Source organism: Panulirus ornatus, chromosome 65 (assembly GCF_036320965.1).
Source record: "Panulirus ornatus isolate Po-2019 chromosome 65, ASM3632096v1, whole genome shotgun sequence".
Lineage (NCBI taxonomy): Eukaryota > Metazoa > Arthropoda > Malacostraca > Decapoda > Palinuridae > Panulirus > Panulirus ornatus.
Window position 1 is genome coordinate 14,395 of NC_092288.1, and position 72,089 is coordinate 86,483.

General features: G+C 44.9%; 1 protein-coding gene and 1 pseudogene across 2 annotated transcripts; one reads left to right on the forward strand and one right to left on the reverse strand.

Moving 5' to 3' along the window:
• The first annotated feature begins 6,242 nt into the window (after window positions 1–6,242).
• On the forward strand, window positions 6,243–6,847 carry LOC139746445 (uncharacterized; annotated as a pseudogene).
• A 25,103-nt stretch (window positions 6,848–31,950) lies between these two features.
• On the reverse strand, window positions 31,951–58,084 carry LOC139746638 (uncharacterized). 2 transcript variants are annotated; one of them, XM_071658057.1, is made up of 5 exons: window positions 53,415–55,870; window positions 43,720–44,105; window positions 41,317–41,460; window positions 37,786–37,953; window positions 32,171–34,311 (listed from the first exon to the last, which is right to left on the reverse strand). In XM_071658057.1, the coding sequence occupies exons 2-5, from the start codon at window positions 43,849–43,851 to the stop codon at window positions 32,638–32,640; spliced, it is 2,118 nt and encodes a 705-aa protein (XP_071514158.1). In that variant the 5' UTR covers window positions 43,852–44,105; window positions 53,415–55,870; the 3' UTR covers window positions 32,171–32,637. The 2 variants fall into 2 exon arrangements, with proteins under 2 accessions (XP_071514159.1, XP_071514158.1); XM_071658058.1 differs by lacking the exon at window positions 43,720–44,105 and having other exon boundaries at window positions 31,951–34,311; window positions 53,415–58,084.
• Window positions 58,085–72,089: the final 14,005 nt, after the last annotated feature.

Sequence of the window (72,089 nt, forward strand, 5' to 3'; positions counted from 1 at the left end):
AGAAGGAAGAAGCAGCCATATTGGTTTGTGGTTTGTCGCGTGTGCGGGCTCCAGGGTGCGGGCTGCTTGGGTCTCCATCACAATGAAGATATGTGTTTGAGGCGGGGGGCTCGTTCTTTTCTTGTCTATAATAATTTCTAGCTTTATCAGTTTGTCAATTACGTCGTAGGCCATTTACAGGAAGAGGCGGATCGTTAACAATCGCTACGACCGTTGCCTGTTGTTTGGGCCCTTTTCACCAGTGTCTTCATGGTGTTTGGTAACTGAATAATCTGAAATAGTTAAGTAAACGTATAGTTTAATCTATATGACCTGTATTGAAATGTTGACCCCAATTATCGACACAGGTCAATTAATTGTAGCGTTCCATTCCGTGGTCCACTGGACAGATAAGATTCTGGAATGGACTAGTTCAGGCGAGTATCAAATACCTAAAATGGTTCTCAACCTAAACTAACCTAACAACGTAACCTAACCTAACCCCCTCATAAGAGAGGGTTAAATATATGCTTATCTCCGATTATGATGTTCATCGTTTATACATTCAATATATCGTATCAAAATACATTTAACTTATGGGTAGAGTTCGTGTTTTTAAAACATTGTCTGGATATGAAAGAGAACTGAAAATGAAAGGCTAAACAAAAAAATAATAGAACAAATTTCTGAGCGAAACTGGGTTGGAACAGTAAATAATAAGAGGGTTGCTATGCTGGCCTTCCAAAGTGACGTCATAAGTGGGCGGAGTCAGGCTGTTGTTAATGTTTCACAGCACCGCCCACCAGTGACGTCACCAGGATGTGACAGCGTAAGCAACCCTCTTATGATTTACAGGTCCAACTTGCATCCACCAAAAGCGCTCACTCACCAAACCGCCCAGGAAATTTAGCTTATGTTGTCGTGTGGCTGTGTGGAGTAAAACAATATATACTATGACGTAGAGAATCTATTGCACATGAAAGATGATAAGAAACTTTTTGTCATCATATATACTCTCCACTTTCTTATAAAAGGCGCTCAGTGTTGGCGTTTCCCCTTGGTATTCATATAGGGACTCATGAAGTATGCCATCGATGCTAGATGTATTAGATATTTTTCTTCCTGTGTGGCGAAGATGCAAATCTTCTCTAACAATTCAGTGTGTGAACAGACATACTATACAAGAATGATGATCACTTTTCTGATATATATATATATATATATATATATATATATATATATATATATATATATATATATATATATATATATATATATATATATATCCTTGGGGATAGGGGAGAAAGAATACTTCTCACGTATTCCTTGCGTGTCGTATAAGGCGACTAAAAGGGGAGGGAGCGGGGGGGATGGAAATCCTCCCTTTTTTTTAATTTTCCAAAAGAAGGAACAGAAAAGGGAGCCAAGTGAGGATATTGCCTCAAAGGCCCAGTCCTCTGTTCTTAACGCTACCTCGCTAACGCGGGAAATGGCGAATAGTGAATATATATATATATATATATATATATATATATATATATATATATATATATATATATATATATATATATATATGTGTGTGTGTGTGTGTGTGTGTGTGTGTATGTGTGTGTGTGTCAGGCCCATAGCCTAGCGGTAGCAATCCCGCTTGTGGCACAGGGTCCCGGGTTTGATCCTGGCTGTTGGAGATTTGTATGTTCTATGAAGGTGCGCATTCATGTGCACTTTATTCGTATACATATATATATATATATATATATATATATATATATATATATATATATATATATATATATATATATTTTTTTTTTTTTTTTTTTTTTTTTTTCATACTATTCGCTATTTCCCGCGATAGCGAGGTAGCGTTAAGAACAGAGGACTGGGCCTTTGAGGGAATATCCTTACCAACCAGTCAACAATACAGTCACCCCCTTTTTTAATAGATTCCACTGCAATACCATCCAAACCTGCTGCCTTGCCGGCTTTCATCTTCCACAAAGCTTTTACTACCTCTTCTCTGTTTACCAAATAATTTTCCCAAACACTCTCACTTTGCACACCACCTCGACCAAAACACCTTATATCTGCCACTCTATCATCAAACACATTCAACAAACCTTCAAAATACTCACTCCATCTCCTTCTCACATCACCACTACTTGTTATCACCTCCCCATTAGCGCCCTTCACTGAAGTTCCCATTTGCTCCCTTGTATGTATGTATGTATGTATGTATGTATGTATAACTCATGGTGAGGTGCCTGAGGATTGGCGGAATGCGTACATAGTGCCATTGTACAAAGGCAAAGGGGATAAGAGTGAGTGCTCAAATTACAGAGGTATAAGTTTGTTAAGTATTCCTGGTGAATAATATGGGAGGGTATTGATTGAGAGGGTGAAGGCATGTACAGAGCATCAGATTGGGGAAGAGCAGTGTGGTTTCAGAAGTGGTAGAGGATGTGTGGATCAGGTGTTTGCTTTGAAGAATGTATGTGAGAAATACTTAGAAAAGCAAATGGATTTGTATGTAGCATTTATGGATCTGGAGAAGGCATATGATAGAGTTGATAGAGATGCTCTGTGGAAGGTATTAAGAATATATGGTGTGGAAGGCAAGTTGTTAGAAGCAGTGAAAAGTTTTTATCGAGGATGTAAGGCATGTGTACGTGTAGGAAGAGAGGAAAGTGATTGGTTCTCAGTGAATGTAGGTTTGCGGCAGGGGTGTGTGATGTCTCCATGGTTGTTTAATTTGTTTATGGATGGGATTGTTAGGGAGGTGAATGCAAGAGTTTTGGAAAGAGGGGCAAGTATGAAGTCTGTTGGGGATGAGAGAGCTTCGGAAGTGAGTCAGTTGCTGTTCGCTGATGATACAGCGCTGGTGGCTGATTCATGTGAGAAACTGCAGAAGCTGGTGACTGAGTTTGGTAAAGTGTGTGAAAGAAGAAAGTTAAGAGTAAATGTGAATAAGAGCAAGGTTATTAGGTACAGTAGGGTTGAGGGTCAAGTCAATTGGGAGGTGAGTTTGAATGGAGAAAAACTGGAGGAAGTGAAGTGTTTTAGATATCTGGGAGTGGATCTGGCAGCGGATGGAACCATGGAAGCGGAAGTGGATCATAGGGTGGGGGAGGGGGCGAAAATTCTGGGAGCCTTGAAGAATGTGTGGAAGTCGAGAACATTATCTCGGAAAGCAAAAATGGGTATGTTTGAAGGAATAGTGGTTCCAACAATGTTGTATGGTTGCGAGGCGTGGGCTATGGATAGAGTTGTGCGCAGGAGGATGGATGTGCTGGAAATGAGATGTTTGAGGACAATGTGTGGTGTGAGGTGGTTTGATCGAGTAAGTAACGTAAGGGTAAGAGAGATGTGTGGAAATAAAAAGAGCGTGGTTGAGAGAGCAGAAGAGGGTGTTTTGAAATGGTTTGGGCACATGGAGAGAATGAGTGAGGAAAGATTGACCAAGAGGATATATGTGTCGGAGGTGGAGGGAACGAGGAGAAGAGGGAGACCAAATTGGAGGTGGAAAGATGGAGTGAAAAAGATTTTGTGTGATCGGGGCCTGAACATGCAGGAGGGTGAAAGGAGGGCAAGGAATAGAGTGAATTGGATCGATGTGGTATACCGGGGTTGACGTGCTGTCAGTGGATTGAATCAAGGCATGTGAAGCGTCTGGGGTAAACCATGGAAAGCTGTGTAGGTATGTATATTTGCGTGTGTGGACGTATGTATATACATGTGTATGGGGGTGGGTTGGGCCATTTCTTTCGTCTGTTTCCTTGCGCTACCTCGCAAACGCGGGAGACAGCGACAAAGCAAAAAGAAAAAAAAAAAAAAAAAAATATATATATATATATATATATATATATATATATATATATATATATATATATATATATATATATATATGCATTAGAAAACTAGCGTTCCTATTATAATAGATATTATGAGGCTATGAGCGGGAACCACATGATAATGAAAAGTTTGATTGAATCAGTCTAACATTCCTACATTCCTATACCTTCCGGTCCAACGTTCCAGGACGTTCTATCAGTCCAGTAGGGTCCAGTCTGGCCCGTCGGTCCAGCCGGTCCATTGGTCCAGCGCAGTCTAATTATCCATCCGGTCCAACGTTCCAGGAAGTTCCATCAGTCCAGTAGGGTCCAGTCTGACCCGTCGGTCCAGTTCGGTCCATTAGTCCAGCGCAGTCTAATTATCCATCCCGATCTAACAGTTGGCTCCAGTCTGAACCACCGATTCACTTCGGCATATCTCTCCAGTCCGGCCCAACTGTCCACTCTGTTCCACCCATGCAGTTTGCTCCACCAGTCCAGTCCTCAAGTCCACTCAAGTTCGGTCCACCGCTTCGAATGTAACTAATCTAACGTAACCTAACCGAATCTAACCTTACTGGCCAAACTTCGTCCGTGTTCTTAATGTGATCAAACAGCGTTTGCCTGTATCCTCCCATCTGGCTGCCTTTCACAATTTCTCAAATACGAAAACTAAGGCTTTTCTCATCCGCAGGTAGTGACCAAAAATTTCCTTACAAGTTTATCATGTATATTCTGCCTCATGTATCCCTACATATAATCTTAATAGGAAATGTATTACGCTCATCTCCCTTTGCTTTTCACTTGCGTAATGCAATGTGTCGGCATCACTCGGCACAATCCATGATAGTTCTCGTCCAGTCAACTTTCTCACGCGTCTCGCTAATTGTCACCTCTTCACTAGCGATTTTCACCATTCCGACATGGCGTAGTAAGGATAAAGTAGTACTGTAAAAGGACTTCACACAGTGATACAGCATCGTCTTTCTTTCACCATTCCTACATAACTCGACGGGAACAAGTCGTGTGTGCATGGCAGAAAAAAAATCTTACTCTGCCAATAGACACCCACTTCTAGTCTTACGTAAGTCGCTATTACTGTACGGTATGGTACATAAAGAAAAAAAAAATGCTTATACCGTATTTGCACAAAAGCAGCCTGTCCCGTTCTCGCGGCTCCCAACATTTCTCTTTGCTTTCCCATTTTCTGCAAACCAGCCCAAAGGCTAATCATAGTCTTTATTCACTAGTCGTAGCCTTTTCCGCATGGCGCTTCTTGGCTGTCCATCTTGTTGTGCTCCTACATAGCTTTTATCCACAACCTGTAATGCCATACAAAAAGGTCTGCTTCATCGGTCCAATCCGGTTCACCAGTCCAGCCTGGTCCACCGAATCCGCTCCAGTATATTGGTTCAATTCAGTCCGTCATTGCAATCAGGTCCATAGGTGTAGTCCAGTCCATCGGTCCAGTCTGGTCTACTAGTCCAGTCCGGTCAATCGCCCCAGTCCGGTCCAGTGCGGCCCACCAGTCTGCTTATCCTATGGAAGAAATTGCATAATGTAGTCAGAACAGAAACATATAGCACATTAAATTTCTGGTCACAAGTAGCAAACTGTTGCGTTGCTGCAGGTGAAAATCCATACTTGAATCTATCCGATATGATTCTCTTTGCATTATCTTCGCCACATTCCAACGCTGAGCGCACATTTAGCGAAATGAACTTGGTGAAATTGTAGTTGCGTAATAAAATGAATCTCTCAACACTTAAAGCAATTTTTGCCATAAAATATGGGTTAAAGATATATAACATTTGCTGTGCAAACTACAAGTGCAATTTTACGAAAAATTGGTGCAATGGAATCATACAGCACCATTTCGAATCAAGCAAGCACATGACAAGCGTTCAGCAGTGGGCTTCTTCATACAAATGATGGCTGACTATGAGGAGCAAGACTGAGATACAGTTATGATTGAGTTATTGATACGTGTGCTTATTACAAACGAAGCATCATTATTCATTCAGTTTGTGATAAAATCATGCATTCAACTTAGATTCGATTTAACACAACTTCAGCCTAATGAAATAAAAAAAGGGAGGGGGGGAGGGGAAGGATGATACTGTCTAGCGACTTTTGATTAAGAATTTAGCAGCTTTCTAGGGGTTTAGGGCAGCGTTGCTATACGTACGATATTACAACCTGTATACGTTATACAAAAGCATTCATACGATAATACAATAATTTGAAATTTGGGACAATATTCTTATATGATTTGTGATACTTCTGAGAAGAAAAATAGAAATGACGAAAAACGTTAAATTGAGCAAAGTAGAAATAGCTGTATGCCACATGTATCAAACAATAGTCTGTATCGCGCAAGTGTATTGATACTGCGAATAGAGGAACTTTCAATTAATCTACTGTCCTTCATACATCATGTCTGAACAATCTGATAAGCAGATGGGAGTGGAAAGAGGTGAAGGATCTGGTGCAGTGAGGAAAAAACCAAGACTTGAACTGAAATACAGACCTGAGTGGGAGAAACAGTTTCTTGGTTGAGGACTTTGAAGAAAGATCCATACAAGGCTCTTTGTCGCAACTGTAATATTGAACTAACTGCTCAGATAACAACCATAAAGTTCCATAACAACAGTGAAAAGCGCAAGAAAATGTGTGTGCCATCCTCATCAAAAACTATAATATAGTTATTTACCAACATAAGTACAGCTAGTGAAACCAGTAAAAGTGATTCTGTTAAAGCTGCCGAAATAAAGTTGACTGAACTTAAGATGGAACACAATATAAGTTTCCGTCTGGCTGATCATTTATGTGAAGTCCTTAAAGATTATTTCCCTGATTCAGCAATTGCACACGAATTCAAATCAAAAGGACAGAGTGTTAAAAAGTGTTTGTTAATTTTATGGCAGTCTCGTAAACAGAACCTGATTAAACACTTCAAGCAGACCATGTTCAGCATTCTAGTGGATGGATCTACAGACATATCTACCTCTCAGAATTGATGTATCTTTAAGAGTGGCTGAGGATAATTCTGTTTCTACCAAGTTTTGGGATTTAGTGCCGATATCAATTATTATCGTAGAAGCAGAGAGTGATTTATTTCATGGATTTAGTGCCGATATCAATTATTACCATAGAAGCAGAGAGTGATTTATGTCATTTGAAGCAGCAGTATATTTTTGTAAGCCTATGCACTACTGTATACATGTAAAATTGGCTATTATACAACATCCTTAGAAAAAAAAATAATCATTGTACGATACTTAAATCCAAAATGCGATAATTTTGACCTGAGTGGTACGATAATTTGTCTGAAAGGATCAGGCAACGCTGGTTTAGGGACGAGTCTAGCAACATTTTAAATTTTGAGATGGCCACTGTCAGTTTACCTGTTCTGTTTGTCAACATTAGACTGAGTGAGGCGTTTCCTACCTTGCAACCCGAGCTTACCAATGTGTAGTCACAGTTGTGGTCGTCCTTCAATTTTGGTGTCATTATCTTACAGAAGACGAGAAAACTCAGAGACGGAGAAAAGTACCTCAAGTTTGCACCAAAATAGCTGCCTTGCCTGTCTAATCCGGCCATCCATCATACAACACTTTGCCCAGAGGTAAGAACTGACCACTTAGGACGGAAAACATGGATTCCCTCCGAGAACTGCAGATAGATAGATGGATATAGAATAAACTGAAATTTAATGATGCAGCAAAAGGTAAGTGTTATGAAAAGTAGGGATTTTTTTGCCAGTTGAGCCTCCCAGTTTTGCTGTTTGAATACCTATGTGATTTTGTTCAGCAATGTTAGTATAATGTTTAGAGAATACAGCTATGGCGTATTAAACGATATTGAATATGGTGATAGTAGTGAGGGTTATGTATATGAGGAAGTGTGGTAAGTAGGTAATATACATGTGAAATAGGAATAGATCCAATAGAAACCTTATCTAGTTGTTAAAAAGATAAGAAAAAGTGTATTAGATTCATCTGCTGCTAGCAATCCCATGGCTACTCAGTCTCATTTGTTTGTTGACTCCTGGTGTATATCAGTTATAAGACATTCAAATTAATCTTGACGGGTAGAAAGGATAGGTTATTTTTCATAGGTTTTGAAGATTTATTTTTTAGAGGTATATTAGCATTTCTATTTTAACTAACCCCACATTTTGCCAGTATACTGCAATTACCATATTTAATATTGCTATTATTGTATTTAATATTGTTCACTAATATATAAAGCTCTGTGGAATTCTCTTCAACTATCATTATATTCTCAGAACTAGCACTCAATATCCAATGTGAAGTGAATTTATAATTTTACTAATTTATGTAATTGTAGATAAAACTTAAATACGCAACCTATGAAGTAAAATCCTCACCAAAATTCCATCAGCATTCAGGATTTATGATAGTTTTCAACATTTTAGGTGAAATATATTAGACACACCTTTGACCGAGCATTTTAGCAACTATCCACAAGCATAAACAAATAGACAACAAACCAAGTGGGTGTTTGTGCCACTGCCCAACCTTCCCACAAGCAGTCATTCCATGGAGTGTTAGTATATTTCTGCAAGAAATCTCAGCTTCAAGTGAATGTTAGATGAGGATTTCAAAGTTTTATTGATTTATTTGATATTTCAGAATAAAATCAAGCAATCTGAATTATGCTCCTCCACTCTTTTTCTGTTATCTAAACATATTATCATTGCAAAACCAGCATTCAATATCCCAAATTATTAAAGTGGCAATACCAATCCATCCAAAGGAAAGGCAATAAAGAAGCTGCAGAAGGGTGACTGGCCAGCTTTTGGAGCCAAATTGCCAGAGTTGGCTTTTCAAGGAGGTGGGGGGATAAGGGTAGGTGTGCTCAGTTGGAAGCAATAGAAATATGATTGTGCTTAGAGGACACTGAGTAGGCATAAGTGGTGTAGGATTGGGTTTGCAGGTAAAAAAAAATACATGAATTTGTTAAAAGAGTGGTTATGATATTTAGAAACTCATGTAGTTTGTTTTATTATCCGTTTCAGATTGTTAACCCCTGAATGCTTAACTATGTTTTCCATTTCATCCCTCAAAATTCACCTTTTTTTCAAGTTGTTTAAGGTTTAATAAATCTTTCAATTTCTATATTCTTACAACACAGATGAAAAAATCACTAATGGAGTAAATTCTAACAACTTGCTTTCTAATAACGTTTCAGGGTTTGTATTTGTTTCAGGTCAATTTGCATAAAGGCACAGGAGTTATGCTAGTGTTGAGTTAGTTACCATTGTGTATATTTTATTGTTAAAAGCTTGATCTCTGATTATTATTGTTTTATCTAATGATTTTTTTTATTGTCACAATCACTGTGATTCATTGTTGATTTTTTCATAACTGCAAGCTTGTACAAGTTTAATATTATCCGCTGCACCAGGTAGATGGATCAAATATTGTAAAAGTCCCGTGGGGGCTTGCAATATTGCCTTCACTTTTGTTAGAAAATCTTGTCCTGTTCCATTTTAGTTATCTTTTAATGCTGAAAGTATCTGTGTCCATAAACTCACTTACTACACCATGTAATCAAGTAATTAAGGATCAGTCATCTGCTTGGTCTTCACTTTTTTTCCTTCAATACATTGTAGGGATGAATGTCATGACCATGGATTATGGGGATCAATGCCATGATCATAGAATGTAGGGATCAGTGATATGACCATGGATTGTGGAGATCAGTTCCTTGATCATAGAGTGTGAGGATCAGTACCATGACCATAGATTGGAGGGATCAGTAATATGACCATTGCTTTGGAGATCAGTGCCATGACCATAGATTGTGGGGATCAGTGCTATGACCATAGATTGGAGAATCAGTGCCATGACTGTAGATCGAGGGGATTCGTACCATTACCATAGATTGTGGGGATCAGTACCATGACCATAGATTGTAGGGATCATTGATACGACCATAGATTGTGGGCATTGCCAATGAGAGGGGGGGCTGCAGGGGGTACATCATACTTAGGCCTAGGGGTTTGGTTTGGACATATGGAGGGAATGAGTAAGGAAAGGTTGACGAAGAGGATATATTTGTCAGAGGTGGAGGGAAACAAGGAGAAGCGGGAGACCTAATTAGAGATGGAAGGACGGAATGAAAAAGAATTTGAGCGATCAGGGACTGATCATGCAGGAGGGTGAGAGGTGTGCAAGGAATAGGGTGAATTGGAACAATGTGGTAAACAGGGGTTGTGGTTTCGGTGCATTACACATGACATCTAGAGACTTAAGTGTGAACAAATGTGGCCTTTGTTGTCTTTTCTTGGTGCTACCTCACTGACGCAGGGAGTGGTGATGCATTTCCAATGGGGCAGAGTATGAATATGTTCATATGTATATGGCTGTGTATGTATATGTTTATATGTATGTGTATGTGTATATGGACGGATGGATCTTTCTTCGTATGTTACTTGGTGCTACCTCACTGGCACAGGAAGCAGCAGTCAAGTATAATAGGTAAATGAAAATATAAATTAAAGGATGGAATTTTAAGAGAGATGAAAGGAAAACTAGGGTTGGTTGTTTCAAACCAAAATTTTTCTCTTTGGTTGTTTCTAACAAATGTTTCTCGTTGGTTGTTTCTAACTAAAATGTTTCTAGTCACTTGCTTCTAAAATTATTTTATGAGTTTTTCTAACAAAAATATTTATAGTTGGTGTTTCTAAGTAAAATTTTTCTTGTTGCTTTTTTCTTAAAGTGTTTCTGGTTGGTTGTTTCTAAAATGTTTTTAGTTGGGTGTATCTACCTAAAATGTTTCTTGTTTGTTTCTAAATTGTTTCTAGTGGTTTGTTTCTACCCAAGATGTTTCTTTTTGGATGTTTTGTAACAAAAATATTCCACTTGGTTGTTCCTAAGAAAAATGTTCCTTGTTGGCTCTTTTTTTTTTTTTTTTAACTAAAAGGGTTTTAGTTGTTTCTAGTAAAATATTTCTAGTTGGGTTGGGTTTCCTAAAATAATTCAAGATGGCTGTTTTTAGTTAGGATGTTTCTAGTTAGTTGTCTGTCTTATCTCTGATGACCGTTCCCTTCAGGGACTTCATCAAGGGGTAGCCATTGCAAAAGAATCTCCATGTATCCCTGTCCTTACATGCCTCCCTCACATACACTATTCCATGCATTTTTCCCCGAGTTTCTCTGCCTCCAGTATTCCTCCACCTTGTTTGTCTGTGTCACAGGTGGTCTTCCACTCACATCAACCCCTTTAACTGTATCCTCATAAACTCTCCTTGTAAACTCCCAATCTTGCATTCTTTCCACATGCCCAAAGCACCTCAAAAAGTATTACGTTTCATTCTGTCTACCAATCCACAATTCACTCCCTTAGCATTTCCTGCCATACCACATCTCTCATACACCCTTTTATTTCCTTCATTCCATCCAGTCACACCACATGCTCTTCTCAAATAGCTCATTTCCACAGCCTGGATTCTTGAACACTGCGACTCATTCTTTGTCCATGTTTTGGCTGTGTAGATCAGGGTTGGGAGGACTATGCTGTCCCCTAATCCTCTCTTCACTTCCATACTTACACCTGTACCCTTTATTATTCTATTAAGGGACCCAATGACTCTTGTACCCCGTACTGCTCTCCCTTATATCTCATTCCATATCACCACACTTGCCCAAGACAGCTCCCAGATACATAAATTTCCTCATTTCTTCCTCTCTCTCTCTCTCTCTCTATATATATATATATATTATCCATCTATCTATATCTATCTATATCTCTCTCTTTCTACCACCACCACTATCACCATATCCACAGCACAATTTAGTACACTTTTCTTTCATTCTGTTTGGTTTTACAAAATCAATACTTTCACTGCATTTTCTTTCAAACACAATTACTTTAACTTGCATTTACCTTCAATCTCCTTGGCTTATGCACATCATGAAATACAATTTTCTCAAACTCCTCTTCACTCTCTACGAACAACACAGTATCATCCGCAAACAGACATGCCACTAGCCACTATATCTCACTGCCATACTCTGCACCCCTTATACCTAGTTTTGCTTTTATCTCTCATCACTCCATCCATATTCATATTAAAGAGCCACATTTACATCTCACAACCGTGCGTCACACCTACATATATCCCAAAACTTTCGCTCAGCTCTCCATCCACTCTTACACACATATTTGCTCCTCTATAGAAGGCTTTTACTTTATCCAATGGTTGTCCCCCATATGATATATCCTTAACACATTCCACAAAGCATTCCACTCAACTCTGTCATACACTTTCTCCAGATCCATAAGAGCTGCATACAACTTCTTACCTTTTGCTAGATACTTTACCATGGTCATCTTTACTACAAAAATTTGATCCACATATCCCCTACCTTTCCTAAAGCCCCCTTGCTCTTCACTTATTCTGCATTCAGTTACTTCCATCACTCTGTCATTTAATATTCTTACACTTTCTCTGGTATTCTTGACAGTTAAGACTTCTCTTATAATTGCTACATACTTCCTTAGCACTTTTTCCTTTGAATAAAGGGACAATGATAGCTTTCACCCAATCCTCAGGCACAATCTTGTTTCCATGCTAAATTAGATACGAGATGCATCCAGTCTATTGCATTTTCTCCTCCATACTTCAGCATTTCAGCTGTAATCCCATCCTCTCCAGATGCCTTTCCTACCTTCTGCCTCATTATTGCCCTTCTTACCTTCGTCTTTGCTATAGACCCCTGCACTTGTATCCTCTTTCCCTCCTGCATATCCATGCCTGTAACAACTGCTGCCTCCCCTTCTCCCACATTCATTAGCTCTTCAAAGCACACTTTCCATCTTCCTATCACTTCCTCCTTTTGATTCGGCAGTTCCCCTTCCTCACTTCTCGCATCAACATTTCCACTCTTACATCCACCTCTTTTCTTTTTCACCTCCTTCCAGTATAGTTTCTTATTATCCTGAAACTTTTCACTTCTTTTTCTTCCAAGATCTTTTTCTAGTCTTTCTATGCTTTCCTCTATCAGCTTCTTAATGTTCCACTTACATATTTGAATTCTTCCCTCCTCCTTAGCTGAACTTCCACTGGTACATTACTATTGAGCAATCTGCCATACTCCCTTTTCTTCTCTTCCATGGCATTTCTACTATCTTCTGTCCACCATCATTGCCCTTTAAATTCCTGTATCTCACTATCTTGTATCCAACTACTGATTCTACAACCTGTACTAGTATTTTTCTAAACATTTTAAACACCTCATTCGTACATGACTGCATTCCTACATTGATTGCACTTCCATCCAAGCTTTCAATTACCATCCTTTCATACTCGTCCCTGTACTTTTCCTGATTCATCATCTTGTTTGCCTACATTTTACCTCTCCATTCTTTGCTATGACATACCTCCACTTCTGTCTGATCCTCATCCCCACAAAAACCACAAAATGGTCAGTCTCCTAAGAATCCACTCACGATTCTAGATTCCAGCACAGCCTTTCTCAGTCTTTCATCCACTGCCAGAAAGGCAATCTTGTTGGTTGTTTAACATGTTTCTAGCTAATTGTATCTAAATAATTCTAGTTGGTTGTTTCTAACTAAAACGTTTCAGTATGGTTGTTTCAAACTAAAATGTTTTTAGTTGGTTGTTACTAATTATAAAGGTTTTAGTTGCATGTTTCCCCTTAAAATGCTTGTAGTTGGTTGTTTCTACGTAAAATGCATCTACTTGGTTGTTTATTCTTAGATCCGTGTAGTTTGTTGTTTCTAGGTAAATTGCTTCTATCTGGTTGTTTCTAGCCAAAATGCTTGTAGTTGGTTGCTTTTAAAATGCTTCTAGTTGGTTGTTTCTTTTTAAAATACTTCTAGCTGGTTGTCTCTAAGTAAAATGATCTTAGTTGGTTGTTTCTAACTATGATGCTACTAGTTGGGTGTTTTAATTAAGATGCTTCTAGTTGGTTGTTTGTTGCAAAAATGCTTCTAGTGGGTTGTTTCCAAGTAAAATGCTTCTAGTTTGTTGTTCTTAAGATGCTTCTAGCTGGTTGTTTCTTACTAAAATGCATAATTGAAATTAATCTAATTGGATCTTTAACTAAAATACTTCTAGTTGGTTTTTTTCTAAGTAAAATGCTTTTAGTTGGTTGTTACGAGCTAAAATGCTTCTAGTTTGTTTCTAACTGAAATGCTTTTATTTTATTTATATTAATTTTGCTTTGTCGCTGTCTCCCGCGTTTGCGAGGTAGCGCAAGGAAACAGACGAAAGAAATGGCCCAACTCACCCCCCTACACATGTATATACATACACGTCCACACACGCAAATATACATACCCATACATCTCAATGTACACATATATATACACACACAGACACATACATATATACCCATTATAACGAATCTAGCTCTCACAGTAATGAAGGTGATGGTCGATATAGAGCACTGTTGTCTAGGTTATACTGCGAGGAGAAGACCCGTCATAAATGATTGTGAAAAATTACAGGTGTAGAATGAGCCCAAGTTGATAATTATCAGTATTATTAATCAAACATAGACGTAACAGCAAGTACAATAACTAATTAACCACAAATCAAATGGAAAAGCAACTTCCTAGCACACAACATAAAACCATGTTAATACAACCGTAAGTGCATTTAACCACAAAGGCAGCTTAACTTATATAAAAAATCGTTACGCTCCCCTACCACACCACCACACCTCGGGGAAGAGCCACTACACCTCAGGATGCCGTCTGGGTTGAGACTGCCGTGGAAGGCGTCGGCACTGATATATAAGGAGTGGGTATGAAGCCCGGCTTGTCTCAGTCAAAGTGAGACGAAGCAACGAGGACTTGAATGAACGCAGAACGATCTGGTTCCAACGTGACAGAGAGGCAGTGGTGCGTAGTATGGAGGACAAAATAATGTAAGATTTTAAATTTAAACAAGATGTTAGGAGAGTACATGATAATATATATATATATATATATATATATATAGATAGATATATATATATAGATATATATATATAGATATATATATATATTCATATATGCAAAGATTCGAACCCCGTACCATTTGCGTGGTAGCTGGGAACGCTAACTGCGAGGCTATGATCGCCCCCAACAGGGAAACGACCATTCGATTGCTAGTAATCCAATATCCTTAAACAAGATCTTAGAAGAGTACATGACACCATGCACACAATTCACACTGTCTGCTTTTATTCATTCCCATCGCCACCTCGCCACACATGGAATAACATCCCCCTCCCCCCTCATGTGTGCGAGGTAGTGCTAGGAAAAGACAACAAAGGCCCCATTCGTTCACACTCAGTCTCTAGCTGTCATGCAATAATGCCTGAAACCACAGCTCCCTTTCCACATCCAGGCCCCCACAGAACTTTCCATGGTTTACCCCAGACGCTTCACATGCCCTGATTCAATCCATTGACAGTACGTCGACCCCGGTATACCACATCGATCCAATTCACTCTATTCCTTGCCCTCCTTTCACCCTCCTGCATGTTCAGGCCCCGATCACTCAAAATCTTTTTCATTCCATCTTTCCACCTCCAATTTGGTCTCCCACTTCTCCTCGTTCCCTCCACCTCTGACACATATCCTCTTGGTCAATCTTTCCTCACTCATTCTCTCCATGTGCCCAAACCATTTCAAAACGTCCTCTTCAGCTCTCTCAACCACGCTCTTTTTATTTCCACACATCTCTCTTACCCTTACATTACTTACTCGATCAAACCACCTCACACCACACATTGTCCTCAAACATCTCATTTCCAGCACATCCACCCTCCTGCACACAACTCTATCCATAGCCCACGCCTCACAACCATACAACATTGTTGGAACCACTATTCCTTCAAACATAGCCATTTTTGCTTTCGGAGATAATGTTCTCGACTTCCACACATTCTTCAGGGCTCCCAGGATTTTCGCCCCCTCCCCCACCCTATGATTCACTTCCACTTCCATGGTTCCATCCGCTGCCAGATCCACTCCCAAATATCTAAAACACTTTACTTCCTCCAGTTTTTCTCCATGCTTTTAGTTGATTTTTTTCTCAATTGTTTATAGCTGTTTCTAAATAATTCAAGTTGATTGTTTTTATCTAAAACATTTCTAATTGGTTGTTTCAGACTCAAATGTTTGTAGTTGGTTGTTACTAATTGAAGGGGTTTTAGTTGCTTGTTTCTCCTTAAAAACTACAGTTGTTTCCACGTTAAATGCATGTAGTGGGTTGTCTCTAAAATGCTTATAGTCGGTAGTTTCTAGCTAAGATGCTTCTAGTCGGTGATTACTAATTGAAATACTTCTAGTTGGTGGTTTCTGTTTAAAATGCTTCTCGGTTATTTCTAACTAAATTGCTTCTGGTTGGTGGTTTCTATCTACAGTGCTTCTAGTTGGCTGTTTCTATCTGAAAAGCTTCTAGTTGATTGTTTCTACCCAAGATGCTTCTAGTTGGTTGTTTCTAACTAGGATGCTTCTATTTGGTTGTTTGTTTAAAATACTAAAATGCTTCTAATTGGTTGTTTGTGCATAAAGTGCATCTAGTTAGTTGTTTCTAAGTAAAATGCTTATTGGTTGTATCTAAATAAAATGTTTCTAGTTGGTTGTCTCTCTCTAAAATGCTTCTAGTTGTTTGTCTATCTAAAATTCTTTTAGTTTGCTGTTTCTAGGTAAAATGTGCTAGTTGGTTGTTTCTAGTCTAAACATTTCTGTTTGGTTTTTTTCTGTTTTTTCTTTGTAAAAGAGTTTTACTTGTATTTTTGATCTAGATATTTTAGTTTTTGTTTTCTGATGTAAGTTTTTTGTTGATTAGATAATCTATAGCATGTGAATGAAGTACTACACTGAACAGTAAATAGACATCTATTATTGGTATATTCCATAGTTATACCAGGTAATATAAATGACAATGTACATGCTTATTGGTAATTAAAAAATCATTTTAGTATAGCACGTAATCTTTTATGAGCTTTAGAAAACATTACTGAATATTTTTGTTTCTCGTTATAATTACTTAAAACCCTTTAAAGCTACAATAAACAAAACATTATTGAAAGAAGTTCAACTTGATTAATTTGATTTTTAGTGCAGGATTGTTATAAAATACCAGTGTGTGTGTGTGTGTTGAAATTCATCAGTAGTAAGCCTGGCATAGGCTCTTGTCAGTGACAGTCTGACCTCAGGTAGGGATCAAGTATGGGTCTGGGCAGCCCATATGTAACTATAGTGTAATAGCTTTCTTAAGTGTTTCTATGTTCTGTCATATGTGAGGAACCGCTTCATTTCATATGAATTCAAATAGTAAATATCAGTAATATTAAAAAAATCAGTCTTTTAATACATCAATAAGATAATATCAAACAAGTTGATCTTTTAATATATCACTTAGATAATGTTATTTGCATTATTTTACATCTAAGATAATGAAATATAAGCCTTATAGTCTTATCTCTCTTTTTTAAAGTCCATTTCCATTAAGAATTTAATAAATACTAAACTACATATTTTCGCTCAGTGGTTAGATTTTTTGACACTCCTCGCGGATTAGCCTCCATAACCAGTTCAATCCTCGCCAACCAGTGTTGACATTTCATTGTTATTACTTGATTTTGACAATATCAATCGTACATATGCCTTTATAGCCTTAGGATATGTTTGAGTTACCTCACTTAACTGTACCTTTTGTCAGAGAACTTACCACCTTCTTTATGTCCTCCCATAAAGGGGAACTTCTTCTTCAGCATCACAAGAGCCAAAAGTCAATAATAAACTATTACCTACAAATAGAATAATGATGGTGCAAAAGGAAAGAAATAGTTTCATATGACATGAGTAACCTTAACTATAGGGAAATTAAATGGAACAAATTATAACTTGGTATTTATTCTCGTTATTTTATACACATATCCATGTAAGCAATTTTCCCATCAAATTGAATTATGAGCATTATATATATATATAATATATATATATATATATATATATATATATATATATATATATATATATATATATATATATATATATTATTATTAATTTATTATACTTTTTTGCTGTTTCCTGCATTTGCGAGGTAGCACAAGGAAACAGACGAAAGAATGGCCCAACCCTCCCACATACACACACATATATATATATAAAGTATATTCAGATGGTCTTACAACCAACAATATTTATAATTATGTATTTTATATAAAACAAGTGACTCTTCCTAAAAAGGTTACAGATAAAGCTATGCTGTGTTTTACAAACTAAGATTCAAATATACAATCATACAGAGAACTAGAGATGGGCAAGAGCAGCCAGGCATATGACTGTACTCCTTGCTTCTTCAAGATTCCTGCTCAAATGGCAGTAAGGTGGCAAGAATCACCACATTTTTCTTTCACTTTCCCTAATATGACTGCCTGAGAGATTTTTCTTAAAACTTATTATGATGAAATGAGGTAAGAGAACAACAGAAAAACACAGAGGTATCAAGTTGATTGAATAATACTATATAGCCAAGAATGATACACTAGGCAAAGATGGGCTAAGTAGTATATCTAGCAATCTCCCTCCTCGAACTGCTCTGTAGCTACCACATGGAGAGGATGGTTTGTGTCTACATTGGTGAGGATGGCTGGTGGTGAGGGTGGTTAATGTCAGCAGTGGGGAGAATGGTTGGTGTCGACAATGGGGAAGATGGTTGATGTCGCCGGTGTAGAAATTGGTTAGTGTCAAGTGGGGAGAATGGTTGCTGTTGGTGGTGTGGAGGATGGTTTGTGTCGACAGTGAGATGTATGACTGGCGTTGATGATGGGGAAGATGATTGGTGTTGACAGTGGGGAGGATGGTGGTTGGTGTAGACATTAGGGAGGATGGCTGGTGGCGAGGCTGGTTGGTGTCGACGGTGGTGAGGACAGCTGGTGTCGATGGTAGTAAGGCTGGTTGGTGTCAACAGTGGGGAGGATGGTTGGTGTCGACAGTACGGAGGTTGGTTGGTGTTGACTAAGGAGAATGGTTGGTGTTAATGATGGGGAGGATGGTTGGTGTCGATGGGGGTGAGGATTGTTGATGTCAACAGTGGGGATGATGGTTGGTGTCAATGATTGGGAGAATGGTTGATGTCAACAGTAAGGAGGATGGTTGGTGTCAACGGTGCTGAGGCTGGTTGGTGTTGACATTGGGGATGATGATTGGTGTCAATAGTGCCGAGGATGGTCGGTATCGATAGTGGCCCACCTGCTATGTTATGAACATAACCCAAGGCTTGCCTGCCATGCTATTAACACAGCTTGTGGCTCAGCTGCCATGCTATGAACTGCTTGCCTGCCATGCTGTTAACATGGTTTGCGACTCACCTGACATGCTACGAACATTGCTCGTGGCTTGCCTGCCATGCTATAAACATGGCTCGCCTGTCATGCCATAAACGTGGTTTGCCTGTCATGCTATTAACGCGGTTTGCGGCTTGCCTGGCATGCTAATAAACTTTGCTCACGGCTTGCCTCTCATGCTATAAACATGGCTCTTGCTTCATCCACCATGCTATAAACATGGCTTGAGGCTTGTCTTCCATGCTATAAACATAGCTCGCCTATCATGCTATAAATGTGGCTTGCAGTCCGCCTGCCATGCTATAAAGATGGCTCACTGCTTGCCTGCCATGCTATAAGAATGGCTTGCACTTCGGCTGCCATGCTATAAAGATGGCTTGCCTGCCATGTGACATATTGCTCGCCTGCCCTGCTATAAACATGACGCTCGCCTACCATGCTGTAACCATGGCTTGCAGTTTGCCTGCCTTGCTATAAACATGGCTCGCCTGCTATGCTATAATTATGGTTCATGGCTCACCTGCTATGCTATAATCGTTGTTCGCAGCTCGCATGCCATGCTATAATCATTGTGTGTTGCTCATGTGCCATGCTATAATCATGGCTTGCAGCTCACCTGGCGTGCTGTAAACATTGCTCATGGCTCACCTGCCATGCTATAAACATGGCTCTTGTTTTTGTTTCACTCACCATGCTATAAAGATGACTCGAAGCTTGTCTGCCATGCTATAAACATGGCTCGCCCACCATGCTATAATCATGGTTCCTGGCCTGCCTGCCATGCTATAATCATGGTTCCTGGCTCACCCGCCATGCTATAATCATGTTTCGTGGCTCACCCGCCAGCTATAATCATGGTTCCTAGTTCGCCCACCATGCTATAATCATGTTTGCAGTTCGCCAGCCATGTTATAGTCATGGTTGTGGTTCGCCAGCCGTTATAATCATGGTTGGCGTCTCGCCTACTATGCTATAATCATGGTTCGCGGCTGGCCTGCTATGTTCTAATCATGTTTCGCAGCTGGCCTCCCATGCTATAATCATGGTTTGCGACTTGCCTGCCATGCTATAATCATGGGTCACGGCTTGCCTGCCATCCTATAATCAACGTTTGCAGCTAGCCTGCCATGCTATAATCAAGGTTCGTGGCTAGCCTGCTATGCTATAATCAAGGTTCACAGCTAGCCTACCATGCTACAATCATTGTTTGCAGCTCACTTGCCATGCTATAATCATGGGTTGCGGCTCGCCTGCCATGCTATGATCAAGGTTTGCGACTAGCCTGCCATGCTATAATCATGGTTTGTGGCTCGCGTGCCATGCTATAATCATGGTTCATGACTCACCTGCCATGCTATAATCATGGTTCGTGGCTCACTTGCCTTGCTATAATCATGGTTCGTGGCTCTCCTTCCATGCCATATTTATGGCGTCTCACCTGCTATGCTATAATTAAGGTTTGCAGCACACCTACTATGCTATAATCATGGTTTTTGCTCGCCTGTCATGCTATAATCATGGTTCGCGGCTTCTATGCTATAATCATGGTTTGCGGTTGGCCTGCCATGCTATAATCATGGTTTGTGGTTCACGTGCTATGTTATAATCATGGTTCACGGCTTGCCTGCCATGTTATACTCATTGTTCGCAGCTCTCCTTCTAAGCTATAATCATGGTTCGTGTCTTGCCTAAAATGCAGTAATTCAAGGATTGTCTGCTATTTTATAGTCATGGTTTGTGCCTCACTTGCTGTGCTATATAATCATGGTTCGCAGCTCTCTTGCCATGCCATAATCATGGTTCATGGCTCCCCTGCAGTGCTATAATAATGGTTCATGGCTCACCTGCCATGTTATAAACATGGTTCCCCACTTGCCTGCCATGCTATAATCATGGTTCACGGCTCGCCTACTATGCTATAGTCATGGTTTGCGGCTCACCTGCCATACTATACACATAGTTTCCGGTTCGCTTGCCATGCTATAATCATGGTTGGCAACTCGCTTACTATGCTATAATCATGGTTCGCGGCTCACCTGCTATGCTATAATCATGTCTCTGCTCGTCTAGCATGCTATAAACATGGCTCGCCTGCCATTCTATAAACATGGCTTGCGGCTCACCAGCCATGCTATAATCATGTTTAGCGTTTTGTCTACCGTGCCATAATCATGGTTCGTGTTTTGTCTGCCATGCTGTAATCATGGCATCTCGACTGCAATGCTATAATCATAGTTTGTGGCTCACTGCCATGCTATGATCATGGTTTGCGACGCCTGCCATATTGTAACCATGGTTAGTGACTCGTCTACCATGCTATAATCATGGTTTGCAACTCGCCTGCCATGTTATAATCATGGTTAGGGACTCGCCTGCCATATTATAATCATGGTTTGCTGCTCGCCTACCTTGTTATAATCATAGTTCGCATCTCTCCTGCCAGCTATAATCATGGTTTGCTGCTCGCCTACTTTGCTATAATCATTTCACGACTCCCCTGCCATGTTATAATCATGATCGGCGACTCACCTGCCATGCTGTAATCATGATTCACGGCTCCCTTTCAATTATAATCATGGTTCCCGGCTTCCTTGTTCGTGGCTCCCCTGCCATGCAATAATCATGGTCCGAGGCTCGCCTGCTATGCTGTAATCATGGTTCACTTGCCATGATATAATCACGATCTTTGGCTAGCCTGCTATGCTGTAATCATGGTTCGCGGGCCTCTTGCCATGCTATATTCATGGTTTGCAGCTCACAGGCCATGCTACAATCATGGTTCGCAGCTCACTTGCCATGCTGTACTTATGGTTCACAGCTCGCCTGCGATACTATATTCATGGTTAGCGACTCGCCTGCCATGTTATTATCATGTTTCGAGGCTCTCCTGCCATGTTACAATCATGGTCTGTGGCGCGCCTGCTATGCTGTTATCATGGTTTGTGGTCCTCTTGCCATGCTATATTCATGGTTTGCGGTTCACCTGCCTTGCTATAATCGTGGTTCACGGCTCACCTGCCATGTTATAATAATCATGGTTCGAGGCCCGCCTGCCATGCTATAATCATGATTTGCGGCTTGCTTGCCATGATATAATTATGATTCGCGGCTTGCCTGCCATGGTAGAATAACGGTTTGCAGCTCGCCTGCCATGCTATAATCAAGATTCGCGGCTCGCCTGATATGCTATATTCATGGTCCGCCTGCCATGCTATAATAAAGGTTCGCGGCTCACCTGCCATGCTGTAATTATAGTTCACGGCTTGCTATGCTATAATCATGGTTGGCGGTCTGCCTGTCATGCTATGTTAATGGTCCGCGGCTCGCCTGCCATGCTATAATCAAGGTTTCCGACTCACTCACCATGCTATATTCATGGCTCGCGGCTCGCCTGCCATTTTATAATCATGGTTCGCTGCTTGCCTGCCATGCTATAATCGTGGTTCGCGCTTGCCTGCCATGCTTTAATCATGGTACACGGCTCGCTTGCCTTGCTATAGTTATGGTTTGCGGCTCGTCTGCCATGCTATAATCGTGGTTCATGGCTCGCCTGCCATGCCATTATCATAATTCGCGGCTCGCTTGCTATGCTATAATCATGGTTTCGCGGTTCGTCTGCCATGCCGTAATGAAGGATTGCCTCCCATGCTATAATCTTGGTTTGCAGCTCGCTTGCTATGCTATAATCATGGTTCGCTGTCCGCCTGCCATGCTATAATTATGGTTCGTGGCTCGCCTGCCATACTATAATCATGGTTCGCGGCTCGCCTACCATGTTATAATCATGGTTTGTGGCTCGCTTGTTATGCTCTAATCATGGTTCGCGGATCGTTTGCCATGCTATATTCATGGTTTGGGGCACGCCTGCCATGCTATAATCAAAGTTCGCAGCTGGCCTGCCATGTTATAATCATGGTTCGCGGCTCGTTTGCTATGCTACAATTATGGTTCCTGGTCCGCCTGACATGCTCTAAAGGGTTTGCCTGGGGTAAACTTACAGGAAATGTGTCGCCAATTTACACATCCTACTTTCTCCTGTCAGTGTGGTAACCCACTGGCCCCTCTCGTGTACTGAAATCATTATTACATCCACCAGAAATGACGCCACACTCACCACCACATAACCTGTTACCACACATCCTGGTACTACACCCCAGTACCGCATCAACACCACACATCCTAGTAACACACCCCAGAACCGCATCAACACCGCACATCCTGGTACCACACCCCAGTACCACATCGACACCACACCTGGTATGACACCCTAGTACCGCATCAACATCTTACATCCTAGTCCCACACCCCAGTACCACATCAACACCACACCTGGTACCAAACCCCAGTACCGCTTCAACATCACACATCCTGGGACCACACCCCAGTACCACATCAACTGCACACATCCTGGTACCACACCCCAGTACCGCTTCAACGCTACACATCCTGGTACCACATCAACACCACATCCTGGCATCAAACCCCAGTACCGCATCAACACCGCACATCCTTCTACCAAGTCCCAGTATCCGTATAAACACAACACATCCTAATACCACACCCCAGTGCCGCGTCAACACAACACACACTGGTACCACATCCTGGTACCACACCCGAGTTCCATATCAACACCACACTTCTTATTACCACATCCCAGTACCGCATCAACACCACACATCCTGGTACCACATCAACACTACACATCCTGGTACCACACCCAATTACTGCATCAACACCACACATTTTGGTCACACCCCAGTATCACATTAACACCGCACATACTGATACCACACCCCAGTACCACATCAACACCACACCTGGTACCACACCCCAGTACCACATCAACGCCACACATCCTGGTACCACACCCCAGTACTGCATCAACACCATACATCCTGGTACCACACCCCAGTACCACATCAACACCTTACATCCTGGTACCACACCCCAGTACTGCATCAACACCACACAGTCTGGTATCACACCCCAGTACCGCATCAACACCACACATTCTGGTACCACACCCCAGTACCGCACCAACACCGAACATCCTGGTACCACACCCCAGTAAAACATCAACACCACACATCCTGGTACCACACCCCAGTACTACATCAACACCTTACATCCTGGTACCACACCCCAGTACCGCATCAACACCACACATTCTGGTTCCACACCCCAGTATCGCATCAACACCACACATTCTGGTACCACACCCCAGTACCACATTAACACCACACATCCTGGCACCACACCCCAGTACTGCATCAACACCACACATTCTGGTCACACACCCCAGTACCACATTAACACCACATCCTGGTACCACACCTCAGTACCACATCAACACCACACAACCTGGTATGGCACCCTAGTACCACATCAACACCACACATCCTGGTACCACACCCCAGTACCGCATCAACACACATCCTGGTACCACACCCCAGTACCACATCAACACATTCTGGTCACACACCCCAGTACCGCATCAACACCATACATCCTGTTACCACCCTAGTACCGCATCAACACCCCACATACTGGTACCACACTCCAGTACCGCATCAACTCCACTCATCCTGGTACCACACCCCATTACCGCATCAACACCACACATCCTGGTACCACATCAACGACATCCTGGTACCACATCCCATTACTGCATCAACACCACACATCCTGGTACCACACCCCAGTACCGCATCAACCCCGCACATCCTGGTACCACACCCCAGTACCACATCAACACCACACCCTGGTACCACACCAGTACCGCATTAACACCACACATTCTGGTCTCACATACCAGTACCGCATCAACACCACACCTTGGTACCACACCCCAGTACATCTACACCACATCCTGGTATCACCCCAGTACCGCATCAACACCACACAACCTGGTACCACACCCCAGTACCACATCAACACCGCACATCCTGGTACCACACCCCAGTACCACATCAACACCACTCATCCTGGTACCACACCCCAGTACCGCATCAACTCCACACATCCTGGTACGACACCCCAGTATTGCATCACCACACACACTGGTACAACATCAACACCACACCCCAGTACCGCATCAACACCACACATTCTGGTACCACATCACAGCACATCAACATCACACCCCAGTACCGGATCAGCACATCCTGGTACCACACCCCAATATCACATCAACACCACACCCCAGTACCGCATCAATACATCAACACCACACATCCTGTTACCACCCTAGTACCGCATCAACACCACACATACTGGTACAACACCCCAGTACCGCATCAACACACATCCTGGTACCACCCCAGTACCACATCAACACCACATCCTGGTATCACCCCAGTACCGCATCAACAACACTGGTACCACACCCCAGTACCACACATCCTGGTACCAAGCCCCATTTCCGCATCAACACTCCACATCCTGGTATCACATCAACACCACATCCTGGTACCATATCAACACCACACATCCTGGTACCACCACATTACCGCATGAACTCCACACATCCTGGTACCACACCCCAGTACCGCATCAACACCACACATCCTGGTACCACATCCCAGTACTGCATCAACACCACACACTGGTACCACACCCCAATACCACATCATCACACATCCCACACCCCAGTACATCAACACCACACATCCTGGTACCACACCCCAGTACCACATCAACACCACACATCCAGGTACCACATCAACACCACATCCTGGTACCACTACCCAGTACTGCATCAACTCCACATCCTGGTACCATAACACCACACATTCTGGTACCACACTCCAGTACCGCATCAACACCACACAGTGGCACCACAACACCACACATCCTGGTACCACACCCTATTTCCGCATCAACACCACACATCCTGGTACCACACCCCAGTACCACATCAACACCACGCATCCTGGTACCACACCCCAATACCGCATTAACACCACACATCCTGGTACCACACCACAACCCTATCAACTCCACACATCCTGGTACCACACCCCAGTACCACAACACCACACATCCCTTTACCACACCACAGTACCACATCAACACCACACATTCTGGTACCACATCAACACCACACATCCTGGTACCACACCACAGTACCACATCAACCCCGCACATCTTGGTACCACGCCCTAGCACAGCATCAACGCCACACACACACTACTACCACACCCCAGTACCACATCATTACACATCCTGGCACCACACCCCAGTAGCATCAACACTACACATCCTGGTACTACACCCCAGTACCTCATCAACACCACACACTAGCACCACACCCCAGTACCTCCCAACACCACATCCTGGTACCACACCCAATTACCGTATCAACACCATACATCCTGGTACCACACACCGGTAACGCATCACCGCACATCCTGGTACCACACCCCAGTACCACATCAACACCCCACACTGGTACAACACCCCAGTACCGCATCAACACTACACATCCTGGTACCACACCCCAGTACCGCATCAACACCACATCCTGGTACCACACCCCGGTACCGCCTCAACCTCACATCCTGGTACCACACTCCAGTACCGCCTCAACACCACATCCTGGCACCACACCCCAGTAACGCAATAACACTGTATCCTGGTACCGCATCAACACCACACATCCTGGTACCGCATCAACACCACATCCTGGTACCACACCTCAGTACAGCATCACCATACATCCTGGTACCACGCTCTAGTACCGCATCAACACCACACATCCTGGTACCACACTCTAGTCCGCATCAACACCACACATCCTGGTAACACACCCCAGTACCACATTAATACCACACCCCAGTACCACATTAATACCACACCCCAGTACCGCATCAACACCACACATCCTGGAACCACACCCCAGTACCGCATCAACACCACACACTGGTACCACAACCCAGTACCGCATCAACACCACACACTGGTACCCCAACTCAGTACCACATCAACAAAACACACCCCAGTACCACAGCACCACACCCCAGTACCACATTAGCACCACACCTCAGTACCACATCAACACCACACATCTTGGCACCACACCCCAGTACATCAACACCACACATCCTGGTACCATACCCCAGTACCGCATCAACACCACACATCCTGGAACCATACCCCAGTACCGCATCAACACCGTACACTGGTACCACACCCCAGTACCACAACACCACACATCCTGGTACCACACCCCAGTACCACATCATCACCACACATCTTGGCACCACACCCCAGTACCACATCAACACCACATATCTTGGCACCACACCCCAGTACCACATCAACACCACACATTCTGGCACCACACCACAGTACCACATCACACATCTTGGCACCACACCCCAGTACCACATCAACACCACACATCCTGGTACCACACCCCAGTACCACATCAACACCACACCTCAGTACCACATCGACACCACACATCCTGGTACCACACCCCAGTACTATATCAACACCACACATCCTGGTACCACACCCCAGTACATCACCACATATCTTGGCACCACACCCCAGTACCACATCAACACCACACATCTTGGCACCACACCCCAGTACCACATCAGCACCACACATCCTGGTACCACACCCCAGTACCGCATCAGCACCACACATCCTGGAACCATACCCCTGTACCGCATCAACACCGCACACTGGTACCACACCCCAGTACCACATCAACACCACACATCCTGGTACCACATCAACACCACACCCCAGTACCACATCAACACCACCTATCTTGGCACTACACCCCAGTACCACATCAACACCACACATCCTGGTACCACACCCCAGTACCACAACACACATCCTGGCACCACACCCCAGTACATCATCACCACACTCCAGTACATCATCACCACACCCCAGTACCACATCAACACCACACATCTTGGCACCACACCCCAGTACCACATCAACACCACACATCCTGGTACCACATCAACACTACACATCCTGGTACCACACCCCAGTACCACATCAACACCACACATCTTGGTACCACACCCCAGTACCACATCAACACCACACATTCTGGTACCACAACACCACACATCCTGGTACCACATCAACACCACACATCCTGGCACCACACCCCAGTACATCAACACCACACATCCTGGTACCACACCCCAGTACCACATCAACACCATACATCCTGGTACCACACTACAACCCTGTTATTGATCAGTAACTTAGACTCTCGTAAGTCAGTGTCTTAGGCAAAGTGGCCGTCACACTGAGGCAACGTGGGCGTGAGAGCGTCACACTGTGGCAGTGTGGGCGTGAGAGCGTCACGCTGAAGCAACGAGGGCCTGGGAGCGCCACACTGAGGCAATGTGGGCGTGCGAGCATCACACTGAGGCAATGTAGGCGTGCGAGCGTCACACTGAGGCAACGTGGGCGTGCGAGCGTTATACTGATGCAACGTGGGCGTGCGAACGTCACACTGAGGCAATGTGGGCGTGCGAGCTTCACACTGAGGCAATGTGGGCGTGCGAGCGTCACACTGAGGTAACGTGGGCGCCACACTGAGGCAACGTGGACGTGCGAGCGTCACACAGGCAACGTGGGCGTGCGAGCGTCACACTCAAGCAATGTGTGCGTGCGAGCGTCACACAGAGGCAATGTGTGCGTGCAAGCGTCGCAGTTAGGCAACGTGGGCGTGCGAGAGCAACAATGAGGCAATGTGGGCGTGTGATCGTCACACAGGCAATGTTCGCTAGCGAGCGTCACACTGAGGCAATGTGCGTGTGCGAGCGTCACACTGAGGCCACGTGGGCGTGCGAGTTTCACACTGAGGCAATTCTGGGCGTGCGAGCGTCACACTGAGGCAATGTGGGCGTGCAGACGCCACACTGAAGTACTTTGGGCATGCGAGCGTCACTCTGACGCAACGTAGGCGTGCGAACGTCACACAGGCAACGTGGGCGTGCGAACGCCACCCTGAGACAATGTGGGCGTGTGGACGTCACACTGAGGCAACGTGGGCGTCGAGCGTCATAGTGAGGCAATGTGGGCGTGCGAGCGTCACATTGTGGAAACGTGGGCGTGCGAGCGTTACCCTGGGGCAATGTGGGCGTGCGGGCGCCACACTGAGGCAATGTGAGCGTGCGAGCGTCACACTGAAGTAACGTGGGCGCCACAATGAGGCAATGAGGGCGTGCGAGCGTTACACTGAGGTAACGTGGGCTTCACACTAAGGCAACGTGGACGTGCAAGCGTCACACAGGCAACGTGGGCGTGCAAGCATCACAGTGAGGCAATGTGGGCGTGTGAGCGTCACCCTGGAACAATGTGGGCGTGCGGACGCCACACTGAGGCACCGTAGGCGTCAAGCGTCACAGTGAGGCAATGTGGGCGTGCGAGCGTCACACTCAGGCAACGTGGTCGTGCGAGCGTCACACTCAGGCAACGTGGTCGTGTGAGCGTCGCTCGGGCAATGTTGGCGTCCGAGCGTCACACTCAGGCAATGTGGGCATGCGAGCGTCACATTTAGGCAACATGGGCGTGCGAGCGTCACACAGGCAATGTGGGCGTGCGTAAGCCACACTGAGATAATGTGGGCTTGCAAGCGTCACAGACGCAATGTGGGCGTGCGAGCGTCACACTGAGGCCGTGTGGGCATACGAACGCCACACTGAGGCAATGTGGGCATGCGAGCGTCACACTGAGGCAACGTGGGCGTGCGAGCGTCACACTGAGGCAATGTGGGCATGCGAGCGTCACACTGAGGCAACGTGGGCGTGCGAGCGTCACACTGAGGCAATGTGGGCGAGGGAAGGATATGGCGACTAATATATGACTTTTCTTGCAACGTGTTGTTGGTGTCATTATGAAATGGCCATTCTCACTTTTACTGCTGTAACCTTGGTGTTATAGTAATTCATACACTGGTGTTATAGTAAGTCACACACTGATGATATAGTCAGACATACACTAGTGGTATAGTTAGTCACACAGTAGTGGTATGGTCAGTCACACACTGGAGATATAGTTAGTCACACTGGTGATATAGTCAGTCACACACTGGTGATATAGTCAGTCACACACTGGTGGTATAGTCAGTCACACACTGGTGGTATAGTCAGTCACACACTGGTGGTATAGTCAGTCATACACTAGTGTTATAGTCAGTCACACACTGGTGTTATGGTCAGTCATACAACGGTGGTATAGTCAGTCACACACTGGTGGTAGAGTCAGTCATACACTGGTGGTATAGTTAGTAACACGGGTGGTATAGTCAGTCATACACTGGTGATATAGTTAGTAACACTGGTGGTATAGTCAGTCATACACTGGTGATATAGTTAGTAACACTGGTGGTATAGTCAGTCATACACTGGTGATATAGTTAGTAACACTGGTGGTATAGTCAGTCATACACTGGTGATATAGTTAGTAACACTGGTGGTATAGTTAGTAACACGGGTGGTATAGTCAGTCATACACTGGTGATGTAGTCAGTCATACACTGGTGGTATAGTTAGTAACACTGGTGGTATAGTCAGTCATACACTGGTGATATAGTTAGTAACACTGGTGGTATAGTCAGTCATACACTGGTGGTATAGTTAGCAACACTGGTGGTATAGTCAGTCATACACTGGTGATATAGTTAGTAACACTGGTGGTATAGTCAGTCATACACTGGTGGTATAGTTAGCAACACTGGTGGTTTAGTCAGTCATACACTGGTGATATAGTTAGTAACACTGGTGGTATAGTCAGTCATACACTGGTGGTATAGTTAGCAACACTGGTGGTTTAGTCAGTCATACACTGGTGATATAGTTAGTAACACTGGTGGTATAGTCAGTCATACACTGGTGATATAGTTAGTAACACTGGTGGTATAGTTAGTAACACGGGTGGTATAGTCAGTCATACACTGGTGATGTAGTCAGTCATACACTGGTGATATAGTTAGTAACACTGGTGATATAGTCAGTCATACACTGGTGGTATAGTTAGTAACACTGGTGGTATAGTCAGTCATACACTGGTGGTTTAATCAGTCATACACTAGTGATACAGTCAGTCACACACTAGTGATATAGTCAGTCATACACTGGTGATATAGTTAGTAACACTGGTGGTATAGTCAGTCATAAACTGATGGTTTAGTCAGTCATACACTAGTGATACAGTCAGCCACACACTGGTGATATAGTCAGTCATACACTGGTGATATAGTTAGTAACACTGGTGATATAGTCAGTCATACACTGGTGATATAGTTAGTAACACGGGTGGTATAGTTAGCAACTCTGGTGGTATAGTTAGTCACACTGGTGATATAGTTAGTCACACACTGGTGGTATAGTCAGTCACACACTGGTGGTATAGTCAGTCACACACTGGTGTTATAGTCAGTCACACACTGGTGGTATATCAGTCACACACTGGTGGTATAGTCAGTAACACACTGGTGTTATAGTCAGTCACACACTGGTGGTATAGTCAGTCACACACTGGTGGTATAGTCAGTCACACACTGGTGTTATAGTCAGTCACACACTGGTGGTATATCAGTCACACACTGGTGGTATAGTCAGTAACACACTGGTGTTATAGTCAGTCACACACTGGTGGTATAGTCAGTCACACACTGGTGTTATAGTCAGTCACACACTGGTGGTATATCAGTCACACACTGGTGGTATAGTCAGTAACACACTGGTGTTATAGTCAGTCACACACTGGTGGTATAGTCAGTAACACACTGGTGTTATAGTCAGTCACACACTGGTGGTATATCAGTCACACACTGGTGGTATAGTCAGTCACACTGGTGGTGTAGTTAGTCACACACTGGTGGTATAGTTATAAAGCTAATCATAATGAGCTGGTCATACACTGGTGGTATATCAGTCACACACTGGTGGTATAGTCAGTCACACTGGTGGTGTAGTCAGTCACACACTGGTGGTATAGTCATACTGAAAGATAATCATCATGAGCTGGTCATACACTGGTGGTATATCAGTCACACACTGGTGGTATAGTTATAAAGCTAATCATAATGAGCTGGTCATACACTGGTGGTATATCAGTCACACACTGGTGGTATAGTCAGTCACACTGGTGGTGTAGTTAGTCACACACTGGTGGTATAGTCATACTGAAAGCTAATCATCATGAGCTGGTCATACACTGGTGGTATAGTCAGTCATAGAGAAAGCTAATCATCATGAGCTGGTCATACACTGGTGGTATAGTCATAGAGAAAGCTAATCATAATGAGCTGGTCATACACTGGTGGTATAGTTATAGAGAAAGCTAATCATAATGAGCTGGTCATACACTGGTGGTATAGTTATAGAGAAAGCTAATCATAATGAGCTGGTCATACACTGGTGGTATAGTCATAGAGAAAGCTAATCATCATGAGCTGGTCATCATTACTGAGGCTCAGGATCACCAGGTCTGATGACGTCACGCCTCCATAACCTGGACTGTAGCATAGGCACTGAAGGTGACTCGTCTGACCTGAGGTGAGCCTTCGTGTCTGCCACCCTTCTTGATGACTGGTCTGAGAGTTGCCTCTCCGTCCACCACCACACCAACACCTAACCCTTGATGACCTCTAACATCTCCAACTACCTGACTATCATAAAGGGTTGAGCTCCGTCTGCCTGTGAAAACAGCGTCAGATATGTCCTTAAGCTTCTGCGACAAGCTGAAGGTAGAAACGGCGTCAATATACCTGTGAGCCATGGGTCGCCGTGCCGGACTCTTGGATCGTGATCTTCGCCTCATCTCGGGAGTGACAATGGACTCTGTTGGTGGTGTCAGTGTGGTAGCATGGTATTCGTAATATTGGTGACGATTATCGTCATGGCAGAGCCAACCAGCCCGGTAACTTGCAGCAGCGTCTACCCGCACTATCTTGTTGCCTCGTACAATGTGAGATTCTTTAGGATAAAATGCACGTGCAGTTTCTGCTCCACTTTTTGTGGGGACGAGAAGTAGAGCCGGGTTGTCCGGATGTCGGCGTGGCGGAGGAGGAGGAGGCGCAGGGCCCTTATTATGAGAGTTGCGTATGCGGGCGCGGGAGTGGTCGCGGGGCCGCGGCTGGGTGAGGCGAGGGATCATGGCTTCCACAGTTGGTCTGGACACCTCGTACAATCCTCCCCGTTCCCCTTCGTGCCAGTCTCTCCTGCTCCTTCCACTACTGCCTGTCTGAAAACATTCATTTCGGGTTTTCTTCTCTCGCCGTACGTCTTCTTTCTTTGATTCGTTTCTCCCCAAGTTATCTTCATTTCGTCTTTCATCAGACTTGAAACACTGGTCTTGGTGGGGAAACTCGTCTCGTCGGAGCAAAAGAGGCGGCTGACGTTGTCTGCTCCTCCTATCTAGGTCTCCTGCTACCAGCCCCCCGCTGCTGGCGCCTCTCACACCGTCACTTCCGGTAATGCTCTTCAGGCTCAGGCTGTCATTTCTGTGGTGAGATCGAGTCGCCACTGAATTTAGGGACGAGGAAAACGGGGAGGAGTTTGTAACATTTAGACCTACCAATGTGTTGACCTCTGATGTTGAGCAACAGTTAATTAGACTGTACGGACCACTGTCGACCTCGATGTGAGTGACGCCGTTCACGTCTGTGTGTTGGGCAGGGTTCCAGGATTGAGGCTCCTCGCTCCCTGACTCGTTGTCCCGAATCTGGATGACGTTGACGTTCTTGTCGTTGTGGCCTTGCTTGTCGGGGACGTACACCTGTGCCTCCCAGGCCCGTAGCGAACCACGAAATCCGCCCTCAAGACGGTTCAAGCTGCTGCCGCTCTGAAGTTTGGCGGCGGCGTTGCTGATAGCCTTTTGGATGCTGGTCTTGTGGGTCCTTAGTGCCCCGATTTGCGTTACGTCGGGCTTCCTCTTACTATTCCTGTACCTGTTTAGCTTGTATTTGTTGCTGGCTTCCTTATAATGGGCGTACAAGTTGCGTGCGGTGTCCTCATTAGGGCACTGAAAGACGTGGGCAAGTACCTGACTAGTTCCTGGATCCTTAACCACTACCACCAGGACCCTGGGTGTGGCAGGCGACACGTGGCAGTATAGTATGTCGCTCATCAGGAACATGTCATTAACACTGCCAGTCTTGTTGACCTCAACCTGTTCAGAAACATAAAATGTTCATCTTTAACCTCTGTCTCAACTTGTCATTAACACTACCAGTCTTGTTGACCTCAACCTGTTCAGAAACATAAAATGTTCATCTTTAACCTCTGTCTCAACATGTCATTAACACTACCAGTCTTGTTAACCTCAACCTGTTCAGAAACATAATATATTCATCTTTAACCTTTGTCTCAACTTTTAATACACTATCTGGAGTTAACCATAATCAGGGATCTAACTCAGTAAATATTAAAGGAACTGTTCTACAAATGTCTGAAAATACATTTCTTCAAGTATGTCAAGGTATCAGATGACAACTGTCATAATGACATGAGACGCTAGCGCACATCTTGTGTCTTGGCTCCACAATAATTATAGCCGTGGAGGTAGAGTTAAAATGTTCTTTGTGTATGATTGTTCAAATGAGCAGCTAAGAACTAACGCCATACCGGCCATCTCAGTCATAATGTTTAAAACTGGATCAAATGATACTTTATGAAATGAAAAGGGAACACAAATTAAAAAATAAAGCTGCCAATATTGTAAACATTTCCAAATAAATTCAGTACGACAACAATGAACACAATTATCAAAACCATTAAGGTAAAAATAATCAATCAGGCAATAATGAAAATATCCAGTGGGAAAAGAAATTCAATATCAGGGGCAAAAATTGTCAAAATAATCAGTTAAGCAATAATGATGAAAATAGCCAATTGGTAAACAATGATCAAAAGATTCCATTGAGCAAATGAAATCAAAATATTCAATAAGCAATAATGATGATACCCATAAGGTAAACAATGATCAAAAGATTCCATTGAGAAAATAGAATCAAAATATTCTGTAAGCAATCATGATGATGATATCCAGAAGGTAATCAATGATAAAAAAAAAAAAGTCCATTCAGCAAATAGAATCAAAATATTCAGTAGGATAAAAATATTTAGACCATCCAGTTGGGCAACAATGACGAAAATATCCAGTAGGGAAACAATGACCAAAATATTGAGTAAGGTAATCAAAATATTCAGTTAGGCAATAATAATGAATATACCCAGTATGAAGACAATGATCAAAAGCCTCGGTTACGTAAAAATAATCAAATATTCATTTAAGCAATATTGACAAATATTTACTAGGAAAACTCAGAATATTCAGAGACAAAAAAATCCAATAATTGAATTAGCTAAAAACAATAGAAATATTCTATAGGAAAACAATGCTGAAAATACTCAGTAAGGCAAAAATAATCAAAATATATAATTAAGCGATAATGATGAAAACATTCGGGGGGGAAATTATGATCGAAATATGAAAGCAAACCCGATGATACTGAAAATATATTGTTACCTGCATGTGGATAATGGTCCACTGTGTTACCTGCATGTGGTAATGGTCCACTTTGTTACCTGCATGTGGATAATGGTCCACTGTGTTACCTGCTTGTGGATAATGGTCCACTGTGTTACCTGCATGTGGATAATGGTCCACTGTGTTACCTGCATGTGGGTAATGGTCCACTGTGTTACCTGCATGTGGATAATGGTCCACTTTGTTACCAGCATGTGGATAATGGTCCACTGTGTTACCTGCATGTGGATATTGGTCCACTTTGTTACCAGCATGTGGATACTGTCCACTTTGTTACCTGCATGTGGGTAATAGTCCACTGTGTTATCTGCATGTGGATAATGGTCCACTGTGTTACCTGCATGTGGGTAATAATGGTCCACTGTGTCACTTGCATTTGGATAATAGTCCACTGTGTTACCTGCATGTGGATAATGGTTCACTGTGTTACCTGCATGTGGGTAATAGTCCACTGTGTTACCTGCATGTGGATAATGGTCCACTGTGTTACCTGCATGTGGATAATGGTCCACTGTGTTACCAGCAAGTGGATGATGGTCCACTGTGTTACCTGCATGTGGGTAATGGTCCACTGTGTTACCTGCATGTAGATAATGGTCCACTGTGTTACCTGCATGTGGGTAATGGTCCACCGTGTTACCTGCACGTGGACAATGGTCTATTGTGTTACTTGCATGTGGGTAATGGTCCACCGTATTACTTGCATTTGGATGATAGTCCACTGTGTTACCAGCATGTGGATAATGGTCAACTGTGTTACCTGCATGTGGTTAATGGTCCGCTGTATTACCTGCATGTGGATAATGGTCCATTGTGTTAACTGCATGTAGGTAATGGTCCATTGTGTTACCTGCAAGTGGTTGATGGTCCACTGTGTTACCTGCATGTCAGTAATGGTTCACTGTGTTACTTGCATGTGGGTAATGGTCCACTGTATTAATTGTACGTGTGGGTGTTGCTCCTTGTGTTAACTGTACGTGTGGATGTTGGTCACCTGTGTTAACTGTACGTGTGGATATTGGTCCCTGTTTTGACTGTACGTGTGAGTGTTGGACCCTTTGTTAATTATTCGTGTGGGTGTTGGTCCCTGTGTTAACTGTACATATGGGTGGTGGACCCTGTGTTAACTGTACGTGTGGGTGTTGGTCCCTGTGTTAACTGTACATATGGGTGGTGGACCCTGTGTTAACTGTACGTGTGGGTGTTGGTCCCTGTGTTAACTGTACATATGGGTGGTGGACCCTGTGTTAACTGTACGTGTGGGTGTTGGTCCTTGTGTTAAGTGAACGTGTGGCTGTTGATCCGTGTTTTAACAGTAGGTATGAATGTTGGTCCCTGTGTTAAGTGTACGTGTGAGTGTTGGTCCCTGTGTTAACTGTACGTGTGAGTGTTGGTCCCTGTGTTAAGTGTACGTGTGAGTGTTGGTCCCTGTGTTAAGTGTACGTGTGAGTGTTGGTCCCTGTGTTAAGTGTACGTGTGAGTGTTGGTCCCTGTGTTAACTGTACGTGTGAGTGTTGGTCCCTGTGTTAAGTGTACGTGTGAGTGTTGGTCCCTGTGTTAAGTGTACGTGTGAGTGTTGGTCCCTGTGTTAACTGTACGTGTGAGTGTTGGTCCCTGTGTTAAGTGTAGGTGTGAGTGTTGGTCCCTGTGTTAACTGTACGTGTGAGTGTTGGTCCCTGTGTTAACTGTACGTGTGAGTGTTGGTCCCCGTGTTAAGTGTACGTGTAAGTGTTGGTCCCTGTGTTAAGTGTACGTGTGAGTGGTGGTCCCTGTGTTACGTGTAAGTGTTGGTCCATGTGTTAACTGTACGTATGAGTGTTGGTCACTTTGTTAACTGTACGTGTGAGTGTTGGTCACTGTGTTAAGTGTACGTGTGAGTGTTGGTCACTGTGTTAAGTGTACGTGTGAGTGGTGGTCCCTGTGTTACGTGTAAGTGTTGGTCCATGTGTTAACTGTACGTATGAGTGTTGGTCACTGTGTTAACTGTACGTGTGAGTGTTGGTCACTGTGTTAAGTGTACGTGTGAGTGTTGGTCACTGTGTTAAGTGTACGTGTAATTGTTGGTCCTTGAGTTTGGTGGGTGGTTCTTCTCACCTGTTGGGTAGTTGGTGCGGGGCAGGATAGACCAGCTGTTCTGGGAGAGTCGTCCTCACTCTCAGCGCCGCTGCTGGTGGCCGATGACAAGGTCTCGTCAGAGGTAGTGTGACTCTCTCTATCCTCACTTATCAGCTGGTCCAACCTTAACACGTGGTCATTGATCATCTGTAATTACCGACATTACAATCTTAGTGACATGCTCATACGTCTCAAAACTCTTCATCCAGCCCCAGTAACCCTTATCACCCACTCAACCCCTGTAACCCGTGCCACACACTCAGCCCCAGTAACTGTTAACACCCAGTGAGCCCCAGTAACCCATGCCATCTACTCAGCCCCAGTAACCCTTATCACCCACTCAACCGTGTAACCCGTGCCACACACTCAGCCCCAGTAACTGTTATCACCCACTCAACCCCAGTAACCCGTGCCACCCACTCAGCCCCAGTAACCATTATCCCCCATTCAACTCCTGTAAACTCACCCTCTCAGCCCCTGTAACCATTATCACCCATTTAGCCTCAGTACCCATTATCACCCATTCATTCCCCGTAACCTTTATCACCCACTCCGCCTCAGTAACCTACTCAACCCCTGTAACCCTTATTAACCACTCTGATAATTCAGCCTATGCCAGTCATTCAACCCCTGTATCACAAACCATCCACGCTGTAACCCATATCGATCATTCAGCCCATGTAACCCCTACCTCCCACTCAGCCAATATAATCCGTGCCACCCAATCCTTCAACATGTTCTGAGTGCCACCCAGTCCTTCACCTTCATGTTCTGGGTGCCACCCAGTCCTTCACCTTCATGTTCTGAGTGCCACCCAGTCCTTCACCTTCATGTTCTGGGTGCCACCCAGTCCTTCACCTTCATGTTCTGAGTGCCACCCAGTCCTTCACCTTCATGTTCTGAGTGCCACCCAGTCCTTCACCTTCATGTTCTGAGTGCCACCCAGTCCTTCACCTTCATGTTCTGGGTGCCACCCAGTCCTTCACCTTCATGTTCTGGGTGCCACCCAGTCCTTCAACATGTTCTGAGTGCCACCCAGTCCTTCACCTTCATGTTCTGAGTGCCACCCAGTCCTTCACCTTCATGTTCTGGGTGCCACCCAGTCCTTCAACATGTTCTGAGTGCCACCCAGTCCTTCACCTTCATGTTCTGAGTGCCACCCAGTCCTTCACCTTCATGTTCTGGGTGCCACCCAGTCCTTCAACATGTTCTGAGTGCCACCCAGTCCTTCACCTTCATGTTCTGAGTGCCACCCAGTCCTTCAACATGTTCTGAGTGCCACCCAGTCCTTCACCTTCATGTTCTGGGTGCCACCCAGTCCTTCAACATGTTCTGAGTGCCACCCAGTCCTTCACCTTCATGTTCTGGGTGCCACCCAGTCCTTCACCTTCATGTTCTGGGTGCCATTCGTCTTGATATCTTGGTGCCACACAGCCACACACCTTGATATCCTGGGTCCTACACAGCCACTCACCCTGATATCCTGGTGCCACACAGCCACTCACCTTGATATCCCGGTGCCACACAGCCACTCACCTTGATATCTTGGTGCCACACAACCACTCACCTTGATATCCTGGTGCCACACAGCCACTCACCTTGATATCTTGGTGCCACACGACCACTCACCTTGATATCCTGGTGCCACACAGCCACTCACCTTGATATCCTGGTGTCACACAGCCACTCACCTTGATATCTTGGTGCCACACAACCACTCACCTTGATATCCTGGTGCCACACAGCCACTCGCCTTGATATCCCGGTGCCACACAGCCACTCACCTTGATATCTTGGTGCCACACAGCCACTCGCCTTGATATCCTGGTGCCACACAGCCACTCACCTTGATAACCTGGATCCTACACAGCCACTCACCTTGATATCCTGGTGCCACACAGCCACTCATCTTCATATTTTGGTGCCACATAGCCACTCACCTTGATATCCTGGTGCCACACAGCCACTCATCTTCATATTTTGGTGCCACATAGCCACTCACCTTGGATATCCTGGTGCCACACACCTTGATATCGTGGATCCTACACAGCCACTCACCTTGATATCCTGGTGCCATACAGCCCTTCATCTTCATATCCTGGTGCTACACAGCCACTCATCTTGATATTTTGGTACCACACAGCCACTTACCTTGATATCCTGGTGCCACACAGCCACACACATTGATATCCTGGATCCTATACAGCCACTCAACTTGATATCCTGGTGCCACACAGCCACTCATCTTCATATCCTGGTGCCACACAGCCACTCATCTTCATATTTTGGTGCCACATAGCCACTCACCTTGATATCCTGGTGCCACACAGCCACTCATCTTCATATTTTGGTGCCACATAGCCACTCACCTTGATATCCTGGTGCCACACACCTTGATATCCTGGATCCTACACAGCCACTCACCTTGATATCCTGGTGCCTCACAGCCACTCATCTTGATATCTTGTGTGCCACACAGCCACTCGCCTTGATATCCTGGTGCCACACAGAAACTCATCTTGATATCTTGGTGCCACACAACCACTCACCTTGATATCTTGGTGCCACACAACCACTCACCTTGATATCTTGGTGTTGCACAGCCACTCACCTTGATATTCTGGAGCCACACAGCCACTCACCTTGATATTCTGGTGCCACACAGCCACTCATCTTGATATCTTGGTGCCACATAGCCACTCGCTTTGATTTTTTGGTGCTGCACAGCCACTCACCTTGATATCTTGGTGCCACACAACCACTCACCTTGATATCTTGGTGCCACACAGCCACTCACCTTGATATCTTGGTGCCACACAACCACTCACCTTGATATCTTGGTGTTGCACAGCCACTCACCTTGATATTCTGGAGCCACACAGCCACTCACCTTGATATTCTGGTGCCAGACAGCCACTCACCTTGATATCTTGGTGCCACACAGCCATTCACCTTGATTTTTTGGTGCTGCACAGCCACTCACTTTGATATCCTGGTGCTGCACAACCACTCACCTTGATATCCTGGTGCTGCACAGCCACTCACCTTGATATCCTGGTGCTGCACAGCCACTCACTTTGATATCCTGGTGCTGCACAGCCACTCACCTTGATATCCTGGTGCTGCACAGCCACACACCTTGATATCCTGGTGCTGCACAGCCACTCACCTTGATATCCTGGTGCTGCACAGCCACTCACCTTGATATCCTGGTGCTGCACAGCCACTCACCTTGATATCCTGGTGCTGCACAACCACTCACCTTGATATCCTGGTGCTGCACAGCCACACACCTTGATATCCTGGTGCTGCACAGCCACTCACCTAGATATCCTGGTGCTGCACAGCCACTCACCTTGATATCCTGGTGCTGCACAGCCACTCACCTTGATATCCTGGTGTTGCACAGCCACTCACCTTGATATCCTGGTGCTGCACAGCCACTCACCTTGATATCCTGGTGCTGCACAGCCACTCACCTTGATATCCTGGTGCTGCACAGCCACTCACCTTGATATCCTGGGTGCCACAGTAGGGGTCGTCACAGGCACTGCCAGAAGACTCTGTGTCAGACTCGAAGCCTTCATCCTTCCTGATGGTTGTCACGCGAATGTGTTCGTCGTCACACACCAGTTGACACCGTTCGCTCTCTCTCTGCCCAGGACAAGAGGCAAGGTCACTCACTGAGGGAAACAGGGTCACTGAAGGACACATGGCCACAAGAGGACACATGACCCCTGGAAGACATATGACCACTGAAGGACATATTACTACCGGAGGACACATGACCACTGGAGGACACATGACCACTAGAGGATACAGGATCATTGAAGAACACAGGGTTATTGGAGGACATGGAGTCATTGGAAGACACTTGGCCACTGGAGGACACATGACAGCTGAAGGGCATAGGGTCATTGAGGGACACAGGGTCACTGGAGAACACATGACTACTGAAGGACATATGACCACTGGAGAACACATGACCATTGGAGGACACACGGTCACTGGAGAACACATGACCACTGGAGAACACATGACCACTGGAGCACACACGGTCACTGGAGAACACATGACCACTGAAGGACACGTGACCACTGAAAGACACAGGATCACTGAAGGGCAAATGGCCACTGGAGGACACGTGACCACTGGAGGACACATGGTCACTGGAGGACCCATGGCCACTGGAGGGCACGTGACCACTGGAGGACACATGGCCACTGAGGCATCAAGTCATTGGGGTACACAGTGAGCCAGCTGTACACTACGTCCTAACACAACGTACAGTGAGCCATTTGTACACTACGTCCTAATACGACGTACAGTGAGCCATCTGTACACTACGTCGTAACGACGTACAGAGAGCCATCTGTGCACTCCGTCCTAGTACGACGTGCAGGCCATCTGTACACTACGTTCTAACACACGACGTACAGTGAGCCATCTGTACACTGCGTCCCAACACACGACGTACAGTGAGCCAATTGTACGTCCTAACGACGTACAGAGAGCCATCTCTACATTACGTCTTCATACAATGTACACCAAATCGTAACAGAGGATGACCTTAGTGAAGCAACTGTTCAGTGCGCCGTAACATACGACGTGTGGTGAAGCAACTCTGCGTCGTAACATACGACGTGTGGTGAAGCAACTCTACGTCGTAACATACGACGTGTGGTGAAGCAACTCTACGTCGTAACATACGACGTGTGGTGAAGCAACTCTACGTCGTAACATACGACGTGTGGTGAAGCAACTCTGCGTCGTAACATACGACGTGTGGTGAAGCAACTCTACGTCGTAACATACGACGTGTGGTGAAGCAACTCTACGTCGTAACATACGACGTGTGGTGAAGCAACTCTACGTCGTAACATACGACGTGTGGTGAAGCAACTCTACGTCGTAACAGACGACGTGTGGTGAAGCAACTCTGCGTCGTAACATACGACGTGTGTTGAAGCAACTCTACGTCGTAACAGACGACGTACAATAAAGCAATTGTACATTATGTCGTAACAGATGACGTATAGTGAAGCAACTGTACACGATGTCGTAACAGATGACGTATAGTGAAGCAACTGTACACTACGTCGTAACAGATGACGTATAGTGAAGCAACTGTACACTACGTCGTAACAGACGACGTACAATAAAGCAATTGCACATTGTCGTAACATGACGTATAGTGAAGCAACTGTACACTACGTCGTAACAGATGACGTATAGTGAAGCAACTGTACACTACGTCGTAACAGACGACGTACAATAAAGCAATTGTACATTATGTCGTAACATGACGTATAGTGAAGCAACTGTACACTACGTCGTAACAGACGACGTACAATAAAGCAATTGTACATTGTCATAACATGACGTACAGTGAAGCAACTGTACACTACGTCGTAACATGACGTATAGTGAAGCAACTGTACACGACGTCGTAACATGACGTACAGTGAAGCAACTGGACACTACGTCGTAACATGACGTATAGTGAAGCAACTGTACACTACGTCGTAACATGACGTATAGTGAAGCAACTGTACACGACGTCGTAACATGACGTACAGTGAAGCAACTGTACACTACGTCATAACATGACGTATAGTGAAGCAACTGTACACGACGTCGTAACATGACGTATAGTGAAGCAACTGTACACGACGTCGTAACATGACGTACAGTGAAGCAACTTTACACTACGTCGTAACATGACGTATAGTGAAGCAACTGTACACGACGTCATAAGAGATGACGTATAAAGAATCAAACTTTCATCTATAAGGCGAGACAGCATTGTGAAGGGGAGCTGGCAATAGTTTTGGTTGGTCCTAAAGTGACAAATATTTTGCTGTAACATATGTAGTTTTATATGACAGGAGAGAAACCACAGAGTTGGAATACCTTGACATAACTATGGGTTTGGAGGTATGTGGGTGGGTGAAGGATGTGGTCGACGAGGGCAGTGAGTGTGGCAGAGGACTGGGCACCCTGTACAAGACGCCTCCCATGATACACCACTTCACATGAGAACATGTTGCTTGCCTTCTCCAACAGACGTTACTCTGCTGCTTCACTTGGCTCCTTCCTTCAGGAACATCATCTCTCTTTTCTTCACTTAGTCATTCTTAATTAATTTTCAACATATTCAAAATCACTATATGTAAGTTATTGACATTAAGGTTATAACATTCATCCATTTCTGAGGTCAGTATTTATATTTCTTCATAGTATTTCTCCAGATCCAGTAAGCATTAATCTTCCTCTCACTCAGTAGGTGACCATATTACCTGAAAAGAAAGAAAATAATCGTTACTTTGATCAATACGGTAGCTATCTATTGGCCAAATTATACTAGAAAAAACTAGAGAGACTGATTTCATTTTGACTAGATCATACTAATAACTGCATGACTTTAAATAATGTATACTTCTTAGCATATATGGCCACTAATGTATACTGAAACTTATTTTCTTTCTTTCAAACTATTCGCCATTTCCCGCATTAGCGAGGTAGCGTTAAGAACAGAGGACTGGGCCTTTGAGGGAATACCCTCATCTTCAGTAATAAACACTTATAAGTCCACATTTTCAGTAATATATGCTTACAAGCTTACATCTTCAATAATATGTACTCACAAACATATATCTTCAGTTATATATATTTACAAGCTAATATCATAAGTCATTTATACCCGCAAGCTTATACCTTCAGTAATATATACTCACAAGCTTATATATTCAGTAATATTTAATCACAAGCTTATATCTTAAGAAATATATTCTCACAAGCTTATATTTTAAGTAATATATACTCACAAGCTTATATCTTCAGTAATATATACTCACAAGCTTATATATTCAGTTAGATATACTCACAAGCTTACATCTTCAATAATATATACTCACAAACATATATCTTCAGTCATATATATTTACAAGCTAATATCTTGAAGTCATATACACTCACAAGCTTATACCATCAGTAATATATACTGACAGGCTTACATCTTTAATAAGATATACTCACAAAGTTATACCTTCAATAATATATACTTACAAGCTAATATCTTCAGTCATATATACCCGCAAGCTTATACCTTCAGTAATATAGACTCAAAAGCTTATATCTTCAGTAATATATAATCACAAGCTTATATCTTTAGAAATATATTCTCACAAGCTTATATTTTAAGTGATATATACTCACAAGCTTATATCCTCAGTAATATAAACCAAAAACTTATATCTTCAATAGTATATACTCACATGCTTATATCTTCAGTAATATATACTCACAAAGTTATATCTTCAGTAATATATACTCTCAAGCTTATATCTCAAGAAATATAGTCTCACAAGCTTATTTTTAAGTAATTTATACTCACAAGCTTATAACAAGTAATTTATAAGCTTCTGTCATCAGTAATATATCCTCGCAAGCATATATTTTCAGTAATGTATACTTTCAAGCTCATATCTTCAGCAGTTCATAATCACAAGCTCATATCTTCAGTGATATATACTCACAAGCTTATATCTAAAGAAATATATTCTCACAAGCTTATATCTTAGGTAATATAGACTTACAAGCTTATATCTTATGTAATATATACTCACAAGCTTATATCTTCAGTAATGTACACTTTCAAGCTCATATCTTCATAATCATAATTAATATCATAATCACAAGCTTATATCTTAAGTAATATATACACACAAGCTTATATCTTCAGTAATACATACAAGCTTACATCTTAAGAAATATATTCTCACAAGCTTGTATCTTAAGTAATATATACTCACAAGCTTATATCTTCAGTAATATATACTGACAAGCTTATATCTTCAGTAATATGAACTTACAAGCTTTTATCTTCAGTAATGTACACTGACAATCTTACATCTTCAGTAATGTACATTCACAAGCATATATCTTTAGTAATATCCACATTCAAGCTTATATATTCAGTAATTTATACCCACAAGCTTATATCTTCAGTAGTATAAACATTCAAGCTTATATATTCAGTAATTTATACCCACAAGCTTACATCTTCAGTAATATAAACACTCAAGCTTATATATTCAGTAATTTATACCCACAAGCTTATATCTTCAGTAATATAAACACTCAAGCTTATATCTTCAGTAATTTATACTTCCAAGCTTATATCTTCAGTAATTTATACTTACAAGCTTATATCTTCAGTAATTTATACTTCCAAGGTTATATCTTCAATAATTTATACTTCCAAGGTTATATCTTCAGTAATTTATACTTCCAAGGTTATATCTTCAATAATTTATACTTCCAAGCTTATATCTTCAGTAATTTATACTCCCAAGCTTATATCTTCAGTAATTTATACTCACAAGCTTATATCTTCAGTAATTTATACATACAAGCTTATATCTTCAGATTTATACTCAAACTTATATCTCCAGTGATTTATGCTTCCAAACATTTATCTTCAGTAATTTATACATACAAGCTTATACCTTCAGTAATTTATACTTCCAAGGTTATATCTTCAGTAATTTATACTTGCAAGGTTATATCTTCAGTAATTTATACTTCCAAGCTTATACCTTCAGTAATTTATACTTCCAAGCTTATATCTTCAGTAATTTATACTTCCAAGATTATATCTTCAGTAATTTATACTTACAAGCTTATATCTTCAGTAATTTATACTTACAAGCTTATTTACCTTTAGTAATTTATACTTACAAGCTTATAGCTTCAGTAATTTATACTCACAAGCTTATATCTTCAGTAATTTATACTTCCAAGCTTATATCTTCAGTAATTTATACTTCCAAGCTTATATCTTCAGTAATTTATACCTCCAAGCTTATATCTTCAGTAATTTATACTTACAAGCTTATTTACCTTTAGTAATTTATACTTACAAGCTTATAGCTTCAGTAATTTATACTTACAAGCTTATATCTTCAGTAATTTATACTTCCAAGCTTATATCTACAGTAATTTATACTTCCAAGGTTATATCTTCAGTAATTTATACATACAAGCTTATACCTTCAGTAATTTATACTTCCAAGGTTATATCTTCAGTAATTTATACTTCCAAGGTTATATCTTCAGTATTTTATACTTCCAAGGTTATACCTTCAGTAATTTATACTTCCAAGCTTATACCTTCAGTAATTTATACTTCCAAGGTTATATCTTCAGTAATTTATACTTACAAGCTTATATCTTCAGTAATTTATACTTACAAGCTTATTTACCTTTAGTAATTTATACTTACAAGCTTATAGCTTCAGTAATTTATACTCACAAGCTTATATCTTCAGTAATTTATACTTCCAAGCTTATATCTTCAATAATTTATACTTCCAAGCTTATATCTTCAGTAATTTATACTTCCAAGCTTATATCTTCAGTAATTTATACTCGCAAGCTTATATCTTCAATAATTTATACTTCCAAGCTTATATCTTCAGTAATTTATACTTCCAAGGTTATATCTTCAGTAATTTATACTTCCAAGGTTATATCTTCAATAATTTATACTTACAAGCTTATATCTTCAGTAATCTATACTTCCAAGCTTATATCTTCAGTAATTTATACTCCCAAGCTTACATCTTAAGTAATTTATACTCACAAGCTTATATCTTCAGTAATTTATACTTCCAAGCTTATATCTTCAGTAATTTATACTTCCAAGCTTATATCTTCAGTAATTCATACTTCCAAGGTTATATCTTCAGTAATTTATACTTACAAGCTTATATCTTCAGTAATTTATACTCACAAGCTTGTATATTCAGTAATTTATACTTACAAGCTTATATCTTCAGTAATTTATACTCCCAAGCTTATACCTTCAGTAATTTATACTTCCAAGCTTATATCTTTAGTAATTTATACTCACAAACTTATATCTTCAGTAATTTATACTCACAAGCTTATATCTTCAGTAACTTATACTTACAAGCTTATATCTTCAGTGATTTATACTTCCAAGGTTATATCTTCAGTAATTTATACTTACAAGCTTATATCTTCAGTAATTTATGCTTACAAGCTTATATCTTCAGTAATTTATACTTAAAAGCTTATATTTTCAGATTTATACTTACAAGCTTATACCTTCAGTAATTTATACTTACAAGCTTATTATTTATTTATTTATTTTGCTTTGTCGGTGTCTCCCGCGTTTGCGAGGTAGCGCAAGGAAACAGACGAAAGAAATGGCCCAACCCACCCCCATACACATGTATATACATACACGTCCACACACGCAAAAATACATACCTATACATCTCAATGTACACATATATATACACACACAGACACATACATATATACCCATGCACAATTCACACTGTCTGCCTTTATTCATTCCCATCGCCACCTCACCAGACATGGAATACCATCCCCCTCCCCCCTCATGTGTGCGAGGTAGCGCTAGGAAAAGACAACAAAGGGCCCATTCGTTCACACTCAGTCTCTAGCTGTCATGCAATAATGCCCGAAACCACAGCTCCCTTTCCACATCCAGGCCCCACACAACTTTCCATGGTTTACCCCAGACGCTTCACATGCCCTGATTCAATCAACTGACAGCACGTCAACCCCGGTATACCACATCGATCCGGTTCACTCTATTCCTTGCCCGCCTTTCACCCTCCTGCATGTTCAGGCCCCGAACACTCAAAATCTTTTTCACTCCATCTTTCCTCCTCCAATTTGGTCTCCCACTTCTCGTTCCCTCCACCTCCGACACATATATCCTCTTGGTCAATCTTTCCTCACTCATTCTCTCCATGTGCCCAAACCATTTCAAAACACCCTCTTCTGCTCTCTCAACCACGCTCTTTTTATTCCCACACATCTCTCTTACCCTTACATTACTTACTCGATCAAACCACCTCACACCACACATTGTCCTCAAACATCTCATTTCCAGCACATCCACCCTCCTGGGCACAACTCTATCCATAGCCCACGCCTCGCAACCATACAACATTGTTGGAACCACTATTCCTTCAAACATAGCCATTTTTGCTTTCGGAGATAATGTTCTCGACTTCCACACATTCTTCAAGGCTCCCAGGATTTTTGCCCCCTCCCCCACCCTATGATTCACTTCCGCTTCCATGGTTCCATCCGCTGCCAGATCCACTCCCAGATATCTAAAACACTTTACTTCCTCCAGTTTTTCTCCATTCAAACTTACCTCCCAATTGACTTGACCCTCAACCCTACTTTACCTAATAACCTTGCTCTTATTTACATTTACTCTTAACTTTCTTCTTTCACACACTTTACCAAACTCAGTCACCAGCTTCTGCAGTTTCTCACATGAATCAGCCACCAGCGCTGTATCATCAGCGAACAACAACTGACTCACTTCCCAAGCTCTCTCATCCACAACAGACTTCATACTTGCCCCTCTTTCCAAAACTCTTGCATTCACCTCCCTAACAACCCCATCCATAAACAAATTAAACAACCATGGAGACATCACACACCCCTGCCGCAAACCTACATTCACTGAGAACCAATCACTTTCCTCTCTTCCTACACGTACACATGCCTTACATCCTCGATAAAAACTTTTCACTGCTTCTAACAACTTGCCTCTCACACCATATATTCTTAATACCTTCCACAGAGCATCTCTATCAACTCTATCATATACCTTCTCCAGATCCATAAATGCTACATACAAATCCATTTGTTTTTCTAAGTATTTCTCACATACATTCTTCAAAGCAAACACCTGATCCACACATCCTCTACCACTTCTGAAACCACACTGCTCCTCCCTAATCTGATGCTCTGTACATGCCTTCACCCTTTCAATCAATACCCTCCCATATAATTTACCAGGAATACTCAACAAACTTATACCTCTGTAATTTGAGCACTCACTCTTATCCCCTTTGCCTTTGTACAATGGCACTATGCACACATTCCGCCAATCCTCAGGCACCTCACCATGAGTCATACATACATTAAATAACCTTACCAACCAGTCAACAATACAGTCACCCCCTTTTTTTAATGAATTCCACTGCAATACCATCCAAACCTGCTGCCTTGCCGGCTTTCATCTTCCGCAAAGCTTTTACTACCTCTACTCTGTTAACCAATTCATTTTCCCTAACCCTCTCACTTTGCACACCACCTCGACCAAAACACCCTATATCTGCCACTCTATCATCAAACACATTCAACAAACCTTCAAAATACTCACTCCATCTCCTCACATCACCACTACTTGTTATCACCTCCCCATTAGCCCCCTTCACTGAAGTTCCCATTTGCTCCCTTGTCTTACGCACTTTATTTACCTCCTTCCAGAACATCTTATATCTTCAGTAATTTATGCCCTCCTGCCACACGCCTAACATATCATACCCTCCTGCCACCCGCTAAACATTATCATACCCTACTGCCACCCGCTTAACATTATGACACCCTACTACCACCGGCTTAATATTATCATACCCTCCTGCCACCCGCTTAATATTACCATACCCTACTGCTACCCGCTTAACATTATCATACCCTACTGCCACCGGCTTAACATTATCATACCCTATTGCCACCCGGTTAACATTATCATACCCTACTGCCACCCGCCTAACATTATCATACCCTACTGCTACCCGCTTAACATTATCACACCCTACCGCCACCAGCTTAACATTATCATACCCTACTGCCACCCGCTTAACATTATCATACCCTACTGCTACCCGCTTAACATTATCATACCCTACTGCCACCCACTTAACATTATCATACCCTACTGCCACCCGCTTAACATTATCATACCCTACTGCCACCCGCTTAACATTATCATACCCTACTGCCACCCGCTTAACATTATCATACCCTACTGCCACCCCCTTAACATTATCATACCCTACTGCCACCCGCTTAACATTATCACACCCTACTGCCACCCGCTTAACATTATCATACCCTCCTGCCACCCGCCTAACATTATCATACCCTACTGCCACCCGCCTAACGTTATCACACCCTACTGCCACCCGCTTAACATTATCATACCCTACTACCACCCGCTTAACATTATCATACCCTCCTGCCACCCGCTTAACATTATCATACCCTACTACCACCCGCTTAACATTATCATACCCTACTGCCACCCGCTTAACATTATAATACCCTACTGCCACCCGCTTAACATTATCATACCCTACTGCCACCCGCTTAACATTATCATACCCTACTACCACCCGCTTAACATTATCACACCCTACTGCCACCCGCTTAACATTATCATACCCTCCTGCCACCCGCTTAACATTATCATACCCTACTGCCACCCGCTTAACATTATCATACCCTACTGCCACCCCCTTAACATTATCATACCCTACCGCCACCCGCTTAACATTATCATACCCTACTACCACCCGCTTAACATTATCATACCCTACTGCTACCCGCTTAACATTATTATACCCTACTGCCACCCGCTTAACATTATCATACCCTATTGCCACCGGCTTAACATTATCATACCCCACTGCCACCCGGTTAACATTATCATACCCTACTGGTGCCCGCTTAACATCATACCCTACTGCCACCCGCTTAACATTATCATACCCTACTGCCACCCGCTTAACATTATCATACCCTACTGCCACCTGCCTATTATCATAACCTGATGCCTCTCGCTTAACATTTATCATACCCTAATACCACCCGCTTTACATTCATCATACCCTAATGCTACCCGCTTAACATTATTATACCCCAGTGCCACCCGCTTAACATCATCATACCCTAATGCCACCCGCTTAACATTATCATACCTCAATGCCACCCGCTTAACATTATCATACCCTAATGCCACCCGTATAACATTATCATACCCTAATGCCACTCGCTTAACATATATCATACCCTACTGCCACCTGCTTAACATTATCACACCCTACTGCCACCCGCTTGACGTTATTATATCCTATTGCTACCCGCTCGACATTATCATACCCTGTTGCTACCAGCTTGACATAATCATACCCTACTGTCACCCGTTTTACATTATCATACTCTACTGCCACCCGTTTTACATTATCATACCCTATTGCAACCCGCTTAACATTTATCGAACCCTAATACCACCCTTTTAACATATCGTACCCTACTGACTCTCGCCTAACATTATTATACCCTACTGCCTCCCGCTTAACATTATCATACCCTACTGCCACACGCCTAACATTATCATACCCTACTGCTACCCCCCAAACAGTATCATACCCTACTGCTACCCGCCTAACATTATCATACCCTACTGGCACCCGCCTAACATTAACATACCCTTCTGCCACCAGCCTAACACTATCATACCCTGTTGTCACCCGCCCTAACATTATCATACCCTACTGCCACCCGCTTAACATTATCATCCCCCAGTGCCACCTGCCTGACAGCTATACCCTTCTGCCACCCGCCTAACATTATCATACCCTACTGCCACCTGCCTAACCTCATCATACCTTACTGCCACCTGCCTAACCTCATCATACCCTACTGCCACCTGCTTAACATTATCATATACCCTACTGCCACCCGCTTAACATTATCATACCCTTCTGCCACCTGCTTAACATTTATCATACCCTTTGTTGTACCATCAAACATGGTACCCATCTTTGTGCTGTTTCCCTCCGCACTCAGCCTATGGTTCATTCTGCTTATCTGCTTCCTTGTCCACTCATAGAAATGTACTGGAGACCGCTTTCCTGAGGCAGCCTCCAACGTGACCATTACAATATTGACACTCTACTTGCAAGGTTAGGTTAGGTTCTCTTGTATTTACACATGCCCCTCCATACTTGACCTCCGTTTCCCGCGTTAGCGCCAGAAACAGAAAGCAAGGCCACATCCAGTCTGTAGCTGTCATGTGTAAACCACCGAAAGCACAACCAGGCCCCACACACCTTTTCCCGGGAATTAATTTTGAAGTAGCAAATTAGGTAATACTATTACTTGTTTCTGCTTTACATCTTCCCCAACTGGTCACGATTATCTCATTATCGTTTAATAAAAGCCTCAAGTGTTATTTATTCATTGAATACTGTTCTAGCAATGTAGAACCAAATTACTGGCTAGTAATGCGGAACTACATTAAGAAACCATCAATGATCTTTATGTTTGACTTGTTAAAGAAGTTATAATTATTCTTATAGACAACGATATTCAAAAGTTCCATCCAATGGCAGCCGGTCACGGCGGCTAGGTTATTGGCAATAAACTATGATTCTGTCCTCCTGGATGATATGAACATATATATAAAACATCTGTCGAGGAGGGTTAACATTTCTTTATAAGAGAATGATGGAGACGTTATACAAACAAGAGGTTAAATAAGTTATGAAGTACTTCTTTGCAAATACTAAGATATGAAGTATTTCTTTACAAATAATAAGCAAGTGAACAATTTTCATATATACGAGTTGTATGATCAGTACCTCGAGCAAACAATTCGACATTGAGGTATTTAATGTAAAAATACAAAATGATGAAGTTAAACTGGGGAAGACCAGATGAAAGTGCTACATACATACCTGTAGTGTTGCAGGATCATTATCCACGACCAATATATGGGTAAGCATATCTCATTATTCTCAACAACACTCATACTTCACTACAAACATTTCAAAGTAAATATTAGCTTGGTAAGTATAAGTAATACGTGTAAGAGAAGGTGTGGCAGAACCCGTCGACCGGGAGCCCACACTGACACATCCACCTTCTTCACTTTCATATGGCCAACTGTCGCCTGGCTCGTTCATGGCGGCGGCCGCTGCTCGCTCCCGGAGCGTAGCTTCCACACGCCACTAATGACCGGCCCTTCATCATCACTATCATGGTCATTAGAAAAGTCTGACTCTGCTAGGAAGTTATAATTTGATATTAACTGATATAAGTACGATTCCTGATTGTGTGGACGTCCTTAATGTAAGGCCAAAAATTGATGAGGAATTGTTATAAGCACTACCACAACCACTTTGTTGTCACCATCACACCACAGTACCACAACACCTCCCCTCAGACGCCACACCTTGGGAAGCCTGCACCTCCCATCAGACGCCCCAACCAGAGAAGCCTGCACCTCCCCTCAGACACCACACCTTGGGAAGCCTGCACCTCCCCTCAGACGCCACGGCTTGGGAAGCCTGCATCTAACCTCAGACTACATACCTGGAGAACCATGCACCTGCCCTCACGTGATACCTGAGGAAGCCTGCACCTCCCCTCAGACACCACACCTGGGGTAACCTGCACCTCCCATTAGACGCCATATCTGGGGAGCCTGCATCACCCCTCAGATGCCACACCTGGGGAAGCCTGCACGACCCATCAGACGCTGTACCTGGGGAAGATTGCACATCCTCTTAGACGCCATACCTTGGGAAGCCTGCACCTTCCCTCAGACGCCATACCGGGGGAAGCTTGCACCTCCCCTCAGACCCTCCAACTGGGAAAGCCTGCTCTTCCCCTCAGACGCCACATCTGGGGAAGCCTGCACCTCCCCTCAGACGCCATACCTGAGGAAGCCTCCACCTCCCCTCAGACACCATACCTTGGAAGCCTGCATTTCCCCACAGATGCCATATCTGGGGAAGCCTGTACCTCCCTTCAGAAGCCACACCTAGGGAAGCCTGCACCTCCCCACAGACACCTTAACTGGGGAAGACTGCACCTCCCCACAGAGGCCACGCCTGAGGAATCCTGCATCTCCCCTAAGACGCCACACCTGGGGAACCCTACACCTTCCCTCAGACGTCATACCTGGAGAAACCTGCACCTCCCATCAGACGCAACACCTGGAGAACCCTGCACCTCCCATCAAACGCCATATCTGGGGAAGCCTGCACCTCCCCTCAGACACCACACCTGGGGAAGGCTGCATCTCCCCTCTCACGCCACACCTGGGGAAGCCTACATCTCCCCTCAGACGTCACACCTGGGGGAAGCCTGCACCTACACTCAGGCACCACACCTGGGGAAGCCTACACCTCCCATCAGAAGCCGTATCTGGGGAAGCCTGCACCTCCCATAAGACTCCATATCTGGGGAAGCCTGCACCTCCCCTCAGACGCCACACCTGGGTAAGACTGCACCTCCCCTCAGACGCCACACCTGGGGAAGCCTGCATCTCCCCTCACACAACACCTGGGGAAGCCTGCACCTCCCCTCAGACACCACACCTGGGGAAGTCTCCACAGTAACAGGTGATAATGGCACATAATGAGCATGGGATGCACAGTAACAGGTGATAATGGCACAGGATGAGCATGGGGTGCACAGTAACAAGTGATAATGGCATAGGATGAGCATGGGGTGCACAGTAACAGGTGATAATGAGCATGGGGTGAACAGTAACAGGTGATAATGACCATGGGGTGAACAGTAACAGGTGATAATGAGCATGGGGTGAACAGTAACAGGTGATAATGGCACATAATGAGCATGGGGTGCACAGTAACAGGTGATAATGGCACATAATGAGCATGGGGTGCACAGTAACAAGTGATAATGGCACAGGATGAGCATGGGGTGCACAGTAACAAGTGATAATGGCACAGGATGAGCATGTGATGCACAGTAACAGGTGATAATGGCACATAATGAGCATAGGGTGCACAGTAACAGGTGATAATGGCACATAATGAGCATGGGATGCACAATAACAGGTGATAATGGCACAGGATGAGCATGGGGTGCACAGTAACAGGTCATAATGGCACATAATGAGCATAGGGTGCACAGTAACAGGTGATAATGGCACATAATGAGCATAGGGTGCACAGTAACAGGTGATAATGGCACATAATGAGCATGGGATGCACAGTAACAGGTGATAATGGCACAGGATGAGCATGGGGTGCACAGTAACAAGTGATAATGGCACAGGATGAGCATGGGGTGCACAGTAACAGGTGATAATGAGCATGGGGTGCACAGTAACAGGTGACAAAGGCACAGGATGAGCATGGGGTGCACAGTAACAGGTGATAATGGCATATAATGAGCATGGGGTGCACAGTAACAGGTGATAATGGCACAGGATGAGCATGGGGTGCACAGTAACAGGTGATAATGGCATATAATGAGCATGGGGTGCACAGTAACAGGTGACAATGGCACAGGATGAACATGGGGTGCACAGTAACAGGTGACAATGGCACAGGATGAACATGGGGTGCACAGTAACAGGTGACAATGGCACAGGATGAGCATGAGGTGCACAGTAACTGGTGATAATGGCACAGGATGAACATGGGGTGCACAGTAACAGGTGATAATGGCACAATGAGCAGGAGGTGTCAGTAACAGATGATAATGGCACACAATGAGCATGGGGTGCACAGTAACAGGTGATAATGGCACAATGAGCATGAGGTGCACAGTAACAGGTGATAATGGCAATGGACGAGCAATTTTAAGGATGGGGTTCACAATAGCTGGTGATAGTGGCACAAGTCCCTGATGTCACCAGGTGTTGTCAGGTCTGGTGTCAGGAAGCATGAGGAACCTGCCCACCACACTACTGATGAATGAGGCCACTTTCCCCCATAACGTCGCGCCACGTTTCCCCCTTCACGAGCAGCTGCTGGGGTCACCGGCCGCCGCCGCCGCCGCACCAGTGAAAGTGACGCTGGCGCTACCTACCTACCTACCTACCTGGGCCTGCCCGGGGCTAACCACATCTACTTGGGACTACCTGGTACTGCTCAGGCCTATACGAACCTACCGGGTACTGCTTGTCACAGCCTCTATGTAAGTACATCTACCTGGGACCCGTATGAACTTATTAGACACCTACCTGGGACTTGTTTGAACCTATCAGCAGGTACTTACCAATGACCGGTATGAACTTACCTAGGACCTGTGTGAACCTACCAGACACCTACCTGGGACATGTATGAACTTACCTAGGACCTGTGTGAACCTACCAGATACCTACCTGGGACATGTATGAACCTGACTGGAATCTGTATGTACCTAACACACCTACCTGGGACCTGTATGAACAAACCAGACACCTGGGACCTGTGTGAACCTACCAGACATCTACCTTGGACACGTATAAACCTAACTGGGATTTGTTTGTACCTAACACACCTACCTGGGACCTGTATGAACCTACCTGGGACTATGAACCTTCCAGACACCAACCAGGGTCCTGTATGAACATACCAGACACCTACCTGGAACCTGTATGAACCTACCTAGGACCTGTGTGACCTACCAGAAACCTACATGGGACCTATATGAACCTACCTGGGACCTGTGTGAACCTACCAGGATCACGTATGAACCCAACTAGGATTTGTATGTACGCAAGACACCTACCTCGGACCTGTATGAACCTACCTGGGACCTGTGTGAACCTACTAGAGACCTACCTGGGACCTGTGTGAACCTACCAGGATCACGTATGAACACAACTGGGATTTGTATGTACGTAAGACACCTACCTGGGACCTGTGTGAACCTACCAGAGACCTACCTGGGACCTGTATGAACCTACCTGGGACCTGTGTGAACCTACAGAGGACCGTCGACTCCAAGCCCAACTCACAGTACCCAGGGCTACCTACCAGAACCTCACTTAGCCTTCCTACATTTCCCTAGGCCTAGTAGAGCTTCCCTGGGGCCACCTACCCTTTTCCAGGCCTAGTATATCCTCCCTAGGGCAACATACCCTTCCTCAGGCATATCAGGGCCTCTGAGGCTTCCTCAGGACTCGCAGATCCTAGCCAAGGCTACCTACGTTTACCAGATCTAAAAGAGTAATCCTGGGAATACATACATCTCCCAAGGCTTACCAGAGCCTCCCGGGCTACCCACCCATCCCCAGGGTCACCAGAGCCTTTCAGAACTACCTACCCATTCCCAGGCCTAACAAAGCCTTCCCGGGCTAACTTTACTAACTATCCTCAGGCCTACCAAAGCCTCCCGAGCTATCCCCAGACCTACCAGAGTTTCCTGCACTGCCTACCCACCCCCAGGCCTACCAGAGCCTCCCCGGGCTACCAACCTGTTCCCAGGCCTACCAGAGCCTCCTGGGCTACCTAGCCATCCCCAGGCCTACAAAAGCCTCCCCGGGCTACCAACCCGTCCCCAGGCCTACCAGAGCCTCACCGGGCTACCTGCCCATCCCCAAGCCTACCAGAACCTCCCGGGCTACCTGCCCATCCCCAAGCCTACTAGAACCTCCCGGGCTACCTACCTATCCTTAGGCGTACCAGAATCTCCCGGGCTATCTACCCATCCATAGGCCCATCAGAGCCTCCCCGGGCTCCCTACCCGTCCCCAGGCCTACCAGAACCTCCCGGGCTACCTACCCATCCCCAAGCCTATCAGAACCTCCCGGGCTACCTACCCATCCCCAAGCCTACCAGAACCTCCCGGGCTACCTACCCATCCTCAGGCCTACCAGAACCTCCCGGGTTACCTACCCATCCACAGGCCCATCAGAGCCTCTCAGGGCTACCTACCCATCCCCAGGCCTAAAATACCCTCCTAGGGCAACCTACTCATCCTCAGGCCTACCAGAGCCTCCCCGGGCTACCTACTCATCCCAGGCCTACTAGAGCCTCTCAGGGCTACCTATCCATCCCCAGGGCTACTAGAGCTACCCGACCGTTCTAAGGCCGATCAGAACCTCCCAGGGCTACCTGCCCGGCCTCAGGCCTGTCAGAACGTTCCATGGCTGCATACCAGTCCCTAGGCCTACCAAAGCCCCCAAGGCTACCAACCCATCCCCAGACCTACCTACCCTTCCTAAAGACTATCAAAACCTCTCAGGGCTGCCTTACTCCCAGCACACATCAGGGCTGCCTTACTCCCACCACATAGGGCTACCTTACTCCTATCAGATTTTAGGGCTACCTTACTCCTGTCAGATATTAGGGCTACCTTACTCCTATCAGATATCAGGGCTGCCTTACTCCTATCAGATATCAGGGCTGCCTTACTCCTATCAGATATTAGGGCTACCTTACTCCTATCAGATATCAGGGCTGCCTTACTCCTATCAGATATCAGGGCTGCCTTACTCCTATCAGATATTAGGGCTACCTTACTCCTATCAGATATTAGGGCTACCTTACTCCTATCAGATATCAGGGCTGCCTTACTCCTATCAGATATCAGGGCTGCCTTACTCCTATCAGATATCAGGGCTACCTTACTCCTATCAGATAACAGGGCTGCCTTACTCCTATTAGATATTAGGGCTACCTTACTCCTGTCAGATATTAGGGCTACCTTACTCCTATCAGGTATCAGGGCTGCCTTACTCCTATCAGATATCAGGGCTGCCTTACTCCTATCAGATATCAGGGCTGCCTTACTCCTATCAGATAACAGGGCTGCCTTACTCCTATTAGATATTAGGGCTACCTTACTCCTATCAGGTATCAGGGCTGCCTTACTCCTATCAGATATTAGGGCTACCTTACTCCTATCAGATATCAGGGCTGCCTTACTCCTATCAGATATCAGGGCTGCCTTACTCCTATCAGATGTCAGGGCTGCCTTACTCCTATCAGATATCAGGGCTGCCTTACTCCTATCAGATATCAGGGCTGCCTTACTCCTATCAGATATTAGGGCTACCTTACTCCTATCAGATATCAGGGCTGCCTTACTCCTATCAGATATCAGGGCTGCCTTACTCCTATCAGATATCAGGGCTTCCTTACTCCTATCAGATATTAGGGCTACCTTACTCCTATCAGATATCAGGGCTGCCTTACTCCTATCAGATGTCAGGGCTGCCTTACTCCTATCAGATATCAGGGCTGCTTTACTCCTATCAGATATCAGGGCTGCCTTACTCCTATCAGATATCAGGGCTGCTTACTCCTATCAGATATCAGGGCTGCCTTACTCCTATCAGATATCAGGGCTGCTTTACTCCTATCAGATATCAGGGCTACCTTACTCCTATCAGATATTAGGGCTACCTTACTCCTATCAGATACCAGGGCCGCCTTACTACTATCAGATATGAATGTTTGTTGCCAGTATTCCATGTGTTTTATCATTATCTTTACCTTCAAACATTTTGTCATATCAGCTGTTCCCTCACGCAAGGGAGCTCTACTTCATTTTCTCAGACTTTAATGGAAAAGACAATTATTTAATGCAAGTAGACATCATATATATGATGATGGAGCATGCGGTCCGGGTTCCTGCAGGGGATTACATTCTGTTGTGATCTTTCGTCACTTACAACATGGAGAGTGATTCTTGGTTACTATGTGGTCACCAGGAGAAACCTCCTCACTTTATGGCATTACTTCATGTTTGGTTGGTCACTTGAGCAACTGTGATGTGCCTCACATATGGCAACTTAGCCCTCTGTGTCTATCTCATATATTGCCACTTGGCCCTGTCATAGGACCCTCTATTTCTTGCTAGGAATAGACTGCCCAAGAGGAATGCACATCGTCGGCAAGCAATGAGATTTTGCAGAGGACAAATGTGGACTTGTGGATGAATCCTTGTCACATGTGAGAGATCACAGAACAATAACACTTCAGTGACAAGTACATTGACCAATAATTGTTTACACTTAATGCTTCCATAATTCATGAGAGGACAGTTACCTACATCCAATCACAAACTTAACTACACGTTACGAAACATTTCCTATCAACAATTTTTCATTTCTATTATAGCTGATGAAAAATGGTAAGTAAAGCAGAAGAAATAGAAATCTAGGTTGATATTGTGTACACAAGAAATCATTACGTCCTCAGCCTGTGATACCCTTGGACTTATTATTTCCGGAGAGAAAGCCAAGCTCTTCATGAAATTAGATGATAAATCCATTGACTTTGGTTCCTCTTTTGACTATGTTAATATTTCAGTACAGCGGCCGCTGTACAATAACTACAGTACGTGTACAGACAGTGAGAGTTGTTGCGCGGTGCAGTACTAATTACGGTGCAAACGTTGAGAGTACAGATAATGTGCTTTGCTTATACAAGATCTCTAATGGATTATCATACATCAGCTTTGGTCCTAAATAACAGTAAAGTTAAAATGAAGCCTTGAGAATTATACTTGCCTGTTTCAAGACCACTAAAGAAATTAATTTCAATCTTTATAAGTGAATCAGATATGTACCACGGAACAAGTAATTCTTTAATGAATCCATGGAAATCCATGGAAAGAGGGGCAAGGATGAAGTCTGTTGGGGATGAGAGAGCTTGGGAAGTGAGTCAGTTGTTGTTCGCTGATGATACAGCGCTGGTGGCTGATTCATGTGAGAAACTGCAGAAGCTGGTGACTGAGTTTGGTAAAGTGTGTGAAAGAAGAAAGTTAAGAGTAAATGTGAATAAGAGCAAGGTTATTAGGTACAGTAGGGTTGAGGGTCAAGTCAATTGGGAGGTGAGTTTGAATGGAAAAAAACTGGAGGAAGTGAAGTGTTTTAGATATCTGGGAGTGGATCTGGCAGCGGATGGAAACATGGGAGCGGAAGTGGATCATAGGGTGGGGGAGGGGGCGAAAATTCTGGGAGCCTTGAAGAATGTGTGGAAGTCGAGAACATTATCTCGGAAAGCAAAAATGGGTATGTTTGAAGGAATAGTGGTTCCAACAATGTTGTATGGTTGCGAGGCGTGGGCTATGGATAGAGTTGTGCGCAGAGGATGGATGTGCTGGAAATGAGATGTTTGAGGACAATGTGTGGTGTGAGGTGGTTTGATCGAGTGAGTAACGTAAGGGTAAGAGAGATGTGTGGAAATAAAAAGAGCGTGGTTGAGAGAGCAGAAGAGGGTGTTTTGAAGTGGTTTGGGCACATGGAGAGGATGAGTGAGGAAAGATTGACCAAGACGATATATGTGTCGGAGGTGGAGGGAGCAAGGAGAAGAGGGAGACCAAATTGGAGGTGGAAAGATGGAGTGAAAAAGATTTTGTGTGATCGGGGCCTGAACATGCAGGAGGGTGAAAGGAGGGCAAGGAATAGAGTGAATTGGAGCGATGTGGTATACCGGGGTTGACGTGCTGTCAGTGGATTGAATCAAGGCATGTGAAGCGTCTGGGGTAAACCATGGAAAGCTGTGTAAGTATGTATATTTGCGTGTGTGGACGTATGTATATACATGTGTATGGGGGTGGGTTGGGCCATTTCTTTCGTCTGTTTCCTTGCGCTACCTCGCAAACGCGGGAGACAGCGACAAAGAAAAAAAAATATATAACCACTCATATGATAATGTTTGGAGTACATCACATGTACAAAACTACACACCATTCCTTGCCCTTCTGCCAAAGAAAATAAATGCTCACGTTCAGCACCTGCCAAAACATAGGGGAAACTCCAGACTAAAAGTAAGCCCAGGGCAACTACACTGACGGCTTTCCCAAGTGTGCTAGAAGTGTTGCCACTGTCATCCAGTAGATAGATAAGAATGTTAAAATAAGCAATTAGACATCTTGCTTACAAAATGTAGGCCGTACACACCGCTCTTTACCTTACATAATTTAAACATTATCTCATTCTATTATCATCATTATTTGTCCTTATATCTACATATATCACACCTGGGAAAGCCTGCATCTCCCCTCAGACGCCGCACCTGGGGAAAACAATCTCCCCTCAGACGCCACCCTGGGGAAGACAATCTCCCCTCAGACGCCACACCTAGGGAAACCTGCACCACTCCTCAGATGCCACACCTGGGGAAGACTGCATCTTCCCTCAAATGCCACACCTGGGGAAGCCCGCATCTCCCCTCAGACGCCACACCTAGGGAAACCTGCACCACTCCTCAAATACCACACCTGGGGAAGCCTGCATCTTCCCCCAGACGCCACACCTGCATCTCCACTCAGACGCCATATCTGAGGAAGCCTGCTCCTCCCCTCAGACGCCACACCTGGAGAAGCCTACATCCCCCTCAGACGCCATACCTGGGGAACCCTGCGTCTCCCCTCAGACGCCACACCTGGGGAAGCCTGTACAGGTGGAAGGGTAGTGAGAGAGAGGGGGGGGGGGGGTCTAGCCGGGCAAGGCAGGTACTTCAGGTGGCAGGGAAAGTCCAGACAGTAGTGGGTGGGTGGTCAGATGGGTCAAGCTGGGTACCCGGGTGGGTGTAAGATGGCGAAAGTTATCCAAGGGTCGTGCCGCTCCAGGTGGGTGGGTTCTGCAGGCAGAGAAAGGCAGACATCGTAAGAAAACTGGAGTGTAAATGGCGAAAGTTCTCCACTAAAGGTACTCACTCTCACATTATAAGATGAGAACCTCCACAGGGAATATAATATTCTGCATCATTCACCCGTCACTTACCATTACTACTCCCTCACATTAACTCCCACCACCAATGGAACCCTTACATTAGCTCCCATCACCAGTGGAACCCTCACTAACTTCCATCAACAATGGAACCCCTACACTAACTCCCATCACCAGTGAAACCCTCACACTAACTCATCACCAGTGGAACCCTCGCATTAACTCCCATCAGTGGAACCCTCACGCTAACTCATCACTAGTGGAACCCTCACACTAACTCCCATCACCAGTGGAACCCTCACTAACTTCCATCAACAATGGAACCCCTACACTAACTCCCATCACCAGTGAAACCCTCACACTAACTCATCACCAGTGGAACCCTCGCATTAACTCCCATCAGTGGAACCCTCACGCTAACTCATCACTAGTGGAACCCTCACACTAACTCCCATCACCAGTGGAACCCTCACACTAACTCCCATCACCAGTGGAACACACACCAACTCCCATCACCAGTGAAACCCTCACACTAACTCATCACCAGTGGAACCCTCGCATTAACTCCCATCAGTGGAACCCTCACGCTAACTCATCACCAGTGGAACCCTCACACTAACTCCCATCACCAGTGGAACCCTCACACTAACTCCCATCACCAGTGGAACCCTCACACTAACTCCCATCACCAGTGAAACCCTCACACTAACTCATCACCAGTGGAACCCTCGCATTAACTCCCATCAGTGGAACCCTCACGCTAACTCATCACCAGTGGAACCCTCACACTAACACCCATCACCAGTGGAACCCTCACACTAACTCCCATCACCAGTGGAACACACACCAACTCCCATCACCAGCGGAACACCAACTCCTATCACCAGTGGAACACACACCAACTCCCATCGCCAGTGGAACCCTCACACTAACCCCCACCACCAGTGGAACTCACTAACTCATCACCAGTGGAACCCTCACACTAACCCCCACCACCAGTGGAACTCACTAACTCATCACCAGTGGAACCCTCACACTAACCCCCACCACCAGTGGAACTCACTAACTCATCACCAGTGGAACCCTCACACTAACCCCCACCACCAGTGGAACTCACTAACTCATCACCAGTGGAATCCCTCACACTAACCCCCATCACCAGTGAAACCCTTACACCAATTTCCATCACCAGTGGAACCCTAACTCCCATAACCAATGGAACCCTTCACAAACTCCCATCACTAGTGGAACCCTCGCACCAGCTCCCATCACCAGTAGAACACTAGCTCCCGTCACTAGTGGTACCCTCATACCAACTCCCATCACCAGTAGAACACTAGCTTCGGTCACCATTGGAGCGCTAACTACTATTACCAAAGGAATAATGACTCCCGTCGCAAGTGGAAGTCCCATCGGTGACACCTCACCAATACCAGATATAACCAATGCTGCAGTACCTGTACAAGACATTACCAGTGGTGCAGCACCAGTATCATATATAACCAGTGATGTAGCACCAATGCCAGACATAATCATTGGTGAAGCACCAAAACCAGACATAATCAGTGGTGCAGCACCATTACCATACATAACCAGTGGTGCAGCACCAATACCAGACAACCAGTGGTGCAGTACCTATACAAGACATTACCAATGGTGCAGCACCAGACAACCATTGGTGCAGCACCATTACCAGACATAACCATTGGTCAGCACCAATACCAGATATAACCAGTGGTGCAGTACCTCTACAAAAGATTACCACTGGTTTCACCAATACCATACATAACTAGTGGTGCAGCACCATGAACAGACATAACCAGTGGTGCAGTACCTGTACAAGATATTAGTGCAGCACCAGTACCAGACAACCAGTGGTGCAGCACCATTACCAGACAACCAGTGGTCAGCACCAATACCAGATATAACCAGTGGTGCAGTACCTGTACAAGAGATTACCACTGGTTTCACCAATACCACACATAACTAGTGGTGCAGCACCAATAACAGACTTAACCAGTGGTGCAGTACCTGTACAAGATATTACTAGTGGTGCAGTACCAGACATAACCAGTGGTGCAGTACCAATACTGAACATAATCAGTGGTGCAGAACCAGATGTAATCGGTGGTGCAGCACTAGTGGCAGACGTAACCGTGGTGCAGCATCAACACCAGACATAACCAGTGGTGCAGTACCTGTACAAGACATTACCAATGGTGATTCACCAATACCACAACCAGTGGTGCAGTAACTTTTTACCTTCGCCAGACATAACGTGGTGCAGCAATACCAGACAACCAGTGGTGCAGCACCAATATCAAACATATCCAGTGGTACAGCACCAATATCAAACATAACCAGTGGTACACCACCAATGCCAGACATAACCAGAGGTGCACCACCAATACAAGACATAACCAGTAATGCAGTACCAACGCCGGACATAATCAGTGGTGCAGTACCAGAATCAGACATAAGTGGTGCAGCACCAACATTAGACATAACTAGTGGAACAATGCCTGTACAAGACATTACGACTTGATTCACCAATGCCACAAATAACCAAATGCCTGTACAAGACATTACGACTTGATTCACCAATGCCACAAATAACCAGTGTTGCAGCACCAATACCACACATAACTTTGGTGCAGCACCAATACCACACATAGCTGGTGAAGCACCAATACTACACATAACCAGTGGTGCAGCACCAATATCAGACATAGCTTGTGGTGCACCACCAGCACCAGACATAACCAGTGGTGCAGCACCAATATCAAACATTACCAGTGGTACACCACTAATACCAGACATAACCAGAGGTGCACCACCAATACAAGACACAATCAGTGGTGCAGCGCCAGACAAACAGTGGTGCAGTACCAATGCTGGACACAATCAGTGGTGCAGGACCAGACATAACCAGTGGTGCACCACCAATACCAGACGTAACCAGAGGTGCACCACCAATACCAGAAAACCAGTGGTGCAGTACCAATGCCAGACATATTCAGTGGTGCAGGACCAGACATAACCAGTGGTGCAGCACTAATATCAAACATAACCAGTGGAGCAATACCAAACCAGTGGTGCAGTACCTGTACCAGACACTACCAGTAGTGTTTCATCAGTACCATACATAATCAGTGGTGCAAAAGTTATACCAGATGTAATCAGCGGTGCAGCACCAGAACTAGACATAACCAGTGGTCCAGAACAATACTAGACATAATGGTGCAGCTCCAGATATAATCATTGATGCAGCACCACTACCAGACATAACCAGTGGTGTAGCACCAATACCAGACATAACCAGTGGTGCAATAACTGTACAAGAAATTACCGCTTGTTTCATTAATTACAGACATAACCAGTGGTGCAGCACCAATACCTGATATAACCAAAGGTATAGCACCAATAACAGACATAATCAGTGGTCCAGTGCCAGACATAATCAGTGGTCCAGTGCCAGACATAATCAGTGGTGCAGCACGAATACCAGACATAACCAGTGGTGCAGCACCAATACTGATCAGTAAAGCAGCACCAACACCAGACATATCCATTGGTGCACCACTAATACCAGACATAACCATAGGTGCAGCACCAGTACCAGCAAATCAGTGGTGCAGTAACATAAGCAGCGGTGCAGCACCAATACCAGACATAATTACTGGTGCACCACTAATATCAAACATAATCATAGGTGCAGTACCAATACCAAACATAATCAGCGGTGCAGCACCAGTAACAAACATAATCTGGTGCAGTACAATGCCAGACATAACCAGTGGTGCAGCACCAGTACCAGACATAACCAGTGGTGCAGCCCCAATATCAGATATAACCAGTGGTGCAGCACCAATACCAGATATAACCAGTGGTGCAGCACCAGTACCAGACATAACCAGAGGTGCAGCACCAGACAACCACGGGATCAGGGCCAGTACCAGATATAACCAATAGGGTAGCAGCAATACCAGACATAACCAGTGATGCAGCAAGAGTACCAGACATAACCAGTGGTGCGGCACCAATACCTGACATAAGTAGTGATTGGTTCAGGACAAGTACCAGACATAAGCAGTGGAGCACCACCAGTGCCAAACATAACCAGTGGTGCAGGACCAATACCAGATATACCCAGTAATGCAGCATCAACACCAGACATAACCAGTGGTGCAGCATTAATACCAGACATAACCAGTGGTGTAACACCAGTAGCAGATATAACCAACGGGTGCAATACCAGACATAACCAGTGGTTCAGGATCAGTTCCAGACATAACCATTTGTGCAGCACCAATACCGGACATAACTGGTGCAGCAAGAGTACCAGACATAACCAGTGGTGCGGCACCGATACCTGACATAAGCAGTGGTCGGTTCAGGACCAGCACCAGACGTAAGCCGTGGTGCACCACCAGTGTCAGACAGAACCAGTGGTGCAGCACTAATACCAGACATAACCAGTGGTTCACTACCAGACATAACCAATGATGCAGCACCAATACCAGACAATCAGTGGTCCACCACCAGTGCCAGACATAACCAGTGATGTACCACCAATACCAGACATAACTAGTGGCGTAGCACCAGTACCAGACATAACCAATGATGCAGCACCAATACCATACATAACCAGAGGTGCAGCACCAATACCAGACATAACCAGTGGTGCAGCACCAATAATAGACATAACCAGTGGTGCAGCACCAGACATAACCAGGGGATAAGGACCAGAACTAGACATAACCAATAGTGCAGCACCAATACCAGACATAATCTGGTGCAGCAAGAGTGCCAGACACAACCAGTGGTGCAGTGCCAGACATATCCAGTGGTGAAGCACCAATACCAGACATAACCAGGGGTGCAACACCAATACCAGACATAACCAGTGGTGCAGCACCAGTGCCAGACATAATCAGGGGTGCAACACCAATACCAAACATAGCCAGTGGTGCAACACCAGTGCCAGACATAATAAGTGATGCAGCACCAATATCAGACATAACCAGTGGTGCAGCAAGAGTACCAGACATAACCAGTAGTGCAGCACTAGTGCCAGACATAACCAGTGGTGCAGCACCAGTGCCAGACATAACCAGTAGTGCAGCACCAGTGCCAGACATAACTAGTGGTGCAGCACCCTTGCCAAACACAACCAATGGTGCAGCACCAATACCAGACATAACCAGTGGTGCAGCACCAGTCAGATATAACCAGTGGTGCAGTACCAATACCAGACATAACCAGTGGTGCAGCGCTAGTGCCAGATATAACCAGTGGTGCAGCACCAGTACCAGACATAAGTGGTGCAGCACCAGACATAACCAGTGGTGCAGTACCATTACCAGACATAACCAGTAGTGCAGCATCAATACCAGAATAACCAGTGGTGCAACACCAATACCAGATATAATCAGTGATGCAGTACCAATGCCAGACATAACCAGAGGTGCAGCACCACTGTAAGACATAACCAGTAGTGCAGTACCAATATCAGACAACCAGTGGTGCAGCACCAGTACCAGACATAAGTGGTGCAGTGCCAGACATAACCAATGGTGCAGTACCAATACCAGACATAACCAGTGGTGCAGCACCAATACCAGAATAACCAGTGGTGCAACACCAATACCAGATAAAATCAGTGATGCAGTACAAATGTCAGACATAACCAGTGGTGCAGCACCAGTATCAGACATAAGTGGTGCAGAGCCAGACATAACCAGTGGTGCAGCAGCAATACCAGAATAACCAGTGGTGCAACACCAATACCAGATATAATCAGTGATGGAGTACCAATGTCAGACATAACCAGTGGTGCAGCACCACTGTAAGACATAACCAGTGGTCCAGTACCAATATCAGACAAACAGTGGTGCAGCACCAATACCAGACCTAACCAATGGTACAACACCAATGCCAGACAAAACCAGTAGTGCAGTACCATATGTAGGTAACTCGTGTCATACTAGTACGCAGTAAGTCGTCAGCTGGCGGGAACCACAGATCTCGGTGGGCGTTGTGTCAATAGAAAATCAGCTCCCCGGGCTGGGCCGCCGCCAGCCAGGCGCTACTGGTGGAGAGAATACTTGGTGAAAGTTACAAGTGGAAGATCCACCAGCAACATGTGAGGGAAGGGGCAGGACGCTCATCCATACTGACAGCATCACAGTGGCTCAAAGGAATGGTTATCATTCCTTAATTCCGTACCAACCATTACGAACCTACGGACACCGTTTTGTGAATAAGACATTTACTTCCATAACCTTATTTACATAGAGGTCAAATACACGCGTTCTGTACATCACAAATCCTCTCTCACAGACACCTGCATGCAGTGGATAATTAAAGGTACCATCCCATCCCTATAGTGCAGCAGGGATGACGAGGCACCATCCCATCCCTACACTTCTGGAGGATGACTAGAGGCAACATCCCATCCCTACAGTGCAAGAAGGACAAGAGGCAACATCCCATCCCTACACTTCTGGAGGGATGACGAGAGGCACCATCTAATCTCTACAATAGAGAGATGACGAGAGGCATCATCACCATCCCTACAGTACAGGAGGGTTGACGAGAGGCATCATCCCATCCCTACAGTATAGGAGGGATGACGAGAGGCATCATCCCATCCTTACAGTACAGGAGGGTTGACGAGAGGCATCATCCCATCCCTACACTTCTGGAGAGATGATGAGAGGCACCATTCCATCCCTACAGAACAAGAGGGATGACGAGAGGCATCATTCCATCCCTACAGTACTGGAGGGTTGACGAGAGGCATCATCCCCTCCCTACACTTCTGGAGGGATGACAAGAGGCACCATCCCATCCCTACACTTCTGGAGGGATGACGAGAGACACCATCCCATCCCTACAGTATAGGAGGGATGACGAAATAGTGGTGTATGGGATAGGAGGATCGGAGGCACCACAGCTGCAGCAGACGGGTGGTGGGTGAGAGAGGAGGATCAGAGACGCACCACAGCTGCAGCAGACGGTGTGGTGGTGAGAGAAGAGGATCAGAGACGCACCACAGCTGCAGCAGACGGTGTGGTGGGTGAGAGAGGAAGATCAGAGAGGCACCACAGCTACAGCAGACGGTGTGGTGGGTGAGAGAGGAGGATCAGAGAGGCACCACAGCTGCAGCAGACAGTGTGGTGGGTGAGAGAGGAGGATCAGAGAAGCACCAAAGCTGCAGCAGACGGTGGTGGGTGAGAGAGGAGGATCAGAGAGGCACTACAGCTGCAGCAGACAGTGTGATGGGTGAGAAAGGAGGATCAGAGGCACCACAGCTGCAGTAGACGGTGTGGTGGGTGAGAGAGGAGGATCAGAGAGGCACCACAGCTGCAGCAGACAGTGTGGTGGGTAAGAGGATCAGAGAAGCACCACAGCTGCAGCAGACGGTGTGGTGGGTGAGAGAGGAGGATCAGAGAGGCACCACAGCTGCAGCAGACAGTGTGGTGGGGGAGAGAGGAGGATCAGAGAGGCACCACAGCTGCAGCAGACGGTGTGGTGGGTGAGAGAGGAGGATCAGAGAGGCACCACAGTTGCAGCAGACGGTGTGGTGGGTTAGAGAGGAGGATCAGAGACGCACCACAGCTGCAGCAGACGGTGTGGTGGGTGAGAGAAGAGGATCAGAGACGCACCACAGCTGCAGCAGACGGTGTGGTGGGTGAGAGAGGAAGATTAGAGAGGCACCACAGCTGCAGCAGACAGTGTGGTGGGTGAGATAGGAGGATCAGAGAGGCACCACAGCTGCAGCAGTGTGGTGGGTGAGAGAGGAGGATCAGAGAAGCACCACAGCTGTAGCAGACGGTGTGGTGGGTAGGAGAGGAGGATCAGAGAGGCACCACAGCTGCAGCAGACGGTGTGGTGGGTGAGAGAGGAGGATCAGAGAAGCACCACAGCTACAGCAGACGGTGTGGTGGGGGAGAGAGGAGGATCAGAGAGGCACCACAGCTGCAGCAGACAGTGTGGTGGGTGAGAGAGGAGGATCAGAGAAGCACCACAGCTGTAGCAGACGGTGTGGTGGGTGAGAGAGGCGGATCAGAGAGGCACCACAGCTGCAGCAGACAGTGTGATGGGTGAGAAAGGAGGATCAGAGAGGTACCACAGCTGCAGCAGACGGTGTGGTGGGTGAGAGAGGAGGATCAGAGAGGCACCACAGCTGCAGCAAACAGTGTGGTGGGTGAGAGGATCAGAGAAGCACCACAGTTGCAGCAGACGATGTGGTGGGTGAGAGAGGAGGATCAGAGAGGCACCACAGCTGCAGCAGACAGTGTGGTGAGGGAGAGAGGAGGATCAGAGAGGCACCACAGCTGCAGCAGACGGTGTGATGGGTGAGAGAGGATCAGACAGGCACCACAGCTGCAGCAGACGGTGTGGTGGGTGAGAGAGAAGGACCAGAGAGGCACCACAGCTGCAGCAGACGGTGTGGTGGGTGAGAGAGGAGGATCAGAGAGGCACCACAGCTGCAGCAGACAGTGTGATGGGTGAGAAAGGAGGATCAGAGAGGTACCACAGCTGCAGCAGACGGTGTGGTGGGTGAGAGAGGAGGATCAGAGAGGCACCACAGCTGCAGCAGACAGTGTGGTGGGTGAGAGAGGAGGATCAGAGAGGCACCACAGCTGCAGCAGACGGTGTGGTGGGTGAGAGAGGAGGATCAGAGAGGCACCACAGCTGCAGCAGATGGTGTGGTGGGTGAGAGAATAGGATCAGAGAAGAACCACAGCTGCAGCAGACGGTGTAGTGGGTGAAAGAGGAGGATCAGAGAACCACAGCTGCAGCAGACGGTGTGGTGGGTGAGAGAGGATCAGAGAAGCACCACAGCTTCAGCAGACGGTGTGGTGGGTGAGAGAGGAGGATCAGAGAAGCACCACAGCTGCTGCAGACAGTGTGGTGGGTAAGAGAGGAGGACCAGAGAGGCACCACAGCTGCAGCAGACTGTGTGGTGGGGGAG

Coding starts and splice junctions, on each gene's coding strand:
- LOC139746638 (XM_071658057.1), bottom strand. CDS start 43,851: ATGTTCTCATGTGAAGTGGTGTATCATGGGAGGCGTCTTGTACAGGGT. Junction 37,954..41,316: donor GTGGCACCCAGGATATCAAG/GTGAGTGGCTGT, acceptor CGGTAATTACAG/ATGATCAATGACCACGTGTT. Junction 34,312..37,785: donor CCGCACCAACTACCCAACAG/GTGAGAAGAACC, acceptor GTTTCTGAACAG/GTTGAGGTCAACAAGACTGG.